This window comes from Homo sapiens, chromosome X (genome assembly GCF_000001405.40).
Source record: "Homo sapiens chromosome X, GRCh38.p14 Primary Assembly".
Lineage (NCBI taxonomy): Eukaryota > Metazoa > Chordata > Mammalia > Primates > Hominidae > Homo > Homo sapiens.
In genome coordinates this window covers 149736070-149797017 of record NC_000023.11, presented here as the reverse complement: position 1 = coordinate 149797017, position 60948 = coordinate 149736070, and the positions used below count along the sequence as shown (strand labels likewise).

The 60948-nt window shown below is 47.3% G+C and overlaps 2 protein-coding genes and 3 pseudogenes across 6 annotated transcripts; 1 reads left to right on the top strand and 4 right to left on the bottom strand.

Annotated features, from left to right (window-relative positions):
- Positions 1-9280: 9280 nt before the first annotated feature.
- Positions 9281-15141, bottom strand: MAGEA9 (MAGE family member A9). 5 transcript variants are annotated; one of them, XM_024452381.2, is made up of 4 exons: positions 14991-15141; positions 11175-11261; positions 10948-11016; positions 9281-10872 (listed from the first exon to the last, which is right to left on the bottom strand). In XM_024452381.2, the coding sequence occupies exon 4, from the start codon at positions 10805-10807 to the stop codon at positions 9860-9862; it is 948 nt and encodes a 315-aa protein (XP_024308149.1). In that variant the 5' UTR covers positions 10808-10872; positions 10948-11016; positions 11175-11261; positions 14991-15141; the 3' UTR covers positions 9281-9859. The 5 variants fall into 5 exon arrangements, with proteins under 5 accessions (XP_024308149.1, NP_005356.1, XP_005262391.1 ...); NM_005365.5 differs by having other exon boundaries at positions 15023-15088; XM_005262334.4 differs by lacking the exon at positions 14991-15141 and adding an exon at positions 14432-14535.
- A 5009-nt stretch (positions 15142-20150) lies between these two features.
- On the bottom strand, positions 20151-22950 carry HSFX1 (heat shock transcription factor family, X-linked 1). The gene is made up of 2 exons (NM_016153.3): positions 21773-22950; positions 20151-20935 (listed from the first exon to the last, which is right to left on the bottom strand). The coding sequence occupies exons 1-2, from the start codon at positions 22334-22336 to the stop codon at positions 20228-20230; spliced, it is 1272 nt and encodes a 423-aa protein (NP_057237.1). The 5' UTR covers positions 22337-22950; the 3' UTR covers positions 20151-20227.
- Positions 24192-28135, bottom strand: TMEM185AP1 (transmembrane protein 185A pseudogene 1; annotated as a pseudogene).
- On the bottom strand, positions 35720-36248 carry LOC100420334 (MAGE family member A11 pseudogene; annotated as a pseudogene).
- On the top strand, positions 38357-39009 carry LOC100420322 (MAGE family member A10 pseudogene; annotated as a pseudogene).

Here is a 60948-nt window from a genome sequence, read left to right as displayed (position 1 = left end):
CAAGAAAAGGATGTCCCCTCTCACCACTCCTATTCAGAAAGGTAGTGGGATTCTTACCAGTGAAATCAATCAAGAAATATAAATAAGAGACATCTTGAATGGGACAGAATATATAATGTTGTTTCCAACCTCAGAAGACACAACTGCCTATGCAGAAAATACCAAGGAAACTGCACAAAAACTCCTCAAATAAGTGAGTGCAGGCAGGTCGCAAGGTAGAAGCTCAACACACGATAATCGTATTATCGTACTTCATATAATGGCAATAAAAATGGGAAGTTGCTGTTGCATTTCCTTAGGCTCTCTGATTGTACCTTTCACCCTGTCCAGTCCCCTGATGAGACCAACAAAGGCATTCTTCATTTCCCTTATGGTCTATATATTTTTTTAATTTTTAGCATTTCCTTTTCATTTATTCATTCATTCTTTTTTTAATTTTTAGCATTTCCTTTTCATTCATTCATTTTTTTTTTTTTGAGAAGGAGTCTCGCTCTGTTGCCCAGGCTGGAGTGCAGTGGCACAATCTTGGTTCACTGCAACATCTGCCTCCCAGGCTCAAGCGATCCTTGTGCCTCAGCCTCCCGAGAAGCTGGGATTACAGGCGCCTGCCACCACACCTGGCTAATTTTTGTATTGTACTCATTTATTTATTTATTTTTTAAGTAGAGACGGGGTTTCACCACGTTGACCAGGCTGGTCTCAAACTCCTGATGTCAAGTGATCCATCCACCTTGGCTTCCCAAAGCCCTGGGATTACAGGCCCCTTTTCAGTTGTTCTTGAAGAGTTTCCATATTTTGACTTACAGTACTTACCTATTCTTGGATATTATCCACTTTTTCCATTAGGGCCCACAGCGTGTTACTCATACTTGTCTTAAATTCCCAGTCAGATCATTCCAACATCTCTATCATATCTGAGTCTGTTTCTGATACCTGCTCTTTGTCTTCACACTGTGTGTGTGTGTTTTTTTTTTTTTTTTTGTCTATTAGTATGCTTTGAAATTTCCTTTTGCAAACTTGCCACGATGTGTCAGATGAAAAGAATGGAGTTAAATAGGCCTTTAGTGTGAGGTTTACCTTCATCTGGCTGTGTTTACTGTTTGCTGTAGCTGTAGGTGTCAGAGGCTAAACCTCCCTGTGGTGTCCTTCACTTTTCCTCCTTGGCTGTGTTTGGTTTTCCTTGGAGACCTGCTCACTATGGTCTGGCACTCACAGTTCTTTCAGTTTCATTCCCCAGTTGATGTGGCAGTGAGCTGCAGAGGGAGGGGAAGACTTCTATCCTCCTATGACTACATGGCAGGCTTGAGTCAGTGTACACCGGGCTGTGGCTTTCACTAGTGCTTCTCAGTTTTGTTTTGTTTTCTCCTTGGACAGACATTAAGGGGCCAGAATGTTGTAGCTGGGTGTTTTCCTTACCCAGTGTTGATGAGAGTCTAGAAAAAAACCAAGTAGGACAGACTCTGGTAAAACAGTTTCTCTTGAGGGCAGACCCTCGTTTGAAGAACAGAATACTCTGGGCATATTTTCGAATGACTCCTTTCTCCCTCTGGTCCTCACTGGGGGAACCTGATAGGGCTCCCAGAGGTGAAACTCTGGAAACTGTGGTAGCCTTCTGGATGGTGCCCCCAGGAGTTTTTAGTTCTCAAATTTGTCCATAGTGAGCCCTCCACCATTCGTCTTATAAAGATGAGGTTTTCGTATCCTGGTCCTTGTTTCTGGGCATTCAGCTCCTGAGCTTCTGCTCTCCAAAGTTGTGGCTGACTGTATCTACTGTCTCTTCCGTTTTGGGTCAGCAATCAGCCCTATGGCCTCAGCTCTCTGAGGGATCAGAGAAAAGTTGTTGTTTTCCAATTTGTTCAGCTTCTTATCTTGTTTGCGTCAGAGGCAGAGAGCCATCTAGCTCCTTACATACCCGAGTGAACATAAGAATTTAAGAAAATTGGAAAACTTTTTTAAACATAGCAGTTTTACATAGGTATACATGTGGCATGGTGGTTTGCTGCACCCATCAACCTGTCATCTACATTAGGTATTTCTCCTAATGCTATCCCTCCTCTAGCCCCCCACCCCCTGACAGGCCCCAGTGTATGATGCTCCCCTCCCTGTGTCCATGTGTTCTCATGGTTTAACTCCCACTTATGAGTGAGAACATGCGGTGTTCGGATTTCTGTTCTTGTGTTAGTTTGCTGAGAATGATGGTTTCCAGCTTCATCCATGTCCCTACAAAGGACGTGAACTCATCCTTTTTTATGGCTGCATAGTATTCCATGGTGTATATGTGCCACATTTTCTTTATCCAGTCTATCATTGTTGGACATTTGGGTTGGTACCAAGTCTTTGCTATTGTGAATAGTGCCGCATGGCACGTGGATACCTATGTAACAAACCTGCACGTTCTGTACTATGTAACAAACCTGCAGGTTCTGCACATATACCCCAGAACTTAAAATGTAATAATAGTAATTTAAAATTAAAAGAGATTCCCTGGAAAAAAAATCCCATCTCAATCACTTTGCTCTTTTAGTATCACTTCTTGTGTGCCCTTTCCTCCTTTCCAAATAATCATTTGAGGCCCAGCTGATACAGCATATTATCCTCAAAGGCTTTGTTGACTCCAGCTACACTGTAGATTCTGTACTATACATTCTTGATTTTTTTTACCAAAAAAAAACCCAAAAAACAAAAACAAAAACAAAATAGCCATTTTAATAAAATTAAAAATGAAATGCTTTGGTATATATCTAACAAAACATGTACATATCAGGATGGTGAAAACTACAAAATGCTGATGAAAAATTCAAAGAAGGCCCAACTAAATAGACATAGCATGTACATTCACTGGAAGACTCAGTGAAGATATGTGATCTGTAACAAAGCGATCCATAGATCCAATGTAACTCCAGTAAAATACCAGCAAGCTTTTTTGTACTTGTACACAAGCTGATTCAAAAAGCATACGGAAAGGTAAAGGTTTTGAAATAATTAAAACAATTTTCAAAACACAGAGTAATTGCACAAATCGTACCACTCAATTTTAAGATTTAGCATAAGCCTAAAACAATCAAGTCATTATGGAATTTTCTAAGGGATACACGTATAGATTAATGGATTAAAACAGAGAATCCATAAATAGATCCACGCGAATATAGCAATGGAGGTTTTAGAAAGGGGTAAAGACAATTTATTGGAAAAATATTAGTCTTTTCAATTAGTGGTATTGGAACAACTGAACATCCATGTGTTATAAAAAAGACTTGACCAAAACCTCACATGTTATACAAAAATTAACTCAAAGTGGATTACAGATCCAAATGTTACATGAAATACTATAAAACTTTTAAAGAAGGCCGGGTGCAGTGGCTCACGCCTGTAATCCCAGCACTTTGGGAGGCCGAGGTGGGCAGATCACGAGGTCAGGAGTTCAAGACCAGCCTGGCCAACATGGTGAAACCCCATCTCTAGTAAAAATATAAAAATTAGCTGGGCGTGGTGGTGCGCACCTGCAATCCCAGCTACTCGGGAGGCTGAAGCAGGAGAATCGCTTGAACCCGGGAGGCGGAGGTTGCAGTGAGCCGAGATCCTGCCATTGCACTCCAGCCTGGGCAATAGAGTGAGACTCCGTCTCAAAAAACAAACAAACAAACAAACAAACAAACAACAACAGCAAGAAAAAACTTAAAGAAAACACAGGGTGAAATATTAGTAGCCTGATGTGAGGCAAAGAGGTCTTAAACATGACACCAGCAGTGTGATTCATAAAGAAAAGAAACAATAAATTAGACTTCCTCAGAGTTAAAACTTTTGCTCTGAGAAAGACACTGAAGAGACACTAAAAAGCCAAACGAAGTATTCACAAGTATTTGCAAATCATATATACACCAAAGGCCTTTTATGAAAATTGTATAAAGATTCCCAAAATCTCAAAACTTAGAACACATGTCAAAACACAAAGTTTCACCAAATTTTGTTCAAAGATCTAACTGGCTTTTCTTTATGATTCTTGAATGGGCATTTTTTCTCTCCGTCAACTTGAATGCGTGTCCCTATGTGCTGAGCAAAAGACGTTGGCTTATAGGCAGAAGAGGACGAAAAAAGTAGAAACAGGGAACAAAAGGTGGTTTGGTGATTTCAAAGTTGATTTCCTTGTAGGATTAAAGCAGAGAAAACTTTCTTATCGTGCCTGCTCAGGTACGGTGGGCTCCTCGTTATTGGTTGCTGTGACTATTCTGTTTTTAGTTTTTTGAGAACTGGCCCGTTTCAATGTTCACTTTGATGAATGGCAATTAGTACAAGGGACACTATTCTGATTTTGTCTGTTCTGCTGGGGTCTGGGGCCAGAGATTAGGGCAAAACAATGGCCTCCCATGAGTTCATTTAACACAAACAACCACATTTTTTAGAAGGGCAAAACATATCAATAGACATTTCACCCAAAAGGACATACGCATGACAAATAAGCCCATGAAAAACTATTCTACATCACAGCTATTAGAGAAATGCAAATTAAACCATGATCAGATGCCATAACACATATTTGAAAATGACTGAAATTTTTAACGAGATACTTGTAAGTGCTAACAAGGATGAAGAACAACTTGAAATTTCATACATTGCTAGTGGCAGTTATGAAACGGGACAACTGCAGAAAATGATTTGGTAATTACTTATGAACACATGCCATGTGACTCAGCGATTTCATCTAAGGGAAAAAGAAAAATTTATGTTCACACAAAAGCCTATGTACGTGAATGTTTATAGCAGCTCCAGTCATATTTGCCAAAACCTGGAAATTATACAAATGTATTTCCATGGGTAAATGGGAAATGAAATTTTGGGGCATCCTTACTTACTATGAAATACTTCTCAGCAATGAAAAAGAATGAACTACTGATACACACAACAATGTGTTTCAAACTCGAAGGTGTTTTGCTGTGTGAAAGGAGCCAGTCTCAACCAGTTACATATTCTATTATTCTGTTTACCTGGCATTCTTGAAAGAGAAAACTGAAACGATGGAGTACAGATGAGTGGCTGTCAGGGTTCGGCGCGCAGTGGTGGGTACAGCTATAAATGAATTGCACATGGAGGGGGTTTCTTTTGGGGAGAAGACGTAATAATCTTAACTATTAATTCACCTAAAAGCAGAGCTTCAAAATGCAAGAAACTACATCTGATAGAACTGCAAGGATAAATCGCCAAATCTACAATGATATTTGGAGATGGCAACAGTCCTCTCCAAGTAAATGATTGAAGTAGACAGAAATTCTGCAAGGGTGTAGGAGGAGCTGAACAACAAAGAACAAATGTGAGCTGATTAGATTTTAGTGAGCACTCCTCAGAACGACGGTAGATTATATGGTATTTTCAAGTGTGTGTGGAATTTTTACCAAAAGAGACCAGAAAACAACCCATAAAAAATTTAAAATAATTGGAATTGTACAAAGTATCTTTTTAAAATCTATAATGGAATGTAATTCAAAATATAACAAAGGAAATATCTGTAAAGTCCTTAAGTATTTTTAAAATAAACAACACATTTTTACTAATCCATGTTTAAAAAAATTCTTGAGGAAGGTTAGAAAATATTTTCAAATAAATAAAAATGGAAATGTGATGTTTTAAAATATCTGCAATTTAGCTAAAATGTGCCTAGGGGACATTTTATGTACTGAAATGTTTATATTAGAAAGTAATAAAAGACTCAAATATGTATATTTTGATCTCAAATAGCTAGAAAAGGAAAAGGAAATTAAACCTAAGGTGAGCAAAACGATGGGGATAATATAGACAAGAAGAGAAAAATTAATGAAATTGAGATTTCAGAAGTTTTAGAAAAACAATAAATAATACTGATGGAATCAAAAGTTAGATCTTTAAGTAGATCAGACAAGCCGAAAGGCCCGAAGTCAATCTAAGAAATTTAAAACACATGGGTTTGGGCCAGGTGCAGTGGTTCAAGCCTGTAATCCCAGTACTTCTTGAGGCAGAAGCAGGCAGATCCGTTGAGGCCAGGAGTTCAAGACCAGCCTGGCCAAGATGGTGAAACCCTGTCTCTACTAAAAATACAAAAATTAGCCAGGCGTGCGGTGCATGCCTCTAATACCAGCTATTCGGGAGACTGAGGTACGAAAATGGCTTGAGCCTGGGAGGCAGGGATTGCAGTGAGCTGTGATCTTGCCACTGCACTCCAGCTTGGGCAACAGAGTGAGTCTCTGTCTCACAAAACAAAGCCAAACCCCAGAAAACGTGGTTTTGGAGAAGCAACAGCGTTGAACACAGCTAGAAGTAGAGGACACTTTACAGAAACTATTAACTGTTGTGACAACAACAATGTTTCTTAGAGAAGTTTCTGAGAAGACCAGATTTGCCTTGAAATGCTCGACGTGTCTGCTATGTTACAGATGCTTTCAAACGTATTAACCCAGGGGTCCCCAACACCCCCGGCCATGGATAGGAACTGGGCTGCACAGCAGGAAGTGAGTGGTTGGGCAAGCAGGTGAAGCTGAACTCCACCTCCTGTCACGTCAGTGGCGACATTAGATTCTCATAGGAGCGGGAACCCTATTGTGAACTGCACACGTGAGGGGTCTAGGTTTTGTGTTCCTGATGAGAATCTAACGCTTGATGATCTGTTACTGTCTCCCATCACCCCCAGATGGGACCATCTATTTGCAGGAAAACAAGCTCAGGGCTCCCACTGATTCTGCACGACGGTGAGTATGCAATAATAATAGAAATAAAGTGCGCAATAAATGTAATGTGCTTGAATCATCTTGAAACAATGCCCCACCCCCACCCCGTGCTCATGGAAAAATTGTCTTCCAGAAACCGGTCCCTGGTGCCAGGAAGGGTGGGGATCACTGCATTAACCCATCTGATTTGAAGAGGATCCTGTAAGGTCAGCATGGAGAGTTCACCTTGTACACTCCATAGCATTTTCTGCACTTCCCTTTGCCACACCATCTATCAGCTCAGGAAGCTGAGGATTTCCTCCTTCCATCTGATGCAGGGGCAGAATCTTACCCATCATCTCTGCTACCCTCCATATGACTGTTCTTACCTGAACACCTGTATAGGTGCCACTAGTCACGCTGAAAGCCGGCATGTTCCTGGGGACAGATGCCAGACAGGAAGCAGTGAAAGGCTGGTTAAATATTCTTTTGAAACTCCAGCTGGCATGTTCGCCATGGAACCATTTTTCCCCTCCTGGGAGGAGCCCAGGGTTTGTAAGAATTCAGCTTCATGAAATGGCTGCTCCTCTTCTACCTCTTAGGAGGGGAATTTCTGAGCACCATCCGTCTGTTTGCGTGTTCTGTCCCCAGCTTCAGATAACAAACTCAATAAAATCCTACTACAAATATGCAACTGACTGCGAAAATACTCTCTCAATCCTGGGGGCTGCAACCCAACCAGGAGCTTATGGGTCAAATTGGACTCTTCTCACAGCCCACTGGGAATACACAGAGTAGAATTCTCCCAGGGAGGGAGGACCAAGTGTCTAAAGTCACCGTCCAGAATGGTTGCGGCTGTGGGACTGGACTAAGGGCGAGCCGTGCGAGAACCAGGGGACTACTTCAAGGGCTAGGAATGCTCCATGTTGCAGGAAGGGCAGGGGGGTCTGCCCAGCCTCCAGGGGGAGGCAACAGTGAAGAGCAAGCAGCAGGTCAGGTCGCAGAGTCAGAAGGGAGGAAACATGATAGTGACCGGGGAAGGGCACTGTGACACGGGAACGTGCTGATGCCAGACAGAAGTGCTGATTATGTATTCGTCCCTTGTGCCCAGGAAAGAGAAGATCAAAGATGTGGATGAGCATTTGTAGGCGCTCCTACAACCTGTTGCATAGTAGGTGCTCAACAGGCAGCACCCAGCAGACAGTTCCCAGGGGACCCCCGGCATGCCATCCCCAAATTGTATTTGATGCTCATTGGCACCTTCTTTAGGCCTGCATTTAGTACCTTGGCCTCAGGGTCCTTCTTTTTGTTGCCTGAGAGACATGATGCATTGCTGAGAAGAGGAATGAAGTGCCAGTGAGGAGGTCTGCCTCCGGCTCAGGGGAGTGGGAACAGCACGGGCTCTAGAGGAATTCAGATCAGGGATCCGGTTCCAGCTCTGTTCCTTACTAGCCACCTGATCCTGGGAAATACCCAAGTTCTGTGAGCCTCTGGTTCTTCATCTGTGAAGCAGGTATGATGAGGCCCTTCCACTAGGACGGTTAGAGTGCGTGCAATGTAAGTGAAGCATCTGGCTCAGGGCCTGGCATTAAGTTAGAAGTTTAAGGAATGGCGGATGGCTGTCATATCTAATACTATTTGACCCTAGACCCTAGCACTCTGGGATTTCGTAAATGTTGTTGTTCTCCAAGACTTACCAGAGAATATACAGCTCAGTAGGACATGGGATAATCAGCCCCAACAGGAAGTTTCGTCAATAAAATTAAGTATTTCCTCTTAGCGAACGTGCTTCAAAATTTGGGTGTGCTGGAGTCTTGCGCAGCTGAATGCAGCTCAAAGCTCCTAGAATTTGAATCGAGGATCAACTCCTTTCCTCTCTCCCACCTGCTTTTGGATCCGAGACTCTGTTTTCACTTATTTTGTTAACACTCGAAATCTAGCCTTTGCTCACAATTGGTCAAATCCCACCTGAGATAACTTGATTAGAATGCCTTTTAAATACGATCAACTCTGGCTCTCCCAGACAGGCAGAAAAGCACCTGGCCAATGACTTCTGGGCTTCCCTTCTGGGAGATTCACCCTCATCTTGCAGGAAACCCTTGCAGATGATAGGTATCCATCACCTAGCCCCTGCACTGTGTTCAAGCGCACCGAGACAAGAGCGCGGGACGATTTCCTTCTATTCCTGCCCCAGGTGGAGACTCTTCTCTGTTCATCCACTATCCAAAAGGAACTGCTGAGCAGTCGTCCATTCCAGGCCTTTCTCTCATCCTCTGAGAATCTGGCTCTGGCACCACCCAGCTTCAATAGAATTACCTCCCCCAGAAGGAACTGCAGTTTCCCAAAGCCCAAAGGGCCCTGGCTCAGGGCATATACACTCGACTGCTGTCATCTAGAGCCCCAAACCCTCACCCATGTTTTATTTTCCTCTACTTCTTAGAGGACATGGCACCACCTTAATTTTAGGATTGTAGCCCCTAGACTTCACCACCCTATGGCAAAGGGGTGGGTCTGGCTTACCGAGCATCTCTACTACTAACCCAGGGTGTTCCGAATAACAGATGTTCAGTGCGTGTCTGAAGAAAAAATGAGCCAGTGAACAGGAAAAATTATTCTTTCAATTTTTATTTCTCTTACATGCTCAAAGAAGCCAAGCAAATCCAGGTATACATGTATATGTTTTAATTTTACAGGAGAGAGAAAGAGGTATAAGGCAAGAATTAACTACATTTTCATTTCACTATTTCTTTATGAGCTCTATTTTGCTGCTAAGTTCAAGTTTCAAAAAAATTATTAATTCCTCTGCTATGTTATCTTGTCCCAATTCACAAAATAACAGGGATTTCCCCATGTGACTCAAAAGCAAGAATCTTACTCCTAAATAACATAAACAGCAATATGTGTGACTACTGTCATTCATTAACTTCGATGGTGAAGTTCATTAAACTGACCATTAAAAGAACATTTGAACAATTCCAAAAGGGAGCAAGGATAAATCTCCAAATCACCCAATAGACAAGGAACCCAGAGATGACATACAGTGTGCTCACTTCCACCCACTGCCACTGAGAACACTGATTGCTCTCTTCAAACACAGAGCGAAGAATGGGCCTCATGTCACATGGGGCAGGGCAGCTGCTGGATGGGGCCCTGACCCCACAAACTTTGGCCCCGGCTGCGGCTGGTGCTCAGACTCCCTCTTGCTCCTCTCCCAAAACCTCTTCATAAAGGGATGGGTAGCAGATGGGCTCTCTTGCATTGAGCATGACCAAATAATTTATGACCTTCTCATAGCTGGTTTCAGCGTGGGCCTTGGAACCCCACAGGAACTCGTAGTGCGCAGGATCACTGCCGGGCACCTGCCGGTACTCCAGGTAGTTTTCCTGCACCCAATCTTGGGTGAGCAGCTTCCTGGGCTCCCCGTAGAACATGTGCTCCTTCCCAACATACACCCCCATCACACTCAACGCTTCCCAGATAACCTCTTCAGGGGCGCAGTTGTCTTTGGTTAGGATCACACCCAGGACAATGATCAGGAGGGCGGCCTTGGGCATGCTATGACCATCACCCAGCATGCTATCGCACGAGAGGCCAAGAGCAGTGACAAGGATGTAGGAGTGGCCGGCGGGGTCCACCTCCTTCACATCAGTGCCAAAGATCACCTGCATGAACTCGGAGGCTTTGCCGAAGATCACAGGAAAGTAGCGCTTGTAATTTTTGATGACGCTCTCCAGCATTTCTGCCTTTGTGACCGGCTCCTTGACTCGATATTTGTGGAGCAGGAAATGAACCAACTCAGCCACCTTCAATTTCAGTGCTTCTTGGAACATGAACTCCAGCTGAGCTGGGTCGACCGAGGAGCTTGGCTCTTCCTCTTCTTGACTGCTGGAGCCCTCATCGAATTGGCTCCATAAAGTGTAGTAGACGGAAATGGAGGAGGAAGCGCCTCCCTGAGGACTCTGGGGAGGACTTGATGACCCAGCAGCAGACACCTCCTCCTCCTTGCTGTCAGAGGAGGAGGTAGTCTCCTCCTCCTCGCCTGTGGGTTCCTGTGCACCCATCAGGCCCAAGTCCTCTCCTTGGGCTTCAAGGTCTTCATCAGGCTTGCAGTGCGGACTCCTCTGCTCGAGAGACATGATGACTCTGGTCAGGGCAGCAGTCAGGAGCGTGGGCAGGAGCTGGGCGATGGAGACCCACAGGCCTGGGGAGAGAGGGAGTGTGTGAGAGACTTCAGCTGAGAACCGAACCTTGGAGGTTCTAACAAAGGCTGACTTACAGGTCTTCGTCAGTGCTGCTCTGGGGCCTCTTGGGGCTCCTGTCCTCCTGGTTAGCCTGTCCCGAGAACCTGAGGGAGGAAGTGAGAGGGCTACTCAGCGTGCAGCTAGCCTGCAGAGATCAAGGCTCTATGAGTGACAGTAGGGGGAATGGGGCCAGGTGCTATGGGGTCCCATGTGTGCTGGGGCAGGTGGGGCCCTTGGTGCACATTCAGGGTGAACACTTCACCTTCACTGCTGACACTGCCTGGGTCTCCTCTGCTCTGCGACCTGAGGACACTGTCTCAGACCAAGGCCTGCCTGCTTCCTGGAGCTCCTGGAAGAGGAATCGAGGGGCCCTTAGGCTGCAGACTGCAGGCAGAGCCCCGGTCCCTCAGTGCTGTCAAGATGGCGGGCTGGACACTCTTGAGTTCTACACACTTTTGGGGTGGATGGTCCCCTCTGCGCTCACTCAGGGCCCTGACCTTTCTCCTGGCAGGGACTGGACTCTACTCCTCTACTTGCCTGAGAGTCTCTCAGATCAGGAGCTCACATCCCTGATATGGAACAGAAGGACATGCCCCAACCAACATCTGCCCACACCTGCCCAGGGTTTCCTCGGAAGTACAGTAAGAGATGTCTAAATTCAATGGGGTCCATGTGTCCTGGGGTGAGGATACTGCCTGGTCCTCATCTTGATGCCTGCAGGGTCTGGAACCCTCCCTCTGTTGACCTGAGGCCCTATCTCCAGGAGACACCTGAAGAGGAAGTGAGGGGAGTCCATCCACCCAGCGGCTTCCCTCAGCTGACACAAGGGGCAGGGTGGGGCTAGGTCCTCTGTGTTTGGTGAGTGGGGTCCCCTCAGTCTGCACCTGGACTCCTGGCAGGGCCTGGGACCCTCCCTCTGCTGACGTGAGTGCAGCCCCCTCAGACCAAGGCCAGCCCTCCCCGACACCAGTGATCCCAGGATAAAGGAGGGACCTCAGCAGACAGCCCTGCCCGGGCTCTCTGGGGTGACAGTAGGGGCAGGGCAAACTCTCTTGATCTGAGAGTTTCTCTGGCCTGGAGGTACCCTCGATCCTCCCTTAGGTTCCTCACCTGGACTGCTCTCCAATCCTGGGACCACTGTGTCTGTCGAACACAGGGCCTCCCTGTTTTGTCCACACACACCCTCTGAGAACAAAGTCCTCACCTCCCTGAGATCCAGAAACAGAGGTGAGGAGGCCCCACATATGTCACCCCTGCGTGGGGTGTCCGGGGCTGACCCCACCAGCTGAACCCTTCAGGTATGAGGTGGGTGTTCCAAAGTCCTCCTGCGGGTTATTCATCTTTACTCCTGCTGGGGCTTCTACTTCCTCGACCCTCAAACCCTTGAGATGAGCAGACATCTCCCTTTACACCAACGCCTCATCCCCCTGAGGGTTCCTCAACTTCCTGCCGTGGTACAAATGAGCTTGCCACTTAGCACCATCCTTGATCAGGCCCCCCCCCGCCCCCAGATCTAAGAACAGAGTTCACCTAGACTCTGTGGGGTGGCTTCTTTCTGCGTTGGGGGTACCTCCATTCCTCATGAAGGGGGCACACCTTGGGTCCTGCTGATCCTGGGAGTCCTCCTTCTACTGACCAGGTGTGGAGCCCTCTGTTGGATCTCTCAGTGCCCCCTGGGATCAAGGTACTCACCTCCCTGAGACCTCTCACCCCCAGTCACGTGGGAGAAATGAGAGCATGCCTCATGCCATTCCTGCCTGGGGCCACCTGGGGCTGAGAACAGGTGACACCAGTGTCTGTGAGGTCCTTTCTTTTTTGAGAGCGTGGAGGTACCTTCTTACCTTCAGTCCTCACCAAACTTCCTCCCCGTCACTCCTGGAAGACCCTGGATTCCACCCTGTGCTGACCAGGTGTGGCTCCCTCTGCTGAGCTGAGGAAACCCCTCGGACCAAGGCCCCCACCTCCCGGAGACCCGGGAGGCAGAAGTGAGGGGCCACCTCATGGTCACTCATGCATGAGATACCCAAGGCTGACCAAAGGAGCAGGTTCCAGGGGGCCTCGTCGGTCTGGGTGTCCTCTAGGTATTCATATTTGCTTCTGACAGAATCTGGCCCCTTCCATTTTGCTGAACCAGAGGTGAGTCTTGCAGACCAAGGCCAATTTCTCCCTTAGACCCTCTTTGAGAAAGTGTGTGTTGGGGGTGGAGGGGGCACTTCCCTTCCTCACCGTCCTGCCTGGGGCCTTCCAAGACTGACGGCAGGGGCAGGTTTCCTAGGTCTGGGATGAGAGGTCTGGTGAATCCTTCCTCAGGCCTCTGGGACTCCTCCTTCTGCTCACCTGAGGCCCCACTCCTCATACCACAGCCCTGTTCCCATTGACACCCGATCCCACCAGCCACAATGCACCACATGCGGCCACCGTGCCCGGGATCGCCCAGGCCAAGATCCCCACTGAGCTGGACTCCGGGGTCCCCTCTGTCCTCCGTCTTGTTCCTTCCCTGGTCTCCTAGAGGGCTGGGCCCCACCCCTCTGTGGACCTGAGTCTCCATCTGTCGGATTCCCGAGGCTGAATGAGGAGGGGCCTCGGTCTCAGATAGGGGCGGGGTGGGCCCCTTGTCCTGGGGTACTGGGTCCCCTCAGGCCTCCCTTGTCTCCCAGCAGGACCTGGGCCCTCCCTCTGTTCTCCCGCGGCCACGCTAACGATACCAAGCCCCTTCCCTCGGTCAGCCCAGGATGCAGATATCACGATCCGCTTGCCTGACCGCCATGCCCGGAACTTCCCAGGGTCCACTGCAGGGGCAGTGACTCCCTCTATGGGGCCTCAGCCCTCCCTCAGGGTCCTGGCCCTGATGCCTGGCAGAGCCTGGCCCCTGCCCTCTCTTAACCAGTCCTGCCCTGGTCACACCAAGCTCTGACCCAGAGTCCCCTGGGGCTTAAGTGGTGGGGTGGCGAAGGGTGGCCCACAGCCTGAGAAGTCCGCCCCCGGGGTGGTTCAGGGCTGGCAGCAGGGGTGCTGCTGGATTATTTGGGGCCCTCTATCTGGAGTGGGGGCGTCCTCAGTCCTCCCTCAGCGTCTCATCTTGCCTCCTCACAGAGCCTGGGCCCGCTTCCCTCTGCCGATCTTCAGCCACCACTCAGAACCAAGCCCTTGCTACTCTCTGACCCCCAGTGCGCAAGTCAGAGGCCTTACATCCGGGCACCCGGAGCTTCCCTGGGTTGACAGCAGGAGCCGAACCGGATTCTGCCACGGGAGACTTGGGGGTGGGGTGGAGTGGGGGGGGGGGTGAGGATGGAGGTGGGGAACCTGAGGCTGTAGGTCATGGTGGTGGTGGCTGGGTTAGGGGTGTGGAGGCGTTCAGCCCTCCCTCAGGGTTCTGACCTTGATGCCAGTCAGAGCCTGGGCCCAGCCTGATACGCCCGACCCCGCGGGGTGGTCCAGGGCTGGCACAGGGGCGGCGCTGTATTATTTGGGGTCCTCTATCTGGGGCGGGGGGTCTTGAGTCCTCCCTCAGGGTCTCACCTTGCCTCCTCACAGAGCCTGGGCCCGCTTCCCTCCACCGATATCGACCCGCCCCTCACAGCGAGGCCCCCGCTACTCTCTGACCCCCAGTGTGGGAGTCACTGGCCGTACATCCGGGCACCTGGGGCTTCCCTGGGTTGACAACAGGGGCGGAACCAGATTCTGCCGCGGGAGAGTTGGGGGGGTGGGGTGGAGTTTGGGGTGGGGTGGGGTGGGGTGGGGTGGGGTGTAGAGTGGAGCTGAGGATGGGGCTGGGGAACCTGGGGCTGTAGGTCATGGTTGGGTTGGGGGGGCCCAGCCTCCCTCAGGGTCCTGGCCTTGATGCCCGGCAGAGCCTGGGCCCTGCCCTCTCCTAACCAGCCCTGCCCTGGTCACACCAAGCTCTCACTCCAGAGTGCCCAGCAGCTTGAGCGGCGGAGGGAGGGGGTCGGCCCAGCCTCACAAGTCAGCCCCAGATCGGCCCCCGGGTGGTCCAGGGCTGGGAGCAGAGACGGCACTTGGTTCTTTCGGGTCCTCTATCTGGGGTGGGGACATCCTCAGTCTTCCCTCAGCACCTCACCTTGACTCCTCACAGAGCCTCGGCCAGCTTACCTCCACCGGTATCAAGCCGCCCCTCAGAAGGAGGCCTCTCCCTTCTCTCTGACCCCCAGTGCGCACGTCAGTGACGTCACATCCGGCCCCCAAGCCTGGAGCTTCCCTGGGTTGCCAGTAGGGGCTGAACCGGGTTCTGGCGGAGTAGGGGTGGGGATGGGGATAGGGGCCCTCAGTCATCCCTCAGGGGGTCCTGACCTTGATGCCTGGGTCTCGATCCCCATTCTCTGCCCATTGGGTCTGCTCCTCTCGGACCAAGTCTCTGACTCCCAGTCACATGAGGTGGCAGTGAGGGGAGGGGTGTGGTCGGGGTGACAACATTGCCAGGGTCTTCCAGGGCTGACAGGAAGGGCTGAGCTGGATTCTGTGGCCCCTCTATGTGGGGAGGTTGGACCTTCAGTCCCCTCTCAGGAGGGTTCTCCTCCTGGCTCCTGGCTCTTTGATGAAGTGATGTGTGGGAGATGATCTGTTTATGTCACCTTTGAGCATTTGCCCAGCTGCACGCGTTGCAGAGAATGGCTGCGGGTCCCAGGCTAGATGCTCCCTGGGGGGCTGCAGCACCTGTGATTGTAGGACCTGTGAGAGAAGATGCACACCATCCCATGGGGGCTCCTCCCCAGCCAGAGCTAGACTTTGCAAACCTTTTGTCCTAAAAGATTTATTTTTACACGGAAGAGGCTGAGCAGCAGCAAGAGATTTGGAGAAGCCATGTGTTTTGAAGGTATCGAACACAGCAGAGTCCAGATTAGCGATTTTCATATTTTAATTCTCATTCACATGGTAATAAATTTTACACTGTATGTGTACATTATATATGGTATTGTACATTTTGTTTATATCTACGTTTATATACATACCTGTTTTAGACATTATATACATCTATGCTTATATGTATACATACACGCATATATATCTTTATATCTTATATTTACTTACATGTATATATCTTTAGCTACATATTCGTTTGTATTTCTAGACTTTATACTATATATATGCACACATATTTTATTAATATCTACTCATAGTATGTGGCCTTCACACATACTTACTATTCTATTCCTAGTTCATTCTTTATATTCCATTAAAATAATAATTTTTTGGAAGGCTGGTCTTCTCCTACTAAGTTTGTTTCAGGTGGTTGTTAGCAGAACTCTGGAGCCATAGTGTCTCAATCAACTCAAATTTCCTGGTGTCCTGATATTACTCCAGGGCTACTGGCATCAGATTTTGTGGTGCTGCCTCAGATTGCGCGATGATGTGGGGTGGAATGTTAAACACTTTCTCCTATCCATCCTGTAATCTGCCATCTATGCAGGGTACAGACCTCCTCGATTTCCCTGCTGCTCCCTGGACCCAAAACACAAGTACTAGTTTAGCACAGTCTTCAGTCATCCCCAGGGCTTTCTCTGTTTTGATGGGTTTTTTTTTTTAATCTTTTCCCTCCTATATTTTTTCCGGGGTTGATTTGGGGAGCAGAGCACAGCAACCTGAGCTTGGTTGTCACTTTGGCAATGACAGTTAAGGCACTCACTCTGTATTTAATTTAAGTAGCATTTACATCTTTGCCATATTCTGTTCCCCATCAAGGAATATGGTATACAGATCCATTTACTTGAGATTATTTCCTGAGTCTATCAGCAACTTTGCACAGTTGCTTCCATAAAGGTCTTGTCAGGCTCTTCTTATTTACATTTTGGATTTTAATGCTGCTGTGAATGGTGCATTTTCTATTTTCTATTTTATATACTAAGTTGCTTTTGTGTGGCAAGGCTCTTGATTTTGCTTTAATGACCTTCTGTATGATGTTTTCTGAAGTCTTTTATTCATTTGAATATTCAATGTGTCTATTCCTTTGAATTTTCTATGTAGATAATCATATAGTTAACAAATACTCTATTTCTTTGCAGTCTTCATATCTCATTTTCATCTTGACATCCATAGCTCTGGCTCTTTTTCATTTTGATATTCACTGCAGATGTAGGTGGTAGTGGTGACAGCATATGTCAACGACTTGTCACTGCCGTGAATGGCAGAGCTTCTGACATTTCACATTTATGTATGCTTGCTGCCAATTTTAGGAAATGGAAGTTCCTTTTAATGTTAGTTTGCTAAACATTGTTAATTTGTACTTACATAGAATTCATTTCAGAGCCTTTTCCTGTACCCATTGTCATGACTGAATGTTTTTTTCTAGTCTATCTTGTATGCAGGGAGTTAGAATTGAATTTTTTTCTAACATTTAATCCTATTTTTATTCCATGCATACAGGCAGCTTGTTCGTTTAATCCACTGTTGTGTTGGATATGTGATTATCTGTTTATGACATTTGCTGCGATGTGTGTGAACACTTGCCTCACAAATTCTTTTCATGAGTGCTCGGGTGCCTTCATCTGTTTATGAATCTAGGAGAGCGAGCCTGGGAGAATGAGTTAAACAATTGCCCATTTTGGATGCATTGGAAGAGTTGAGATAAGATGGTGATTCATTTTCCCTTGCCACTTGGCTGAACTGGCCTCCAAAATTTCCTGTCCTGGAATATTTGAGGGTAGATTGAACTTTGAATACACTTTCAGTTTGTGGAAGTACCATTGGTTTTATCCATTCACCTCTTCAAGGACATCTTGGTTGGTGATTATGAATAAACTACTAATACATTCGTGTACACGATTTTCCATGTGAGAACCAGTTTCCAATTCACTTAGGTAAAACCTAGTAGTACGACTGATGGATCTAAAGGTAAGTCTATGTTTTACTACATAAGAAAGGGCCAAAAGGCCTTCTAGAGTGAATGAAACATTTTTCTTGTCTACCAGCTATGAATGAGAATCCCACATCCTCTCCAGAATTTGATATTCTCAGGTATTTGAATTCTATCCATTGTAATAGGTGGGTAGAGGAATCTTAGTGCTGTTGACATTTGCATTATTAATGAATAATTATGGTGATCATCTTTTCATGTGTGTATCTTCATTGGTGAATGTATGTGTATTTCTGCGTGTCTTCATTGGTGAATGTCTTCAAATCATTTACATCTTTAGTTGGATTCTTTGTTTTCAAAGGTTGAATGTTAAATGTTTGGTATTTATTCAGCATATGAGTTCTTTATCAGATATCAGATTACTAATATTTTCTCTCCATCTATATAGTTTTTTCCATTCTTCTAACAGTATTTTTTTTTTTTTTTTTTTTTTTGGAGATGGAGTCTCACTCTGTCTCCCAGCCTGGAGTGCAGTGGCGTGATCTCGACTCACTGCAACCTCTGCCCCCTGAGTTCAAGCGATTCTCCTGCCTCAGCCTCCCAAGTAGCTGGGATTACAGGTGCCTGCCAACGTGCCCGGCTATTTTTTGTATTTTTAGTAGAGACAGGATTTCACCATCTTGGCCAGGCTGGTCTTGAACTCCTGACCTCGTGATCCACCTGCCTCAGTCTCCCAAAGTGCTGGGATGACAGGCGTCAGCCATCGTGCCCAGCTGAGATTCACAGGAAAACCACGATCGGAGGGGTGTAAGTTTGTAGGAAAGAGGTTTTTAAGTGGCAGCATCTTTGCATGATTCAAACTCTGGAGGCATATGCATAAAGTCCAAGAAACACATGAGAAAACTGTACTTCTTGGAAACTAAGGAGCTCACAAATGATGAAATGTGATTCACACCGATTTGTAAATGAGCACCCATTTGTAAGTGAGCAGGCCGAGACAGGGAGATCCACCTGCAGACCATGGCTGGACTCTGGATTAATCCATTCCCATGTCTGCATTCTCTTATGGCCTCTTCCCACGTCTCCCAGGACTCTGCCACCTACTGTCAAATTAAAAATCACAGGCAGGGATACCTCTGGGTTCTGGTGTGTGGGTGTTGGGGCTCTCTGCACGCCCTGATTTCAGAGCTCTTTTGATGTCTGTGCCCAGTTGTGTCTACGGTAAGAACTTGAATCTATTTCCTCTGATCAGTCAAAGAAGTTCGTCGATGATAGCATGTGTTCTAAGATGAACACCCCAAGTGAGCAGAAAAGGCTGCTTCCTAAGTTAAAACATGACATGACATCTTTTAAATTAATTTTTGACTCCAAAAGAAAGGAGAAGGAAGGAAGGGAGGGAAAGAGAGAGAGAGAGAGACACGGAAGGAAGGAAGGAAGGAAGGAAGGAAGGAAGGAAGGAAGGAAGGAAGGAAGCAAGCAAGCACAGAGAGAGAGAGAGATGGAAGGAAGGAAGGAAAGAAGGAAGCAAAGAGAGAGAGAGAGAAAAAAGGAGAGGAAAGGAAAGTAGGAAGGAAGGGAAACAAGAAAGAAAAAGTGGGGGCATAGTGGGGGAATCAAGGAAGGAAGTAAAAAACCCCACCAGATCCAGTACAGACATAAAAGCCAAACATAAATCCTGTCCACCAGACACTAATGAGCACCCTCTAAACTGCAAACCCGTAGGACTCCTTGGTAGTATGTGTCACCTCCACAACTATCAAGGGCACTTTTTAACCCAATGACAAAGCCAGACGTGATCTCATCTGTATGTAAAGTGAAGATCCTGTTATATAAAGGCACCGCCATGACAAGGAATGGCCAGTAACACAGAGTCATTGTGAACCCTAGGCCGGCAATGCTAGCAGCACAATTAGCACTCAGCGAGCAACTCCAGGTAATTTTTTTTTTTTTTTTTTTTTAGACGGAGTCCTGCTCTGTCGCCCAGGCTGGAGTGCAGTGGCGCGATCTCGGCTTGCTGCACGCTCCGCCTCCCGGGTTCATGCCATTCTCCTGCCTCAGCCTCCCGAGTAGCTGGGACTACAGGTGCCCGCCGCCACGCCCGGCTAATTTTTTGTATTTTTAGTACAGACGGGGTTTCACCGTGTTAGTCAGGACAGTCTCGATCTCCCGAGCTCGTGATCCACCCGCCTCGGCCTCCCAAAGTGCTGGGATTACAGGCATGAGCCACTGCGCCCGGCCAGCTCCAGGTAATTTTTAATGAGTAGAGGCGGGATGTCTGAGGGGCTTCCTAAAACCCAGCACCTGCTCGAGTATCTCCTGGGCACTTTTCCAGGGAGGCGTGTTAGGCTGAAGTCTCTATCATGCAAGCCAAAGATGTCGGAGGGGGGTACTGGACTGCAAAGAAAGAAAAAGGATGGAGACCATGAAGACTTTTTTGTGCAGTCAGAAAATTACTCATTTTCTGACACATTTATTGACCAGCACATATTCTGCCCAAATGCTGCCCTCTATGTGCTCTGGTCTGCGTAGTCTGGGTACGCCTGGGGCCCATCGCTAGCTGGCATGTACTGTGACGTGCGGTGGCTGTGGGGGCAATGGTGGTGCAGAGCTGGGAGATGGGGGAACATGACCATGGAGGCAGCAGGCTGTGCAGCCCCAGCAGCCACTAGGGTCACCGGTACCCAGAGATGGCAAAAGGGCAGCATGCCAGGTGCAGGAAGTCCTGTGGTGTCCATGGCAAGGGTACTACGGGACGCTGTGGGAAGGGCCACCACAGGCCCGTAAGAATTCATCTGAGTGGGAGATCCAGGGACATAGAGGAAGGGCAGCGCTGCAGGCCCAGGGACAGCGGCCACCGGAGTGACGTGAGCCTGGCTGCCCTCTGACCACTCGCCGGCCGGCTGGGTCACTGGACTGTTGTCACTCGCCACGGCGGAATCAGGCACCATCACAGGAGTTGCTGGTGGAGCAGAGCCACTCCTGATTTGGGTGTTGGGACCGGCCGGTTCCCGGTGTTGCGGTGTGACCTGGTCATTCTCATTCGGAGACGTGTGATCTTGTTGCTCAGTGTCTGCTGGTGCCAGACAGGATCCAGCAGCTTCTGGCTTGTCCTCCTCCTGATGTCTTGGTGCAGACTTGACACCCACTCTTCTCTTCATCCTCACGAGGAGGTGAGGGGAGTCTCTTTGAAAGTAAGGATGGCAGTAGAACTCTAACTATAAGTCAAAGTTTAAATAAACAAAAGGAAACTGCAAGTCACAAGGATGGACTACAACTACCAACCATCTACGCCCCTGTGCAAGAGAACTCTACTGGCCCAGGAGGCCTTTCTGGAAAAGGTCCCAGTCCCCAAAGGAAGCTGGGGACTCGCGTTCACATCGTCAAGGTTTACCAAGTTGTGGCGGGCCTTTCCGTCTTGGAAAAAGCCTCAAAATGGCAGATTAGGGTGTCCATGGCCGGCGGAAAGGGTCTTTGAAGTTGCAGACCAGGAGGGAAGAAGATTCTGGGCCTCCCCCATGCAGTGTCAGCTGGCAACAGAATGCACCCCGGCTGGGTTGGAGGCCCTGGGTACTGGCTCTTCCACACCAGGGGCCCACCTACCAAGGGCAGCAGGAGCATCTGCACCTCCTGCGCCAGGCGCCCTTCAGTGCTTCCACTTGAGCACCTCTCCAGACACCAGCTAGGGTGACAGTGGTACAAATACCAGACTCCCCTGGCCTGCTCACCTCACAGGGTAATGTGCTGTGGAGTCAGGGGGACACAGCAACCGCCAGATGACATGGCTGGCCCCGGGGAGGACGACACGCAGATACGGCTACTTGGCACCTGTGATATTTTACACACTCGAGAGGGGCCCGCACCATCCTCAGCCCTCTCCCCACATTCACTCTTAGTTCATGTCACCTCCACCCAGAGGGGGACACAGGCCCACAGCGATGGCCCCACACCCTGCCTGAGGTCGCCCACTTCCCAGGAGGCAGTCCTGGGACTTCCACCCGACCAGGCCCCAGAGCCCACCGACTTAACCCCTCCAGAGGCTTGTCGTTCATTACCTTATTCAAGATGGAGACCAGCCTTTTTGCGGAGAAAATGCGGGTGAAGGTCCTGAAAGTGCATTGACGCCGTTTTCGGAAGCCATACAAGTTTAGCTGGCGGAAGAAGCTCTTTATCGAAGTTGTGGCAAACACTTTGTGTGCGACGTCCCTTTTGAGAATCTCCTTTTCAAAGAGTTTTTGATTGATCACTCTACAAGCCCCACTGTCATCCCACCAGATGGACGAAAACTGGTTGCTGCTGACCAGTCTCCACAGTTTCTGTGGAAAGGGGAGGGAGAGGAGATTATCTTCTCCCTGGGGCGGGACGTCACCGTCAGGGTGCGGCCTTCTGAACGAAGCTTCCTCGGCCAGAGGTTGGAAAGCGATTTCTTCTGTCAGCAGCCTCAAGTTAGGGCTCCCAGTGGACCCCGGGTCGTCCCAGGCAGGGGAAGGATCTGCTGGGTGAAGGTAGGTCTCTGACTGCAACTGGGGAGGGAAAGGCACCCTTTCCAAGCCATGATCCTGTCCTCTCGAATTTCTTTCTTCACAGCGAGCCATACTCAATGATCGCTTGTCCTCCATCTGGCAAACTTGCTAGTGCAGTGTGGCCAGCAGCACCCCTTGGCAGTCATGTAACCAGCCCCATGACATCATAAAGGGGCTCTGACTGCCGGGGGGTGGCATCTCCACCCCCAGCAAGTTGTGTAATAAAGGGCCAAGGCAGACAAGTAGCTGCCCATCTGCATGTGCACATTCTGGTCCTCACAGTCATTTCAATGGGAAAGATGACACTAGTGCACAAGAGTGCCGAGGGGCCCTGCCACACCGTAGATGCAGACCTGGAGCGGTCCCCTTGTCCTAGAGCTCCTGAGCCAGGCACAACTACAGCAAAGCCCTGGCTCAGGAAGGTCAGAGCTCACCGTCTGAGTCATGGGCCCACAGACCCCAGCACATGACTGACACTCGGAAGCACAGAACAAAGGGTAGGACGGTGCCCATGGGTCAGGCTGTAGCCACGCCACCCTTTCCACCCTGTCCTAGCCAGAGGCAGCAATGTGCTCCATACAGATCCTCCTAACACACCCACACTGTCGGTCCCCAGCACGCAGATGCCCGACAGCCCCTTAGGCAAATGGCTTAGCTGACTGCCCCACCACACGCCGTCGCCATGCAGTCCAGTGGGGAGTCGGAGGCAGCCTCCTTCCTGCCTCTCCTCGGCCTGCACGTGTCCCCCCACCAGGCAGAGACCCTTCTACACCCCGGGTGTCTGCGGTCACATCGCGGTGGGGCATGCAGCTGTTGGCCTTCGAGCATGTTTTGTTTTCCTTGGCCAGTGTCTCCAGAGAAACGCACGTGGGTTTGTGTCCAGCGGTCCATCTCTGCAACAGTTGTTCCTTTGGGATTGGATGCTAGGAGGTCACGGGAGAGGTGTCCATCCAAAGCAGTGTCTGTGTCACACACTGTCCCCACACACAGGGCCACCTCTGCACAGACTCCCCCGACTCGATTCTGGGCACAGAGCTCAGTGACCTTCCAGAGACTGCCACGAACCGGTGATGCCTCCACGCTTGAGACATCCTGACCGCAGGGCCCAAGGCGCACTGGCTCAGGGGGTGACAGTGAGGGGTCTGCAAACAGACTGCTGATGCTCAACCCGGCCGCTGCCGAGCTGTGTGACTTGGGCACGTCACTTAACCTCTCTCGGCCTCTGTCTCCTCCCGGGGATAAGAGTAGTAGCACCTGCTTCCCGGGGCTGTGAGGATCCAGTGGGACGTATAGGAACTAGCGAGGCACCGGCAGTTGGGTCAGAGCTACTGTTGTCACTTCACAAGGCATTTTCTTCAACAGCAAGTCGGAAATCTCATGAGCCTAAGGCAGAATCCACCTGTGGCCTCTGGTTACAACCCACAGGACTGAAAATCCTTCCAGCCACAGCAACTGGTGAATTTCCTGGTCAATTGCCACAAGTCATGAGCTGAACCCCACTTGAGTTTCAGTTCAGGCAGAACTCTAGAGACGACTAGGGCAAGCTAGACAGCGACTGCAGAGCCTTTTGTTGCAGCGTGAGCAGTCCTCAGCTGTTGACATCACTGGGGAGCAAACGAGGACCAGGAGCGGTGAAAGGACAGTGTCTGCTGCAGATTGTCGTAGCACCCAAGGAACACTCCAGAAAGCCTCCTAAGCAGTAACAAGTGTGGCAAGGTGTAGCCCAGCCAACAGTGGCATCTGCGAGGCGTCCCCTCCTTCCTCCCACTACCCCGTATACCCTGGGACCTGTGCACTGAAGGACTCATTCTAAAGGCTGTGCCCCTGCAGCCGCCAGCCTCACTCACTGGCTGCCTGTGCCAGCTAGAGATTTCTTTCCTCTGAGGCTGGCTGAGAGGACCACTCCAGTTTCCTGGCCCATCCAGCAAAGAAGATACACATCATGCACGTGTAAAATGAGGAACCGGTTTATTGAACAGCTTAAGGAGAGCAAAAATAGTGGCTTTAGCTACATTTTTTACACACTGAGCAGGAAAGTCTAAACCATCCCGTTCCCCTGTACCCCAAAGAGAACAGGGCTTGCTGGAGGCCAGTGCCAAGGGCGGAGTCGTGCTCGCAGCAGACTTGAATTAACCCCATGTAGGCCGGCGAGCAGTTGCCCGCGTGAAAACACCACCCTCTTCTCCTGGCTGAGACGATCAAAGCTCTTTTTTTACCCTCTTTTCAGCAAAGGACCTATTTGTTTTCAGGCAGGAGGATGTTAAACTTGCAGCCTCTGACACACGGTGGAACCTGCAGTGCTTGGAGAAACGGCACGCACACGTGAAAACATCATGCCTACTCCAAAGCCTTCTTGTTGCTGGCAGGAGGGAAGCTTGAGACTTTCCCACGCATAGTCGTGACCCGCGTGGCCGTTTCTGCTCTCAGCAACATTCTCTAGTGTTCCGGCTTCAAGCAGCGCTTGTCAGGTTTGAAGCTAGCCACTATTCTGAGAACGTCAGAAAAGCATGGACCATCTCTTGCTTGGTGTTGCCGTTCTGGCAGTAGCAGCTACTACGTACCTGCACGAGTTCCAGGGCAGAAGTGGCAATGTCCCATGAAGGCGTGGCACCCCACGGGGGGGGGGGGGGGAGTGTGCCACGGGCGTCCACTTCTGCAGCAGAAGGCATGTGCCTACAGCACAAGCTTGTAAAAAAATACTTGAACAGAATATGCTGTACAGAACTAGGGGTTAACACCGCATATGAAGATGCTAAAACATTTGTATAAATACTCTGTATACAAGCATGGAGTCACTCCCGTAGAAAGGGCTCATCCGTGAGGCTATGAAAAACTGCTGTCAGCATGCCCAAAGAGAAACTACTTCCACAGTAGGAACAGAAAAAAGGACTGTGCTGTGTCTAAACACGTGGTGCATCAGAGACATAGTTACAGTTCCTACTGACTGCCCCAGCCACGACCTGGGAGTGCTGAGGACCTGGGAGTGCTCAGCGAGCTGCAGGAGGTCAGCCCTGTGGAGAAATACATTTCTAAACAATACTTTTGATTGGGATTTCAGCACCGTATAGACAGATGTTCCTTCTGGGGGCCTGGCAAGCAGCCATCTCCCAGTGGGTCTGACGGGGAAGAGGGGTACCTGGAGCCCCTCCCAGACAGACGGTAATCCCACCCCTGTTCTCACACTCTTCCTGGCATCCGCATCTGCTGGCACACACCCCCGTCACCTGCCACTTCCGCGTCCCGTCGTGGTGAGTGGCTGATAGGCGCTGGATGCAAACAAGGCATGAGATGGACGTACCTGGAGACCCAGCTCCAGTACTGGTTCTGGTCTGCGGGGTGAACGAGGGGGCAGAGGAAGGCGGAGAGAGTGCGTCCCAGTCCACTTAAGCTCTGTCCCCGGAAGTGGCATCTAATCTGGCATTTCGATATTTAATTTGGGAGGTGGGAGCACATACTTCCCAGGGCTCTGGGCAATGACCACCCTGGCCTTCTTTCGAAACATGGGTGCGATTTTAGGGGGCTCCGGAACTGGGGTCTCTTCGGTTTCTTCATTATCTTCGTGATGGAGATCATAGGAAATGTTTCCATATTCTCGTAGAAATGGGAAGATTTCAAGCAGAAACTGACAGAAATCTTTGCGGATACCAAACCACCCTGAAAAATAAGAATTTTTTATTTCACACACGAGGCTCAACTGACCTTCCTGTTAACTTTCTTTCCGTAACAAGAAGTTTCACTCCTACAATGTCATAACATACTTTATCCAGACTCCTGAGTCACAAAGCCTGAACAGGGCTTGAGTACCCAAAATGGGGAAGAAGTGCAAATGCTAGCTCTGTGGTGCTTGGAGTGGGGTTCCCGGACCGGCAGGGACAGCGTCCACGGGGCCTAGTTAGGGATGCCATTCTCGGGCCCCAGCCCAGACCTCCAGAAACTGAGTCGGGCTAGGGTGGGCTCCAGCGGTCCCCTTTTCCTGGCCCTTTTGGGATTCTGCTGGATGCCCAAGTTTGAGAACTACTGCTCCAGTGAGTCTCAAAATATCTGTGGTGCGCAGACTACGGTGTCTTCCGCTAATCTTCTCCAGCCAGGATAAACTCATGGATGACAGTGCCACCCAAGAACAAGATTTCTGTCACCCTCTGGAATCCGTGAGGGCGGTAGTCATGCACGGGTCCTGGCCAGGAGGGGGCCTGAACTCATGGAGCCACCTTAAAGCCACTTTCCCAGTCCCACTACTCCTCTCTGTAGGCTACTGGAGTGTCAGCTCGGTGCAAGCCCTCCCTGCTCCCGGGTGCGGGGTAGGGGGCAGAGGCACAAACAGCAAGCACAGCCCGGGCTGCTGGGCTGCAGTGAGGCCCTGCCCCCAAACCCACTGGCTTTCCGAAGGGCAATGCTCTGGGCTTCCGTGCCATGGAGCCCACAGCCTTGCCAGGAAGGCACCCTCTGCAGAGATCGTTTTGGAAGTGTCTGCCTCAGCAAGCAGGTGGAGGGGAATAGAGTGTTAGCAAGGCAAGACAGGCAAGACTCGGGTGATGGCAGCAAGGATATGGGGGAGGCAGAGAGGCCAACAGGGACCTAGGATGAATCCCAGGTTTGGGTGGGAGATGTGGATTTTCCATCAAACCCTCCCGGGCCTGGGAAGAATCTGTCTTGATCCCCATTTTGCAGAGGAGGGAACGGGATCTCTGAGAGGTTGCCTGCCGTGTCTGGTTCTACCTCAAATGGCAGCGTGCACTGCGAGAAAAGTCCCGGTGCAGGCCAGCAGAACACCAGAGTTACGGCATGCCCTTCCCTTAGAAGGTCCCAGAATTTCCTCAGCCCTCACTTTCCCACACAAGCTTCTAAATTGGGGCCCTCGGGGACTCATCCCTTCCTAGACTTCTATCCGCCCCCCCCCCACTCCCTGGTCCCCCCCCAGACACACACCAAGGACTTCTGAAATGCTGAGTACATACAGTGGTTTCCTCCCTTCTGTCCAAATGTGGTTGCCATCAGCGTGATCAACGAGAGCCAAAGGGGGACAAAGATCGGGATGCTGGAGAAGGCGTTGTGGCCATCCAGTTTGTGAACCAGCAGAATCTAAAGAAAGAGACATAGTCCCGGTTGATGCCAGCACCGAAAATGGGCAGAGGCGGAAGCCAGACTTCATTAGGCAGTTCCTCCCCACCACCCCACCCCCGCGTGAGCTCCCACAAGAGGGAACATCAGCACCGCCAGAAAAAGGCAGGAAACCACCTATCCCTGGGGAAAGCTCGAAATGAGCTTTTATGTCCCTCTTCAGAGCTCGGCAATAGCCTATCCACTTGAAAAGTTCCCAGTGCCAGCAGTTTTATGGCAAACTCCTCCGGGTGTTTGTTCTAAGGAGTCAACAGCTCCCATTCTAGAATTCTCCACGTGACTCCAATACACAAATCTGACATCCCACTCTGCTTTCCCCAGAGTGGAAACTGGAGCCATACAGAGGCACCATGGCTAAAAAGGTGCACTCTTCTCCCTGCCAGCCCCACGTGCTGCCCCCAAGAGAAAGGAAGGATGCTCTCCTTTCACCGAAGCTCCCTCTCGGAGATGGCTGTGTTCTCTCCCCTCTCCTGGAGTGGGCTCACTGTGAGCTCGAGGGACAGAGGCTGCCTTTCTAGGGGTGCAGAATCCTGTCAGGGGAAGCGCAAGCTTCAGGGGCTGAAGAGGCTTCCCGTGGAACGCTTACCTCAAATGTAAGAAGGGGCACGACGATGGTCATCCAGCTCAGGGCCATGGTTATGTGTGTCCTGCGCTGCTCCGCAATCACATCCATAGAGCGCAAGAACAAGACGGACCACACAATGTAGTAGAGGACCACCAGGCACAGAAAGGACATGAGAATCCACAGCGGGACACACACAACCTGGGGGTGGGTGAGAGAACAGCAAGAGAAGTCTCTTTAGAGCTTCCAACCTGGCCTCTGATGGAAGGCATCTTTAGCACCTTGCTGTGTCTGTCCAGTTAAGGCGGTCCTTCCCGTGAGCCGAATAAGGACCGTTCCATCTCCCAGGACTGCTGGGAGCATCGCTCAGGACAGAAAAGGTATGGTATGTTCACTATGGGGCCTGCTGCCACCAGGGGACACACACGCTCAGTGAGTCATCAGTCCCTCTTCCTTTGGGTGACAGACAGCCCTGCACCTGGCTCCGCAGCCTCTACTCTTCCAGAGGCCCACTCTCCCACACTCTCTCAGGCTCCTCTAGGTTCTGCTGCCATCACAGCTTCCCGGGAAATGGGACACAACTGTCACCCTGTGCACACACACAAGATCTCACCCCAACAGACTCTCTTCACAGGCAACATTCCCACAACCTGCTGGGGGTACTTTGGCAACACAAATGGGAATGGGCTCCCCAGAAAGTCTGGCTGCCTGGGCTCCTAAGGATCCCTAACCTCACCCCTACCAAGTTAGTGAACTTGGCGGGTTGATGCTGGATACAGGTTGATGCTGGATACGTAGCGCTGCCGGGTCCCCGCCTCCACGGCAAGGGCGCATTCCCAGTATGTCCCTGTCGTACCAGGTAGACCTTGTCTCATCCACACACAAGCCCAGAGGACGAGTTCCGGGGGCGCCACTTGGCCAGGCTCCCCTGTGACACGTCTTCGCCCTCCTGCCCTGCCTCCTGGGACGACACTCCTCCGTTCTCCCTTTTTATTAATTATCTATCATACAGTAGGAAAAGTGACCGTCTTCCTTTGGTGTGAGTTCCCTGAGTCTTCACACAAGTAGATTCGCACAGCCGTTGGCAGGATGCAGAAGAGGTCTGTCACCCTGCAAAACTCTCCGTGCTGTCCCTTCACTATCACACCGTCCCCACCATTAGCCCCGGCAAACACTGATCTGTTCTCTGTCACTGTACTTTTGTCTCTGCTGGAACTTTATGTAGATGGCATCGCGAGACAAGTAACCTGTTGAGACTGGCTTCCCGCCATCCACATAATGTCTCTAATGAGATTCATCCAAGTTGTTCCCTCCCTGTATCCACAGGTCGTTCCCTCTCAGTTCTGAGTGGTATTCCATTGTATGGATGCCTACAGTTTATCTGACTGTCCGCTGAGGGTGGTTTGTGAAAACCAAACAAGGCCGCTATCCAAAATGCAAACAAGACTGCTACAAACACTGGTGTGTGGGTTTCTACAAGGCTGCGCGCTTTCACTTCTCTGGGGGTAAATCTTATACCCAGGAGTGGGGCAGCCAAGTCCCACGGGAAGTGCGCTTTTAACTGCATCAGAGATGGCCAAACCATTTTCTACAGTGCCCGTACCACCTGCCTTCCCGCCAGTAACACTGGAGTGTCCCAGTTCCTCTGCATCCTCCCAGGCACGTGGCCTCGTCAGTGTTGCTGAGTTTCACCATTCTGAAGCCATGTGTTTCGGGCCCTCATCCTGGTTGTAGTTTGTCTTCCCTAACCTGTAATGGCGTTGAGCATCTTTTCCTGTGCTTTTTCGCCATGTGTATATCCCCTTCGCAAATTGTCAACTCTTTTGCCAATTTTTAGGTGTTTCTTTTTGCAGTTTTGAGTTTTTAAGAGTTCTCTGTATGTTCTGGGTGCAAGTCAGTGTTTTGATGTGTGCTTTGCAAATATTTTCTCCCAGTCTGTGGCCTGTCTTTATTTTATTTTTGAGGAAGTCCAAATTTATTTATTTATTTGGTTCTAGGACTGGGGCATAGAAAATACAAGGTGAGCTTAGCATTTTGTGGCGCAGGAAAATAAAGACGTGCTTAAGAAATGATGCAGTATATAAAAAGGGTACAGGAGCTTCCAAAGACTAAAAGGGCTCCCAAAAGCTGGAAAATTTGAGCAACAATATAAATAATGGTAGTACTGAATTATAAGCAATAGAATAAAACAACAATTTAGATTTTTCTCAGGTATGAGCATGGATTATCTCTTCATTTATTTAGATGTTTTCAAATTTTTCTGTCATATTTTGTAGTTTTCAGTGTACAGGTCTTACAAACTTTTCATTAAATGTATTCCAAAGTATTTTATGTTTTGCTATTCATAAAGCACTTGCTTTTTGTCATTTTCATGTGTTTGCTGTTAGTATAGAGCTATAGTATTAATTTCTTTGTATTAAATGTGTATCTTATAACCGTGGTATATTCACTTATTAATTGCAGTTTTCCTTTTTTCTTTGTAGAATCCTTAGGATTTTCCACACTGACCATCATGTTGTTTGCAGTAAAGACCATTGTATTTCTTCCTTTTGAATCATGTTTTTCATTTCTTTCTCTTGCTCTATTGCAATAGTTTGAACCTCTAATAGAAAAAGTTGAGGAGAAGTATGAAATCCGTTATTTTTGCCTTGATCCTGACCTTAGATGGAAAACATTCAGTATTTCATCATTAAGCATATTCTTAGCTCTAGTTTTTTTGTAGATTTCCTTTAATGAATTGATAATGCTCACATATATTTTTAATTTGCTGAGAATTTTTTAAAATAAAATGTGTTGAAATTTTCAAATGATACTCTGCATTTAATGGTCATTAGATCTTCTTTGCTCTTACTGATTTTCTACTTTTCTCTATCAATTATAGGAATCTTATATAGGTCCTAAGTTTAGGTCTAGATAAAGAAAGAATACCAGAGAAGAAATAAATAAAGGTAAAATAAAATGCTTTCTTATTCTTAACTGACCTAAAAGGTAACTATTTATTTAAGTTAATAATAGTAACAATGTATCAGACAACTAGTGTATATGGATAAATGAAATAAATGATTGTAATGTTACAAGCAATGCAATGAAGGAACTGAGTATACTCTTTTATAAGGTATCTATAGTACATATGAAGCAGTATAGTGTTGTTTTATGGCATGTTATTAAAATATATATTATAAACTCTAAGACAAAGACTAATTTTTTTAAAAAAGGTGTAATTTTACATGTACTAAATGTTTTATAAAGCGAAAGAAGACAGAAAAAGAAGAGGAATAAAGAAAAATTAAATACATAGAAAACAGTTACATGCATGGTAGATATTAATGAATTATATTAATAATCTCTTTCAGTTTGAATGGTCTAAGTATACCAATAAAAGACAGGTTGTCAGAATTAATAAAAAATAATACTCAAGAACATATTGTCTATAAGAAACCCATTTTTAATTATAAGGACTCACATAAGTTCAATGTAAGGAGGTTGAAAAAGGTATTCTAACACTGACAAAAGAAAGCTGGAATAGCTACATTAATTTCATATTTAGAGTGTCTAAAGTTAAAAAAAACAGACAATATCAATTGCTGGCACGGATGCTGAGCAAAAAGAATCATTCATTGCTGGTGGGAATGCAAATAGTACAGTCACTTTGTAGTACAGTTTGTGAGTTTCTTACAAAGCTGAACATAGTATTACCATGTGATTCAGAGAACACACCCCTAGGTATTAATCCAAGTAATTTGAAATTTTAATTCTACACAAAATCTTGCATATAAATTTGTATCATAGCTTATTTTATAATTGTCAGTAATGGATTGAACTAAGTTGTTCTTCAGTAGGTGAATGGATAAACAAACTGTGGTACAACCATTTAATAGAACACTATTAATCAATAAAAAGAAATGAGCTGTCAAGCTATATTAGTCTGTTTTCATGCCGCTGATAAAGACACACCTAAGCCTGGGAAGAAAAAGAGATTTAATTGGACTTACGGTTCCACATGGCTGGGGAGGCCTCAGAATCATGGCAGGAGGCGAAAGGCACTTCTTATATGGCAGTGGCAAGAGAAACAAAATAAGGAAGAAGCAGAAGTGGAAACCCCTAATAAACCCGTCAGATCTCTTGAGTCTTATTCACTATCACAAGAATAGCATGGGAAAGACCAGCTCCCATGATTTAGTTACCTCCCCCCTGGGTCCCTCCCACAACACATGGGAATTCTGGGAGACACAATTCAAGTTGAGATTTGGGTGGGGCCACAGCCAAACCACATCACAAGCCATACAAAGACATGGATAAATATTAAATGCCTATCCCTAAGTGAAAAAAACCAGCCTGAAAAGTTTAGATAGTGTATGATGATACAATTTATTTGGCATTCTGGAAAAGGCAAAACTATAGAGACAGTAAAAAGATCAGTTGCTTCCAGGGGTTGGGTGGGTGAGGGGGAAGGATTGAATAGGGTAAGCACAGGGGATTTATTAGGGTGATGAAGCTATCCTGTATGATACTGTAATGGTGAATATAACACTATGCATTTGTCAAAATGCTCAGAACAATTGTGACCCCTAAAGTATGCAAATATAAAAAAATAATTTAGGAGGTCTGAATATCCCAGGAAAGAATGGACAATATGACAAAACAGAATAACTATATATTACAAAGATATGAAACAACCTCTTTAATGAATATCAAGAGAAAAGGTGCTGGCATAAGTAACTGTGGAAGTGAGTAGAGCCTGTAAGAATAAAGTTAGAAGGAACTCAACACTCCAGAAAAGAAGGGCCCTCCAGGATTCTGGCTGTTGCCGATTGTCAGCCCTAGGATGACCCTGGCAAGAGGCTGGCTGTGGCATGCTCTCACTTCTGCAGTGGGGTGAGAGTGGGGCTTCAGGGAGGTAAGGCCTTGGTCTGAAATGGAGAACTCAGATAATCAAGGGCTAGGTTTGGGATAGGAGTAAATTGAATGAAAATAGTGGTTTGGATGGAAAAGCAGCTGGGAGGGAGAGAATGAGTTGGTCTTTCACTCAACTTTCAAGATCTTTGAGCTGCATCCAGATGGGGAAGACTCTTATACGCCCAAATTAAATAATAGGCCATCTCGGAGGGAAATTTTACTAACTTTTATTCACAAAGCTTCAATTTTGACTAATTTGATATTATATGTTCTATTGAGCTGCATATTCTCTGAGATATTTTAGATAACAACAGAAGTAATTCCCAAAGGAGGTTATAGTAAGATGTGGTCTAAAAATAATATTTGAAAACTACCATTTATTAAATATTCAATATATGCCAGGCACTGTGTCAGGCAATTCAATACATTTCTTACAACAGTCTTACAAAAAAATGATCTAGCAAATAGAATCTTGTTGTCTCCTGTTCTTGGCTCTATGGGGACCTGATCACGGGTGGCCCTAAGTGTCAAGCTCACTTGTACCACAGGCAGGAAGTTAGGGAACCCACAGGGAGATGGGGTCTTGGTGTAAAGGGCAAATGTCTGCTCATCTCAGGGATTGGGAGCCGAGGAATGGCAGGCCCCAGCAGATGTAAAGATGAATAACCCACAGGAGGACTTTGGTACACCCATCCCAGAACCAACAGGGCCAGCCTTTAGCTCTGGTTGGGGAGAAGCCCCTGTAGGAAGGTGTGGGTCTTCTCCCAGAGGTCACTAAAATCACAGGTGCTGAAGACCCCCAGGAAGCACCTAGCCTGGAACCCACGGCCATTCTCTGCAAGGGGTGCAGTTGGCAAATGCTCAGAGGTGACAGAAACAGAGCATCTCCCACCCATCACTTCATCAAAGAGCTGGGAGCCAGGAGGAAGAGTCTCCTGAGTGAGAAGTGAGGGTCCACCGTCCCCACATAGAGGGGCCACAGAATCCAGCTCGGTCCCTCCTGTCAGCCCTGGAAGACCTTGGCAATGTTGTCCCCCGACCTGACACCTCCCCCTCACTGCCACTTCAGGGGACTCAGAGTCAGAGACTTGGTCTGAGGAGAGGAGACACCATTGGCAGAGGACGGAGCTCCAGGCTCTGCAGAGAATGAAGGACAGAAACCTGAGGGAGGATTGAGGCACCTCCATGACCCTCGACCACATCTGCACCCCTCGCCATTACTCTTCCCCCTGCCCCCACCCCAGCAGAATCGAGTACTGCCACTGCTGTCAATCCAGGGAAGCTCCAGGCATGGGGGCCAGATGTGACCTCCACTGGCTTCTGCCTCTGGGATCTGAGAGAAGAGAGAGCATCTCTCTGAGGGGTGTCTTGAGAGTGGCAGAAGGCAGCGGGCCCAGGCTCCATGAGGAGGCAAGGTGAGAGCTGAGGGAGGACTGAGGAGTCCTCCTACCCAGATAGAGGGCCCCAAATAATCCAGCGCCAACCCTGGAGCCAGCCCTGAAACAACAGGGGACCAAATTATCAGGCTGAGACAATCCCCCTCCTCAATGCCCAAGGAGACTCTGCGAGTCTATGGTGTGACCCGGGCAGAGGCAGTTCCGTAAAGGGTGGGGCCCTGGCCTTTCCAGACATCAACATCAGGACTCTGAGAAATTATGGAGAGGTTCCACCCCATCCTGATAGAGGGGCCCCAGAGTCCATCCTTGTCCCTGCAGTCAACGCAAAGGACCTCCGGGCTTGGTACCGCGGACTTGCACATTAGGGGGTCAGAGAGAAGTGACAGCCCGGTTCTGAAGGGCGGCTTGTGATCCGCTGAGGGCAGCGGGCCCAGGCTCTGTGAGGAGGCAAGATGAGATGCTGAGGGAGGACTGAGGACGCTCCCTCCCCAGATAGAGGACCCCAGATAATCCAGCACCGCCTCTGCTGCCAGCCCTGGATCACCCCATGGGGATGGACTTCTCAGGCTGGGCCGTCCCCTCCGACACCCCCCTCGGCTTCTGCCCCCTGCCGCTTAAGCCTCAAGGGACTGTGGGGTCAGAGCTTGGTGTGACCAGGGCAGGGCTGGTTGGGGGGGGCAGGACCCAGGTTCTGCCAGGCATCAAGGTCAGGACCCCGAGGGAGGGCTGAGGCCCCACAGAGCGAGGCTCCCTCTCTGCTGTCAGCCCTGGGAAGTTCCTGGCATTGCTGCCAGGCAAGTGGATCCTGATTTCCGCATCCCGGGCTGACCGAGGGAAGAGGCTTGGTATCATGAGAATGGCCTAGGGGGAGCACAGATAAGGCCCAGTCCCTGCTGGGAGATGAGGGAGGCCTGAGGGGACCCAGCACCCCAGGACAGGGGGCCCACCCCGCCCCCATCTTAGACTGAGGTGCCTCCTCATTCGGCGTTGGGAATCTGAGGGATGGAGACTCAGGTCCGCAGAGGGGATCTCTGGTTCAGCCCTGCCAGGATCAATGGGAGGAAGAGGGAGGACTCAGGAGGCCTTGGACTCCAGTTCAGTGGGGACCTTGGCCCTTGGAGTTCCAAGGCACAGTGCCCAAATGTGGTGCATCCTCGCTCTGCCTTTGGGGTGTCAGAGAGGAGTGGGTTGTGGTCTGAGGAGTGGAGCCTCAGGTCAACCCCAGGAGAAGTCCCAGAGCACTGAGGGAGGACTCAGACAACAAGTTATCCCTGAGGTAGAAATCCTGCCCCTGCCATCAGTCCTGGGAGGCCCCAGGCAGGACTCTAGGAAAGAGAGGCAGCTCCCCACTTCCTAGTTGGATTTCTCTGGGAGATGGTGGTCTTGGCCTGCAAAACCCATCCACAATTCAGGGATACCCAAAAAGGACAGCAGGAGGTGGTGATAGTCAGCTGGGTCCATGTGTGCTGGGGTAAGGAGCCTGTTTGGTCCCCATCTTTGGTGTGTATCTGGGCCTGGGACCCTCCCTCTTTTGACCTAAGGCCATCTCCTTAAACCAAAGCTCTATCTCCAGGAGACATCAGAAGAGGAGATCAGGGAAGTGGAAACACCCATGGTTCCCGGGGACTTCGCATGGCTGACAGAAGGGGCAGGGAAGGGCTGAGTCCCATGTTTTTGGTAAGTGCTGTCCCGTCAGCCCTCACCTTGATTCTGGTCATGGCCTGGGACCCTCCCACTGCTGACCTAAGTGCAGCCCTCTCAGACCAATGCCTCCCCCTCCCTGAGACCAATGATCCCAGTATAAGAGAGGGATCTCAGCAGATAGTCCTGCACATGCTCTCTGGGGAGACAGCAGGGGCAGAGCAGATTTCTAAGCAGCCATCTGTGTTCTGGCCAGGAGGAACCCTCAATCCTCCCTCAGGTTTCTCACCTGGACTCTTGGCAGATCCTGGGACCACTGTAGTTGTGGACCATACGGGGCTCTTTCTGTTGACTGGAAGTCGTCCTCTGAGAACATAGTGCTCACCTGCCCAAGATTCCAAAACAGAAGTAAGGGGCCCCACGTCCCATCACCCCATCATGTGGTTGTCCAGGGCTGACAGCAGAGGCTGGACCCTTCTGTTCTGGGGATTCCAAAGTCCTCCTGTGGGTTTTTCATCTTTACTTCTGCCAGGGCCTGTCCTTCCTCTACTCCCAACCCCTGAGATGAGCAAACATATCCCTTTACACCAAGACTTCCCTTTACACCAATCTTCAGGGAATCTCCCTGAAGATTCCCCAACTTCCTGCCTGTGGTACAAGTGACCTTGCCACTTAGAGCCACCCATGATCAGGTCTCCAAAGAGACAAGGACAGGGGACAGAGAGACTCTGTGGGATCCCTTCATTATGGGATGGGGGTATCTCCAGTCCTCACGAGGGGTTCACATCTTGAGTCCTAAAGATCCTGGGACTCCTTCCTCTGCTGACCAATTGTGGCTCCACTGCTGACCTACCTATCATCACCCCCTTGGAACCAGATGCTCACCTCCATGAAACCTCCCACCCCCAACCACCTGGCAGAAATGTGAGCATGGCACATACCTCCCCTACCTGGGGCCTCCAGGGGATGAAGGGAAAGGGGCAGGCATTGTCATGAGTAAATCTGAATACCTGGAGGACACCCAGAGAGAGCAGGCACCCTGAAATCTGCTCCATCTGTCAGCCTTTGGCATGCCATGCAGGGCTGTCCGTGTAGTGCCCCTTCACTTTGTGCCTCCCACATCTCAGAGAGGTAGGGCCCTTGGTCTGAGGCAGGTTGTCAGGTCAGCAGAGGGATAGACACCTGCTCAGCACAGGGTGGAGTCCAGGATCTGCCAGTGGGTCCGGAATTGGTGGGTTCTTGGTCTCACTCACTTCAAGAATGAAGCCGTGGACCCTCACGGTGAGTGTTACAGTTCTTAAGGGCGGCGTGTCCAGAGTTTGTTCCTTCTGATGTTCGGAGTTTCTTCCTTCTGGTGGGGTTCGTGGTCTCGCCGGCTCAGGAGTGAAGCTGCGGACCTTCGCGGTGAGTGTTACAGCTCTTAAGGTGGCGCGTCTGGAGTTGTTCGTTCCTCCTGGTGGGTTTGTGGTCTCGCTGGCTTTAGGAGTGAAGCTGCAGACCTTCGCGGTGAGTTCGCGGTGAGTGTTACAGCTCATAAAGGCAGTGTGGACCCAAAGGATGAGCAGCAGCAAGATTTATTACAAAGAGCAAAAGAACAAAGCTTCCACAGTGCGAAAGGGGACCTGAGTGGGTTGCCACTGCTGGCTGGAGCAGCCTGCTTTTATTCTCTTATCTGGCCCCACCCACATCCTGCTAATTGGTCCATTTTACAGAGAGCCCAGTGGTCTGTTTTGACAGGGTGCTGATTGGTGCCTTTGCAATCCCTGAGCTAGACACAAAGGTTCTCCACCTCCCCACTAGATTAGCTAGATACAGAGTGTGGACACAAAGGTTCTCCAAGTCCCCACCAGAGTAGCTAGATACAGAGTGTCAACTGGTGCATTCACAAAACCTGAGCTAGACACAGGGTGCTGATTGGTGTGTTTACAAACCTTGAGCTAGATACAGAGTGCCAATTGGTATATTTACAATCCCTGAGCTAGACATAAAAGTTCTCCAAGTCCCCACCAGAGCAGCTAGATACAGAGTGTCCATTGGTGCATTCACAAACCCTGAGCTAGACACAGGGTGCTGATTGGTGTGTTTACAAACCTTGAGCTAGATACAGAGTGCCGATTGGTGTATTTACAATCCCTTAGCTAGACATAAAGGTTCTCCAAGTCCCCACCAGACTCAGGAGCCCAGCTGGCTTCACCCAGTGGATCGGGCACCAGGGCCACAGGTGGAGCTGCCTGCCAGTCCCGCGCCGTGCGCCGGCATTCCTCAGCCCTTGGGTGGTCGATGGGACTGGGTGCCGTGGAGCAGGGAGTGGCGCTCGTCCAGGAGGCTCGGGCAGCACAGGAGCCCACGGAGCGAGGGGGAGGCTCAGGCATGGTGGGCTGCTGGTCCCGAGCCCTGCCCCGCGGGAAGGCAGCTAAGGCCAGGCAAGAAATTGAGCACAGCAGCTGCTGGCCCAGGTGCTAAGCCCCTCACTGCCCCGGGCAGGGGGGGCCAGCCGGCCGCTCTGAGTGCGGGCCTGCCCAGCCCACACCCACCCGGAAGTCGTGCTGGCCCGCAAGCACCGAGCGCAGCCCCGGTTCCCGCCTGCGCCTCTCCCTCCACACCTCCCCGCAAGCTGAGGGAGCCTCCGCCAGCCCAGGAAGGGGCTCCCACAGTGCAATAGTGGGCTGAAGGGCTCCTCAAGTGCTGCCAAAGTGGGAGCCCAGGCAGAGGAGGCGCCGAGAGTGAGCAAGGGCTGTGAGGGCTGCCAGCATGCTGTCACCTCTCACCAGTAGTCAAGGAGAGGAATATTGGTGAAGACTGAAGGTAAGAAGGTACCCTCTCACATGCCAAGAAAAAGGGATCTCACAAATCCCAGCTTCCTCTGTTTCCCTCGGCCTCTCTTATGATGGCATACTGGGTGATGAGCAGAGCATGCCCAAGTCTGGCCTCCTGATAATAGTCCTGGGTGTGATCTTCATGGAGGGGAACTGCGTCCCATGGAGGTTATGTGGGAAGTCCTCAGCATTATGGGGGTGTATGCTGGAAGGGAGCACTTCCTCTTTGGGGAGCCCAAGAAGCTCCTCACCCAAGATTGGGTGCAGGAAAAGTACCTGGTGTACCGGCAAGTGCCTGGCAGTGATCCTGCATGCTATGAGTTCCTGGGAGATGAGAGAGGCCTGAGGGGACCCAGCACCCCAGGACAGGGGGCCCACCCCGCCCCCATCTTAGACTGAGGTGCCTCCTCATTCGGCGTTGGGAATCTGAGGGATGGAGACTCAGGTCCGCAGAGGGATGGGTAAGAAGTGGGATCCCTCCCATTGGCGTTGGCTATGTACTCAAGAACTTGCATCTTGCTGGTCTCAGGGTGGGCCCTTGGACCCCACAGGGGACATTGGTGGAAACAGCAACACCACATGTCCCTTATTGGACAGAGCAAAGGGATATGGAGAATGCTCACCCTGTGTTTCCTAAGGACTGCAGGGCTGCAGCAGCTAGGACGTTCCATGCACCCCACATCCTCTCCTACAGGCATTTCAGGGTCCAGCATCCTCCACAGCAGCCTCCTGTATGGACACACATCACACAGGACTGGGACAATTCTGAACATCACAGGGCAGAGCAGATGGGAGCATACCTGTGCCCATCCGTGGATAGGTCTTGAGGGTTTCCAGGTGCCCCAAACCTGCCCCCTGAGGGGCTGGTGAGAGACCTCTCAGCCATGGTCTCACTTCCCTGAGAAACCTCCCTGTTCCACCAGCCATGGCTAAACCCCCTACTCTGAACTCCAGCCTCCTTGACAAGGGGCTGATCTCCTGCCTGGCTCTTGCCAGCCTTTCTCTGTGGCAATTACCCCTGGTAAGTGTTCTATAGCCCTTCTTGAGCAAGTATGGGGTCCCAGAGCATCTAGCCTTATTAGGGGGCTCTGGTCACAGTCCAAGTGAGAGGAATTGTGAGGCCAAATTAGGGCAGTGGTTGAAAGGCTGGAGATGAGGGATGGATTTCCGAGGTATCGCACAGGGGGAAGAGGCGGGTCTTGTGGGCGAGTCCAGCTTAGAGGCTTCAGGGGAGGAAAGGTCTGAGGACAACTCAGAAATGGTTGGCGTCACATTTCCTAGTTCTCTGTGCTTGTGTATGGTTTCTTTTATAAAAATTAAATTCATCAGTCTGCAAAGTTTCCTTTTGTTACCTCCATTTTTAAAATTTCATAGACTTTATTTATTTTGAGGTATTCTATGCTTGAAAATAATTTTCAAAGATAGTACAAAGTTTCTATATGCCTCCTCCTTCAGTTTCAGGTTCCCCTATTGTTAACATCCTACATGAGTATGGTACATTTGCTACAATTGTTGCGTTACGTGTTACTAACTAAAGGTCACTCTTTATTGAGATTTATTTCATTTTTACCTACTGTCCTTTTGGTCCTCCATGATTCCATCCAGGATGCCACATTATATTTAGTGGTAAGGTCCCTTTAGATTCCTCTTGGGTGTGATACTTCTCTTGTTTTGGATGATCTTGACAGTTTTGAGGAGTATTGGTCAGGTATTTTGTAGAATGACCTTCAGTTGTGGTTTGTCTGGTACTTTTCTCATGATTAGGCTGGGGTTATGGGTTCTGGGGAAGAAGACAATAAAGGAGAAATGCCATTCTCATCACTTCACATCAAGGCTACATATTATCAGCATGACTTATTACTAATGATGTTTACCTTGAACACCTGGCTGAAGTAGTGCTCGCGAAGTATGGTTACTGTAAAGTTTCTCTTTTATTCCCCTATTTCATAGTGTTCTCTTTGGAAGAAAGTTACTCTGTGTAGCCCACACTATGAGCAGTGGGGAATCACATTCTGCTTTCTTGTGAGAGTGAGAGTATCTGCATAAATTGTTTGGAACTCTTTCCCATGAGAAATTTGTCTGTTCACCCTCATTTTTGCATTTAAGTAATCATTTATTTATCTCGATGTGGACTTACGGATACTAATTTTACACTTTGTGGAAAATCCAATACAACTTTATATGTTCTGTTGTTAAAATTACTCCAGGTTTGGCCACTGGGAGCACTTTCTCTTAGTTCTCTTTGTACATGTCTTTCTTATACATTTGTCAATGTGTTTAAATTTTTTTTTTTTTTTAGTATTTCTTTACTGTCAAGCACAATAAGATGTTCCAGGAATAGACTGCATATTTCCTGATCTGCTTCAACCATCAGCAATTTCTCCACTGAGCCCATTTTTTAAAATTGGAGAATGGTATTAGAAATCTAGATCTGTATATTAGGTATGCTCATTCCTACTGGGGTGTTGGTGGCATCTGCTGACAGAGCAAGAAATTATATGTGTGTATAGTAACCTGTTAATATATCTATAAATATTTCTAGATGCAATGATCTGCATGAATATTAAGTCAACAGTGAGTTCTTCCTAATATCTCTAACTCAAATCTGCTATCGCAGAGATCATTACAGCCTCCTCTCCTTGTCTGTCTGGAAATTTTTACTTAATAGTAAGAAACCTTGAGGTTGACAACTGGTTTGTGTGTCAGTGTCATGTTGCTTTTGCTAGATAGCCTCTGGGGCCTGGACAACTCTGGGAGGACTGCTAAAACTGAATTTGTGGGCCTGCAGAGCAGTGGTTCAGCTCCAGGACTCCCTGGATCTCACTAAAATAGCGTCTGCTCTCAAGGCTCTAGACTCTGAGGAGCTTGAGTGCTTTCCATCTATGAAGCTCTTGAAAAGGCAATGGTGCCTGTTATTCAAGTGTCTGAACTGACAAGCCATCTCCCCCTTCATGCCTGCTTTGGGCATGATCACTGGTAATAAAGATGTTGCTGTCCGATAGGAACACTGGCAAGCACCTCTTTCTAACAGTATGGGCTGCAGGTTCAGCTAGACCCTGAGTTGCATCTGTGCTCCTCCACCCTTACTTGCTTGGTGGCTCAGGACCTGTTACACAAGCTTCTCTGTGCCTTAGTTCCTCGTCTGTATTTGAGTGTTCATTGAGAACCACCTCTGGGCTACACATTGGACTTTACCCAGAGGATGGGAAAGGAAGCTGGACCCAAACATCTGAGGCAGGGTCCTAATGCTTCAGCAGATGAAAACTTGATTTCGGTTACTCATCTTTAAAATTAGCTTGTATAATAATATCCATTCCCCAGTAGGTGTTGGGAAGCTTATTTACCATTTATGACTTTTTTTTTTTTCATTCTCAGAAGAAAGGTGATGCATCATGGCTAAGTATGACTATCACAATTGTGATTCTCTCAAGCTGCCCTTGGGGCTAACCAGGATAAAATTGCCCATTGTGAAAATGTACTATTATATAAAGTATGACTATTTTCCACAATGATACTATGTGGATATTCAAGGTATTGCTATCATCATGAAAAACTCTTAAATTGGCCAAAGTGAAGATAGACTAGCTCATCTTTTGAGGTATTATGTGCTCCAACACAGACACACGCATAGCATCTACAAATACTGGGATTTTTTTTTTAATTCCATACATTTAAGAAAATCTCTATCAAATCACTAGGTGGCCGCTAAGCTAATAAATTAAGAGATGGCAGTGTCTGTACATGACAAAGAATGTAGACTTTAAAATATAGTCCAGAAAAGTCACTAAACAAACAACAAACCCCTACAACCCAGAGCAAGCAAAATCAAGAAGTCCTGGGAAGGGGGAATATATATATATATATACCTATTACAGAAGTAATAGGTATATATATATATCTATTATATCTATATATAGATATAATATAATATAGGCTGACCAGCAGCTAGAAATCTAAGGAGTTCTGCCATTGGAATTATCTAACATTTCATAGCTCAGTGCAGTGATTTTCATTTTTAAACTTTCATTCAGCATCAGAAATCATACTTAACCTCATTATGCCTGTTTCATTCTAATGCTCAACACTCTATTTGTAATCCATTCTTTATGTTCAATTAAGCCAATTCACCTATTAATGTGGTTTTAGGTGGTTATTAGCACAGACTGGAGCTATTACTGCTTCAATCAAACCAGACTACTGGCACTTGTGGTCTCAGGTGCCGCCTGACATTTTCACAATGGAATAGGAGCAAAAGTTTAAACATTTCCTCCTACACATCCTGTCATCTTCCTTCTTTGCCAGCTCTGGACCCCCCATAACTTCCCTGCCACTCTGGCCACTTCGATTAAAGGTACTAGTTAAATATATAATTTATATATGTATATATATATAAAATATATGATATATATCCTATATTACTTCTGTCCCTCTAGAGAACCCTGACTAATACAGATTTTTGGTACCAGGAGTGGTTCTAGAGAAAGAGAATATTAAAGATTGAGTTCTTTTGTTGGTTTGGGCATTTCTGGAGTTGGTTGCCTAATATGATTAGACCCCAAAAATGCTAAGGACTCTACTTCTAATAGTATGGAAAACACTTTTAGCCTTTGACATGAACTGTTTAGAGAGTTATTTAAAATAAATGCATTCGACATTCGTGATTCAGCACTTGTGAGAGGCAAGAAGTTTAGTGACTCTATACATAATACCTTTGGCCATATGCGGCGAATCAAAGAACATAATGAAGCTGGTTAGTTGCTCCTAAGTTCAGTGGACAAAGTGATGAAAGAAAATGATGAACTCAGGGATTCTGTCTCCCGGCTTCAGAAGCAGATACTGAGCCTCAAATCTGCTAAGATTGCCCTGAGTGAGAGTCTTATCTCCTGTAGAGAAAGAGCTAAAATTGTGGGAAAACAGACCCAAGGTCTTATCATGTGAGTTGCTGACCTGCAACAAAAGATGCATGCACAGCCTCACCAGGGGGGTACTGTTAAAGTGAGGGCATTGATTGGAAAAGAATAGGACCCTGCAACTTGGAATGGGGACGTGTGGAAGGACCCTGATGAAGCTGGGGACGCTGAGTTTGTAAACTCTGATGAATCTTTTTTGCCAGAACAGTTTCCCCATCCCCAGTAGTGGCAACATTCCCTCCCTGACCCATGCTGCCATCAGCCCTTCCACCTTTGTCTGAGGAGATAAACCCTGTGCTTCTTGAGGCAACAGTGGTGGCCTCCTCTGAGGCAGTTGCCAGGTGAGATAATGTTGATTCTCCTCAGGTGCCACCCCAACACCCCTTTTTACTTCTAGACCTATAACTAGACTAAAGTCCCGGCAGGCCCCTGGAGGTGAGGTTGAGAGTGTGATCCACGAGGAGGTGCACTACACCCGAGAAGAACTGCTTGAGTTTTCTAATTTCTGTAAAGAGAAATCTGGAGAACAGGCATGAGAATGGATATTAATGGCATGAGATAATGATGGAAGGAACATAGAGTTGGGTCAGGCAGAATTTATTGATTTGGGCCCACTAAGTAAATACTCTGCTTTTAATGTTGCAGCTTGGGAAGTTAAAAAAGGTTGTAGTTGCTTATTTGCTTGGATAGCTGAAATATGGATTAAAAGATGGCCCACTGTGAGCAGCTGGAAATGCCTGATCTACCTTGGTTTAATGTAGAGGAAGGGATCCAAAGGCTAATGGAGATTGGGATGGTGGAGTGTATTAGTCATGTTAGACCTACTCATCCCAGCTGGGAGGGTCCAGAAGATATGCCCTTGAAGACTGACTTGTGAAATAGATTTGTGAAGGCAGCACCTACATCTTTGAAGAGACTTGTAATTGCTCTTTTCTGTATGTCAGATCTAATGGTGGGAAGTGCAGTAACTAAACTACAAAATTTAAATACAATGGGTATAATTGGATCCCGAGGTGGCAGGGGCCAAGTGGCAGCACTAAACCGCCAAAGGCAAGGTGGGCATAGCTACTACCATAATGGACAGCAAAGGCAAAGCGGCAATCAGAATAATCTTACTTGTGTAGCCCTATGGCACTGGCTAATAAATCATGGTGTTCCCAGAAGTGAAGTTGGTAGAAAGCCTACGCATTCCTACTTAATTTATACAAGCAGAAAACTTCTAGTTAGAATTGTCAAAAGACTAATTTGAATTATAAAAACAGAGAATCACGACCCCTCTATCAGTTTCTAGACATGAGCCAGTTTACAGACCCAGAACACCTTGAATGAAGTGGAGGCTGGGTCCCCTTAAGGAAGGACCCCACTACATTACCGACAATTTATGCAGTGAATCGTTCTCCTATCCTTCCCCAAGAAGACCTCCTGCCTTTTACCAGAATAACTGTGCATTGGGGAAAGGACAACAATCAGACATTTCAGGGACTACTGGACACTGGCTCTGAGCTGACGCTGATTCCAGGCGACCCAAAATGTCATTGTGATCCTCCAGTTAAAGTAGGGGCTTATGGAGGTCAGGTAATTAATGGAGTTTTAGCTCAGGTCTGACTTACAGTGGGCCCAGTGGGTCCCCAGACTCATCCTGTGGACATTTCACCAGTGCCAGAATGCATAATTGGCATAGACATACTTAGCAGCTGGCACAACCCCCACATTGGCTCGCTGACTGGTAGGGTGAGGGCTATTATGGTGGGACAGGCCAAATGGAAGACATTAGAGCTGTCTCTACCTAGAAAAATAGTAAATCAAAAACAATATTGCATCCATGGAGGGATTGCGGAGATTACGGACTTGAAACATGCAGGGGTGGTGATTCCCACCACATACCCATTCAACTCTCCCATTTGGCCTGTGCAGAAGACAGATGGATCTTGGAGAATGACAGTGGATTATCGTAAGCTTAACCAAGTGGTAACTCCAATTGCAACTGCTGTACCAGATGTGGTTTCATTGCTTGAGAAATTAACACATCTCCTGGTATCTGGTATGCAGCCATTGACTTGCTAAATGCCTTTTTCCCTGTTCCTGTCCATAAGGCCCACTGGAAGCAATTTGCCTTCAGCTGGCAAGGCCAGCAATATACCTCTACTGTCCTATCTCAGGGGTATATCAGCTCTCCAGGTTTGTGTCATAATCTTATTCAGAGAGACCTTGATGGCTTTTTGCTTCTGCAAGATATCACACTGGTCCATTACATTAATGACATTATGCTAATTGGATCCAGTGAGCAAGAAGTAGAAAACACACTGGACTTAGTAGTGAGACATTTGCATGCCAGAGGATGGGAAATAAATCCGACTAAAATTCAGGGACCTTCTACCTCAGTAAAATTTCTTCCTTTTTTTTTTTTTTTTTTTTTTTTTTGAGACAGAGTCTTGCTCTGTCTCCCAGACTGGAGTGCAGTGGCGCGATCTCCGCTCACTGCAAGCTCCACCTCCTGGGTTCACGCCATTCTCCTGCCTCAGCCTCCCAAGTAACTGGGACTACAGGCATCCGCCATCACGCCTGGCTAATTTTTTATATTTTTTAGTAGAGGTGGGGTTTCACCGTGTTAGCCAGGATGGTCTCGATCTCCTGACCTCGTGATCCGCCTGCCTCGGCCTCCCAAAGTGCTGGGATTACAGGCGTGAGCCACTGTGCCCGGCCCTACCTCAGTAAAATTTCTAGGGGTCCAGTGGTGTGGGGCCTGTCCAGATATTTGTTCTAAGGTGAAGAATAACCTTAGAAGCCCCAACCTGGGGCTTCCCTGGGTTGACAGCATGGGCAGAAACGGGTTCTGCCTGGATTTGGGTGGGGGTGGTTGTTAAGATGTGGGGTGCGGGGGTTTAGGGGGAGGAATTGGGGGCGGTAGGGGGAGGGATTGGGGTGGGACCCCCAGGGCTTAGGTCTTGGTGGTGGTGGGTTTGGGAATGGGGGTGGAGGACCCTCAGTCATCCCTCGGGGTCCTGACCTTGATGGCTGGCAGATCCTGGACCCCCATTCTCTGCTCCCCTCAGACCAAGTCTCTGACTCTGAGTCCCATGAGGTGGCAGTCGGGAGAGGGGTGTGGTCGGGACGACAACATTGCCAGGGTCTTCCAGGGAATGACGGGAGGGGCTGAGTTGGATTCTGTGGCCCCTCTATGTGGGGAGGGTGGACCTTCAGTCCTCACTCAGGAGGATCCTCCTCCTGACTCCTGGCTCTTTCGATGCAGTGATGGGTGGCAGATACTCTGTTTCTGTCACCTCTGAGCCTTTGCCCAGCTGCACCCCTTGCAGAGAATGGCTGCGGGTCCCAGGCCAGGTGCTCCGTGGGGGGGCTGCAGGAGCTGTGATTGTAGTGGCCTCTGGGAGAAGACACGCACCTTCCCAGGGCAGCTCTTCCCCAGCCAGAGGTTGAATTTGCAAACCTTTTACCCTAAAATATTTATTTTTACATTGAGTAGGCTGACCAGCAGCTAGAAATCTAAGGAGTTCTGCCATTGGAATTATCTAACATTTCATAGCTCAGTGCAGTGATTTTCATTTTTAAACTTTCATTCAGCATCAGAAATCATACTTAACCTCATTATGCCTGTTTCATTCTAATGCTCAACACTCTATTTGTAATCCATTCTTTATGTTCAGTTAAGCCAATTCACCTATTAATGTGGTTTTAGGTGGTTATTAGCACAGACTGGAGCTACTACTGTTTCAATGAAACCAGACTACTGGCACCTGTGGTCTCAGGTGCCACCTGACATTTTCACACTGGAATAGGGGCAAAAATTTAAACATTTCCTTCTACACATCCTGTCATCTTCCTTCTATGCCAGCTATGGACTCTCCCTAACTTCCTTGACACTCTGGCCACTTCGATTACAGGTACCAGTTAAATACAGTCTTCATTCTCCCTCAGAGCTTTCTCATGTTTTGTTGTTTAGATTTTGTTGTTTATACTGTTTGTTTGTTATTTTATTCTTCCTTCTATAGTTTTCCAGGGTTCGTTTTGGGAGTGAAGGACAGAAGCCCAAGCTTGACGTTCATATTGCCAGCTAAATTTTAAGCGTTATATCTGTACATCTTGGATAAAGAAAAATTGACATCTTTTCAATAGCCTGTTCCCTATTAAGGGATATGGAATATGGCTCTATTTATCTGGGAAGTTTTTGACCCGAATCTATCAGTATTTGCATAGTTGTTTCCATAAAGATCTTGTATGGTTTGTCTGTCTTATTAGACAATTTCTGGATTTTGTTGCCATTGTGAATGGGGTATTTTCTATTACTTGTTCTGAGTGGTTATTTCATTGGGTTGCAAGGATTTTGATTTTACTGTAGTAACCTGTATACTATTATTCTGAAGTCTGTTATTTGACTATTCCATGTGCACATTTCTTTGAATTTTCTAGATAATCATATTGTCATACCAAATATTAACTCTTTCTGTTCAATATTCATACTGATTTCTTTTGATATCCATATCTCCTGCCTTATGTTACATGCAGTTTCCAAAGATAGAGGTTATAGCCTATGTCCATGACAAGAATTCTTCTAACATTTCATACTTAAGTATGTTGTCCATTGATCTCAGGAAAAGAAAATATGCTGCTAAACTTATTTTGCTAAATGTTTTGACCATTAACTTGTATAGAATTTCATCCAGAAGCTTTTTTATACCTACTAAAGTGATCACTTTTTAAAATCTTAATTCGATAACGTAGGAAATCACAACTGAAAATTGTTTTATATTAAATCATGTTTTTGTTCCTTGGACACAATCCGTTAATTCACTTCTATGTTGAATATGCTACTAATTTAATTAATATATTTGCCTCTGTGTGAGTGAAGTTTGGCTCAAGTGTTTTCACGGTGCTGTCCTCCTCTGGTACCTGAATGAAGAATGGTTAGCTTGGGAAAATAATTTGAATAATTGCCCAACTTTTCGTATGCCTTGGAAGAGTTTACTTAAGGTGGCTTTGAGCTTTACCTGATAACAATGTAGAATTGGCCTCCGAAGCTGCCTTGTCCACATTTGAGGATGGCTTGAGCTTAGATTAGTTTCACTTTTTATTGTTTGGTTAAAGATTTGAATTTCTTTTTGTATCAATTTGTTCATGTACTTATTTTCCTAAAATATTATCCATTTCACTTAGGATTTCAAATTAAATATCATATTTATTTCAAAAATATTTTCATTACAAGCATTTTCAAATACACCTAATAATAGGGTAAATACTATAATTAATCTAATATACCAGACTTTCAGTATCAATAATCTTCAACTCATGGCCAATCTGGTTCTAGTTATACCCCTACCTACTCCGCATAGCAGAAACTGAAATAATGTGGAGCAAATCCAAGACACCATGTGATCTCATCTCCAAATACATCAGAGTGCATTTCTAAAGATAACTACTCTCTTATAAAACATAAAGCCAACATTATTATCTTTCCTAAACATGTAAGCAAGTCATTAATATAATGAAATGTTCACTTATTTGTCACATGTATCTGGTGGACATATGCTCCTGTTAAAATGCAGTTTCTTTGAATCGGTTTGCAAATATGATCTATACATTGTGTTTATGTTCTTAATAGCCACCTTAAGTAATTTATAGATTCCCCCACATTACCTTTTTTTGAAACTCATTTGTTGAAAATGAAGACATGCCTTGTGTTCTGTCCAGTTTCCCATACTCTGGATTTTGCTGAGCGCAATACTTCTCTTCCTGCATTACCTATCTGTTTTTCCATGTTGCCTACTTTTTCCATTAAAGCCTCTTAAATTTTTAAAAATAGTCATTTTAAATTATCTGCCTCCTAATTCCAATATCTGAGTCATATTAGAGTCCAGTTCTGTTGATTGTCTTGTCTCTTCAGACTATGTATTTTCTTACTCTTTTGCGTGTGTCCCTTGCAATCCTTTTGTTGAGAGTGAACGTGTTGTATGAGGTCATAGGAACAGAGGCAATTAGATCTCTACAGTGAGGATGTATGTCAATTTGGCTGGGAGTTGGGCTTTATTTCTTATACCTATAGATGCCAGAGGCTTCAGATTCCTCTAGTGTCCTTGTTTTTGTCTTCCGTTTTATTAATTGTGGCAAATGTGTAATGCTAATGTAAGAGGATGGTAATAGGGAAAACTGGGTGTGGGGTATATGAGAATTCTCTGTACTATCTCTGCAATAATTCTGTAAGCCTAAACATTTTCTAAAATAAAAAGTCATTAATAAAGAATGACTTGTTGGACCCCATTGGAAGGAACAAGAATAACCACCCCTCACATTGAGAATTGGCTCTGCAAGAGAGAGAATAAAACATTTATCCTGCATTTCCTGTACTAACTGTATTTCAGGATGACACAATAGCTACAGTTGATGAGGAAAGTTTCTTCCTTACTGGAGAATTCCAGCTGAGGAAAATGCAACATATGAGAGAAAAGGAAAACAAGTATTTGCAATATCCAGCAATGCAACTGATGCAATCCATGCTAATCAATGGATGAAACATTGTTGAAGGGTTGATGACGCACTCTGCAATGGAGGAACAAGGCTGTCTCCACCTCTCCACCTGAGCCCACTGATCAGAGCCAATATGATCAAGGGTTGAACAGCCAGAAGTTGTATGCCTCCTGCTGGAGTACAGTAGGAAGCACAAAGAGCCTCCTATGTGTACCTTCCCCCCCAACAAAAAGCCAAACCTGCTTCTGGCCTCCACCTGAGGTGAACTTTGAAAGATAGGAAATCCAGTCCTGGATTAAGACATCTGGCCCCTCATTGAAGACACAGAGTCTACTCTGGAATGAGCACTAGGTGTCACCAGACAGCCTTCTGCTTTGTTCTGCACCCAGTCTTTACACGTGCACCATTGTCCTGCCCGCCGCAGCAGTGCCACAGCAGCAGGCCAACAGCCTTGCCTGTTCAATGCCAATGGTGCCTTCCATCCCCTTTATCCCGAGAGAAAGGTTTCTGGACACCTAGACCTGTATTCCGTACCCAGTCCTCAGGTCAAGTCAGTAACCTGGAATAGAAACCTGGATCCAAGAAGCCAGTTCATGGTACAGTGCAGCTGACCTGGCTCTGAGGCAGTCCATGGCTCAGAGGATCAGGGAATACCCTTTACCTGGCTCACCAGACCAGTGTCTCTAGACCCTGCCCTCTACACTCTGTTCCAAGGCCCCGAGCGACTGCATGTCTTTGTTCTCTTCTAGACGATTGCTCTTATAATACTGTTAGCATTCCTTCCCAGACATCCTCGGTTCTCTCTCGAGATATCTCTTCTGTGAGGCCTTCTATGAATACCATTGTAAAAATTGCAATCCCTCCTTCCACCCAGTTTCCAGCACTCCTTATTTAGCTCTCTCGATTCAATTTGTTTCCATAGCGTTTGTCACCATAAAACCTACTTCACCTGTAACTTTGTTCCGCAGTTCATTGTGTGCCTGCCCCTCCCCTCCCGCTAGAACATAAGCTCCACAGAAGCAGGGAATTTGTTCAATGCTGTATCCTCAGAGCTTAGAGCAGTGCCTGGCAAACAGTACATGCTCAGTACTCAGCTGTGGGACGCATGAAGAACTACAGCTCCATGGTCCTAGTATTCGCAGCCTCTGCATTGGAGCCTCGTGGCATTTTCAGTCCTCCCAATTACCCAGCAATCAAAGTTTAAATGCATCCCAGCACCCTCTTATTGTTGAGTCATGGAACAGGTAAGCAACTGAGCTCTAGGGACTCCAGAGACCTGCTGCCCCAGCGCCTGGTCTGTGCTCCTGGCATCCTGGGGAAGTCAGCAAGGCAGGGCTACAAACATCAGTGGCTATCTGAGCACTCTCTCTTGCCAGTAGGCAGCTGTGGCCCTTGTCCCAATTCCCTGCTCCTCTCTCTGGTCGTTTGGGTCTGCAAGCAGCCAATGTCAAGGTCTCACATGTCTCTGGGTTTCAGCTGGGCCTTAAAGGGATTTATGTAACATTCAGTTCAAGTAACACTTTCCCATTGATTCCTGGACAAGCTCTAGACAGAAGTCCCATGTTCGCCAATGACTTTGATGCTACTTCCCTGGAGAAAGTAGGAAGGGTGGCCAACGTGGTTTGCAAGGTTGCATTCATCTGGAGAATGCTCCATCATGATTTCTCCCCAATGCCAGTAGACAGGTGCCATCCCTGCCTTTGTACACACCGTTCCTTGCTGCGTGAAGTTATTTGAGGAATCATTACACACTCTCCAAGAGGTAACATAACATGATTTCATTCGCTCATTCATTCAATATTTATCCAGCTCCTCATATGCTCCAGGCACTGACCTAAGTGCTGGAGATACTGTATTCACTATAAAAAGGGCTTCCCACCTCCGTGGTGTTCTTCCTAATAATGCATAATCATGCATGCCCTTCTAATCGTGAGAAGACATTAGACCCACTGAAACTGAGGGATGTTCTACAAAAATCAGACTAGTATTCCTAGAGTCCTCCAAGACAGATTTGATGCCAAGATGGGGAAGAAGGAAGAGTATGTTGGAGGCCTAGGTCCTTGCAGACATGTTCTGGAGATACACACTGGGGTTTGGGAGCACAGCAGGAGGGACTGTGGAGTGGGCAGAACCCTCCAGGGAGAGGTCAGGGGAGCAGTGCAGGAGTTTGAGGCTGCACAAGAATGACATGACCTCCATGGGAAGAGCACACTACTCACCCTCCTTCTGAGATGAAGCATTCTCTTCCCCTTCCTTTAGCCATGTGACAGGATCTGGTCAGGTGAGGAGAGGAGTGACACAGATGGGGAACTGGCACCAGGTCCTCAGGGGATGGCAGGCAAGAAGCTGGGGCTCATGAAGCTATGTGAGGCAGATTCCATAGAAGGAGACTCGGGAGCTTTGGGTTTCATTCTCACATCCTGAGAACACATCCAGAGACTTAAGTCATACACATTTGCTCCCTTCTATGCGAGATGCCAGATTCTGTACTTTGAAGGCCCTGGGCAGGGATGGAGGTCTTCACAGGAAGCAACACCCCGTAGGAAGCTGACTGCAGGAATTCCTGCATTGCCATCTGCACCCTTTGGGCCCTGAAGCATGACCCATCAGTATTTTAAGAGCCACGATGTGTCCTTGAATTGGAGGCTGGCAGCCAGCAGTCAAATGCCCTTGTTGGGATTGCAAGTTTCCTTCTCCTGGGGCCCATAGTTGTGTTCTCATGTCCCCTGCTGCTGTGTCCACACTGCCCCAATCGGGCCTCAGTCTGCCCAGCTTGGGGCTTTGCGCTTCCTCTCTCCCCACTAACTACTGCTCAAGACCTGGAGCTGATGCTCATATGCGATTATCATTGTGATAAATTCCCTGGTAAGGATCTCCTTCCAAGGTCTTGTGGTGACAGAACTGGCAGGAGATGATGAAGCCTTCTGGGGAGGCTCCTAGTGAATAATAAGCATTCTGACATGATGAGTGACAAATCACGATGATTAGGAGATATTATTCAAATAATTCCCCAGGTAATGTCTGGCTTTTGATTAACCGATCACCTTAAATGGGTGACTATGAGGTTTTGCTTTCTCAGGCTGATGATCCAGAGAGGTGGGGCTGGGGTGTCCTAGCAGAGGCAGCTAGGGCCTCGGTATCCCCAGACAGGCAGCTAAAGAAGACTAAAGGCTGTAGCAGATGGTGGGGGCGTTGAGTATCGGGACACTCCGCAGTCCGCAGAATACTCCCAGATCCACGTTAGGACTTGGAAAGCAGCTGGGTGTGAGAGGGCTTTGGGGTCCTGAGGGATTAGGCTGTGCTGAGCATCAGCCACCCCAGGAGGGGCGTGAGGAGAAGCACCTGCCAGGTCCAGCTGTACTGCCCTGGGCCGGCTGTGGGGAGAGGGACATGGGAGCAGAAGGAGGCTGAGGTGAGCTGGAACCCTGGACCAGGTCATTAGGTGGGTGCTCCCAGGAATGGCCTGGGTCAGACCCCTGTGGGCGCTCCAGGATGGAACAGGACATTACCGGAAACAGCGACATCACATGTCCCTTCTTGGAGGGAGCCAGTGGGTGTGGAGAGTGGTGCCCTAGGCAGTTAAGGACATCCCAGGTACCTCCCCATCTCCCACATGCACGGCCTTTTCAGGAGTCATTTCCAGGATCCAACATCCTCACCCGTATCCTTACATGCTGACATACCAGGGCCCAAGCCTGTTGCATGTGTTGGAAGCCAGATAAAGTTGATCCAAGAAGATTATTTGATTTTTCAATAAACCATTATTTAATAAATATATCATGATCTCCCAGTGGGCGCTAAGGCTTATCACGGGCACCAGTAGTTCCAAACATGGCATTCAAACCTTGCTTTGAGGTGCTCACGATCTAATAGGGGTATGTGGCTGGGTTAGTAGATTCTTTCTGCATGGTTTCAGAAGAGCCAAGGTGTGTGTAGGACACAAATGTACAATTAGAAACATGTTTGTTTCCAAGTGAGAATAGTTTAGCCGGACTTAGGTTTAAGGGACACAGCTGGAAGCAGGGGCTCTGGACCCAGCCAGCCTGGATATGAGTCTTGGCGCTGCCACTTCCTAGTTGTGTGATCATGGGCGAGCTTCCAAACTCCTTGTATCTCAGTTCCCTCATCTGTCAAACATGAATAGCAGTAGCATGTACTTCACGAAGCACATATAAGGACTGCATCAGGTAATATCTGTCAAGCACATAAACAATGCCTGGTACATAGTAAGTGTCATGGGAGTGTTTATTAAATCAGCAACTCCTGACCTCAGTAGTCACTGGTGTGTGTGCGGCTTCAGGATCCAGTAAGACAGCTCGTGGAAGGTTGGTAAAATATGGCCGAAACTTGTCCTCCACGGGGCTGTGAGGAACTTGAAGCACTTATCCCACTGCCTGGCACAGTAAATGATCTGTCAACTGTGTACAGTTATCCTCGTCCTTAAGGCTTCCCCTGATCCTCGGGTGCTCCAGAGGGTGCTGTTGCATCTGTCAAATGTTCTTACTTTCTGCAGCCTCCTAGTGTCCAGTCCTGGTGAAGCCCCTTCACATCCTGAATGGCTTCTGCCATCATTGTGCAGTGCTGGGCAGCCCGGGGTGGGTCACAGGCATTTTTTCAGTGGAGCTCTCAAGTAACAGGTGTTTTGATTTCAAAGCTCAGTTCTTATCCACCACACTGGCTTACTGTGGGATGCAGAACTATTGCTGTGACAGCAATAATAGCATCCTCTCACTAGTACTTTACAGTTTATTCAGTGGGCCACAGAGGTTATCTCATTTGCTGAAACAAGTAACAGGACACAGTAGGCTTGAGATTCTGGCTTTTGATTGAGCCCAAGTCAAATTCCTGAGGAGTCTATTTTTAGAGTTCCCGACAGCGGACAGGGATGGCCCCTGCCCATGGCTTAAGCCTCCAATAGTGGTGATATCTCAGGGTCTAACTTCCACTTCATTCTGCTGTCATTTCGGAGCACAGTAGTTACAGTAATTTTTGAAAACAGAAAGCAACCAGGATAGCCTTGAAGAAGTAACCCCATACGAAGCAGGGGGATGGGGGCTTCGTACTCCTCCCATTGATTCCTTGACTAGTCACTAGAAGGAAGCTGACCCCGGAAAGGAAGTTTCCTACAACTGAGGGCCGTCCATGGAGAGGACCCTGGTTATCGGTCATCAACAAACAATACCTTTGGGGGAATGAGCGCCTCAGTTATAAAGCAAAGATCTTGGTAGCACTATACCATCCACTACAGTCCATCTTCTCTTGCAACAGTTAAACCTACATTTTTTTCTATTTTTTTTATTTATAATGTTTTGCGGTACATAGTAGCTGCATATATACTTATGGGGCACATGGGATATTTTGAGACAGGCATGCAATGCATAATCACATCAGGGTAAATGGAATATCCATCACCTCAAGCATTTATCCTTTCTTCGTGTTACACACATTTCAATTATACTCTTTTTTGTTATTAAAATGTACAATAAATTATGGTTGATTGTAGTCACCCTGTTGTATGATCAAATATTAGATTCATTCAATCTAACTATATTTTTGTACTCATTAAACATCCTTCCCCCCCCCCCCACTCCACTACCCTTCTCAGACTCTGTTAACCATCCTTCTACTCTGTCTCTATGAGTTCAATTGTTGCCATTTTTGGCTCCCACAAATCAGTGAGAATATGCAAAGTTTGTCTTTCTGTGCCTGGCTTATTCCACTTAACATAATGCCCTCCAGTTCCACCTTGTTGTTGTGAATGACAGGATCTCATTCTTTATTATTGCTGAATAGTACTCCATTGCGTATATGTATCACATTTTCTTATTCCATTCATCTGTGGATGGATGCTTAGGTTGTTTCCAAATCTTGGGTTTTGTGACCAGTGCTGCAACAAACATGGGAGTGCAGATATCTCTTCGATATCCTGATTTCCTTTCTTTTGGGTATATGCCAAGCAGTGGATTAACCCTACTTTTTCATGTAGAAAGTTCACCTCATTTGAGCACAACTCCTCAAGGATTCTGGTGATCCCTTACTAAAGAAGTTCACATGAGAAAGAAGAGTGTACAAACGATAGGCCCTCTGTGGCAGCTGGCCTCTAAGCCACAACTGATGATAATTCTGTTCCTTGTCTACTATCCATTCTAGAGTACTGTCGGTTTCAACCAGAATCTTTGCTGTTCTCTATTACTTACCCAATAGAGTAGTGCAAACCCTCATCCCGGAAGGTTCTGGGCTCCTGGTCCTCCACGACCTTCTCAGGCTGTGGCACTTACAATTGTCCCTATACTATAGAAATCTGGCAGGGGACTACGAAGACACATTCAAGGGGTCACTCGAGAGCCAAACATTCCTCTCTGTTCCCATTGTATAAGGGCAGCCCTACCTCCTCCTGATGATCAGAGCCAATATCCCTGCAAGCATGGCAACTCCTTTTTATGCTTGCTGGTCCTATAGCATGAGAAGCTCAAAGTGCCCAGATGGGAGCAATAGCTTGAAATTTAATGGAAAGAGTCCCATTAAATTGTTTTTTTCCAGGTGGAAGTAATCTTACTTTGGGAACCAATATATCTAGCCAGCACTGTCCAATAGGGTAACCAGCAGCCACATGTGACCATTGAGTATACAAACCTGGTTAGTGTGACTGAGGACCTGAACTTTAAATTTAATTTTAAATAGTGTAAACTTATGTGCAAATAGCTAAATGTGGCTAGTGACACCTTATTGGAAAGCACAGTTCTAGAACTACAGAACCTAAACTCATGTAGCAGAAAGTACAAATTCCCATACAGGTCACAGGGAGTGACAGTAAGTGAGGTCATTCCACCCTTTGGTATCTGCATCATGTATTCTATCTATTGATGGAAGAGAATGGTAATAGATTTAGGGTATATACAGTACAGTAGAGAATGACACCCCATCCTCAAGGCTGTGATCTCCAAATTTGCACCTCATTTGCACTGTGAAGAAGCCACTCCATTATTCCAGTAGACCAGTGGCTTTTGGGTGGCGCAGTATGAGATAACAACTTTAGATCATACGGTCATGTGCCCACTGAGCACTTCCTTTGCTATATGTGGGTCCCTTGGTCCCAGCTGATCGTATGGAGTATCCTGGCTCAGTGTATCCAACATTCTTTAAGCCCTGTGTTAGTGGTGCCCGACAAAGAAATGTGAGCAGGAAAGTCAAACTTATACCTGTAATGTGTACAAATTCCAGTAAAGATGAATCTCTGCTCCTTCCAGGATGGAATTTGCTGGACGCAATCAACAAGCCACAAGGGGCTGATTAGTCTCCTTAAGTAATGGTGCCCTACTGGGTATTCAGCACTGGCCTCTGTTGCTGGCAGTTTGAACATTTGGCAAAAATAGCTGGATATGCCTGGGTGAATGGGGACCCATGCTGTTGAACACATGCATAGCATCCACTTCTTCCACCGTGGCTATTGCACACATAAGGCCATTGTGTAGCATTAATGTGGCCAGCGACTGAGGCTGGCTAATGTCAACTAGTTAGGTCATTTTTTTCTTGATTAAACGTTTAGTGTCTCTTCCATGGTGAATGCTCTCTTGAGCCTTAAGACGTGATACAAATATCTTCACATATAGTGTCCCTTCTCATACGTCCATCAATAAACCTCCGTCCCCAATCCTGCTTATTGCAATCTGTCACTACTTCTCATTCTAAGTCCCTGAGCAGCTGTCCAATTTATTTTTCACTGTCCATAAGTCCATTCGTAGTTTGGGTCACTTCTTTTTTAGATATGAAGTGGATCATCAGATGCACCATTTGAAGCTCTGCCACCTGGGGATTTCTGCTCAACAATGTATTTCTTGACCACATACGATTGAGGTAGTATTACAACAGAAGTTCATTTTCAGGTTGCGCTCTAAATCCGGCCAAACCATCTATTATCTAAGCTCAGCACTTCTACTCCTCCAGCAGCTGGTCATAAGAGAACTTCCTGGTCCATTAATCTATAGGAATAAAAAAGAGCTGAAGGAGAGACACAGACACAACAGTGGCAGATGACATTGGGGATTAGGTCACCTGCTTGTAATCTATGGCCGTGCTGGTATCTGGTCCTGGATATGCTACTTCTATCTTATCACAGATTACTTTTGGAATCACCTGACTTTGTGGGTCTGACAGAACCTAGCTCATGATGATCAGTAGCGACATGCCATGTGCCTGAGGCCGTGGTGATCTGTTCTAGTGAAGATAACAAATCTGTTAAAGGCTCTTGCCATTGAGCTTGCAGTAGTGCAAAGTTGCAGTAGTCCCAGTGACCCATCAGGTTCTTGTAGGAGCCAGGCTGCTACCTTAAATTAAGATATGATGGGGATCACCACCCCTACATCCTTTAGGTATTAAGGGTGTCATTAACATTTTCCATCCCTCAGGATGCAATATTGTTTATTACTTACTATCATGGCCAAGGTGCAGGAAGTGCACTTGGCCTTCTCTACTCTGCTAGCTCTTCTACTAACAGCCACGGACCCAGTCAGGGTTTGTGCCCATTATCGAGGAAGTCCATTTCAATTTCCCATTTGGAAACTGGATAAATGGGCACTCTGGGTCAGACCTAGGCAAGAACTCCATTTATTCCTGGCCCACATTTGCTTCCACTCTAACAAACAGGGGGCCATGATGAAGCTTCAGGTCCTAGGTGTCAGTGTCAATGCAGATTCTGTGTCCAGCGGTCCTTGAAATGTTTGAGTGTTTTCCCCCTTCCCAGTGTTCAGTTACTGAGGTGAATAGACATAGGTTCCTTTGGAAACTGGGCTTGGAAAACCACTATTGTATCAACTTGCCATAGTATTGCAGGTGGTTTCCTCAAGAGGACTCTACCATTGTGTTATGTTCAGTTAATAAATTCTGTGTCTGAGAATTGGCTCAGGTCTGGAAACTGGGAGATGGATTAAAACTTTATTGGAGCAGTTTACCCAGCCTACTGCTTATTGAGCCTCGATTTCATGTGGGTATATAAGTTAAGCAACATACTTGTTGTCTGTTCTTCTATCTTGGCTCTAAAAGCACTGTGTTCTGTTAACAGAGTCTGCTCCTCTCTGCAGATGAGATTCCCTGTTTGCCACTCAAGTTTCCTGCTTATTATGATCATTGTGACCATCTTGCTTTTGAAATTTAAGTGCCACTTCCGTAGTCAAAGGGGCAGGTGGCCCAAAGCTTCCAGTTTGGGGTGAAATTGCAAGAAATAGAGACTCTGTAGACAGCATCTGCATAGCACCAACTCCAGAATTCACTGACCACAGGTGATGCTGTGGGCCCTGACCTCCCATGGCTTCCCAGGGTCTGGACTAGGGGAGAAAGTATAAATTTCACCAGAGCGCTATTCATGAACACACATGCGGCAGCTCCAGAAATTAAAACAAAACAAAACAAAACAAAACAAAAAAAACAACTGAGTCATGTTTACAAGAGGATAGAGACCCCGTGTCATGCAGGAGTGAGTGCAGTCAGTGAACTCTGAATTGTTAATGTTAACCCAACTTGGAAGAAAGAAAGTGCAATTGATTTTATTCATTGACATGATCCTGTATGCAGAAAATTCTAACAAACCCACCAAAAAGTATTAGAACTATTCAATGAGTTTAGCAAGTTCACAAGATACAAGGTCAGTACAAAAATTAGTAGCATTTCTATATACTAACAATGAATAAACCCAAAGTGAAATTAAGAAAATAATTGCATTAAGAATAAAATACTTAGGAAGAAATCTAACAAAATGAGTGCACAGCTTATACACTAAAAACTAAACAACATTCTTGAGAGGAGTGCAAGGGAATCTGAATGAGAGAGATGCATGCACTGTGTTCATGAGTCAGGAGATGCAATATTGTTAAGATGTCAGTTCTTTCCAAAATGATGTGTAGATTCTACATGATACCTATAAAAATTCCAGCAGATCTTTGTGTCGAACTTGACTAGCTAGTTCTAGAATTTATATTAAAGTGCAAAAGACCCAGAATAGCCACACGCATTTTGGAAAAAAAAAAAAAAAAGCTGGAGAACATTTACTTGCCGATTCAAGATATAGTAATCATGACTGTATGGTTTTGGTATAGGAGTAGACATACAGATCAATGTAACAGAATTAAAAGTCTATAAATAAGCCCACATATCCTTGTGATCAACTGATTTTTAACAAAGGTGCTAACATATTAATTCCACGGGGGAAGGAATAGTCTTTTCAACGAATGGCACTGGGAAAATTGAATATCCACCTGCAAAAATATGAATTTGCACCTTTATAGCAGACCTTAGAAAAATTAACTCATAGGAGAAAATCTTCATTACCTTGGCTTAGGCAAAGTTTTATTAACATCAGCAAAGCACACTTTTGAAAAAAAATCAACAAATTGTACTTCATCAAAATTTAAAACTTTTTTTACTGGAAAAGTCACAATTAAGAAAATGGGCCAGATTTGGTGGCTCATGCCTGCAATCCCAGCACTTGGGAGGCTGAGGCAGATCGCTTGAGCCCAGGAATTCGAGACCAACCTGAGGCACATGGTGAAGCCTCCTTTTTACTAAAAATACAAAAATTAACTCAGCATTGTGACACGCGCCTGTAGTCCCAGCTCCTTGGGAGGCAGAGGTGGGAGGATCCATTGAATCTGGGAGGTTGAGGTTGAGGCTGCAGTGAGCCATGTTTGCACCACTGCACTCCAGCCTGAGCAACAGAGCAAGACTCTATTAAAAAAAAAAAAAAAAAAAAGGAAACATACGTCCATACAAAGACTTGTACAGGAATGTTCATCGAAGCATATTCACAGTAACTGAAAAGTTACAACAATCCAAATGTCCATCAACTAGTAGATGGATAAGCAACATATGCTGCATCTTTGCAATGCTGTTCAACAGTAAA

Bases quoted from the DNA above. Each gene is read 5' to 3' on its own strand.
- MAGEA9 (XM_024452381.2), bottom strand. From the start codon at position 10,807: ATGTCTCTCGAGCAGAGGAGTCCGCACTGCAAGCCTGATGAAGACCTT.
- HSFX1 (NM_016153.3), bottom strand. From the start codon at position 22,336: ATGGAGGACAAGCGATCATTGAGTATGGCTCGCTGTGAAGAAAGAAAT. The intron at 20,936-21,772 runs GTAATGAACGAC...TTTGACTTATAG, and splicing joins TGGTCTCCATCTTGAATAAG to TTAGAGTTCTACTGCCATCC.